Here is a 71,683-nt window from a genome sequence, read left to right as displayed (position 1 = left end):
GTTTGTTTTTAGTCTTTAAACAAAATAAATATAAGGCAGACTAGCATTTATTTAGGGTACATAACTTCACTGAGGGCATGAATCACATATAAAATGATTAGTTAAAAATAACTTGTTTCTAACTGATGCCCAAGGTACAATGTTTTGCTTAAGACTTGTAAGCTCAAGAAAGAAGCTGTGTGACACTATTAATGAAACTTGTCTGGGGACCAGTGGCCAAAACCTTAACGTGAAACTAATAAAGAAAAAAGTAAATTAATCAATCAACATATAATCAATTGCAATGTGACCAAACATTCTTTTTTCAAAGACTTAAAAAACTTACGTGCGCCTAAAAGCTGCTCTTATGTCCAAACCTTCTGCAGCACAAGCCTCTGAGATACAAGAGAATCATTTTATTGACTGAAATCATATTAGAAACAATTCTAATGAGTGCCAGAAACAAACTAACAACAGGCTCACTCACCATGTACAGTCAAGTCAAAATTGCAGCTGTCAAACTTGTCCCTGGATGCAACCTCACATCTGTAAGCTCCAGCAAAGTTTCCCTTTGCCTCGATGACTTGCATCTCAAACGTATAGACCTGCAACCACATGCATGAGGAGAGACGTGAGAAGGATTACGCGACAGGAGTAACATCTTTGATTCAAAACCTTGTTGTACGTATGCTTCATGTGTGTAACATTAGTGAGTTTCAGATTTGGGATCTTTGTAGAGTTTGCCACTGATTTTAAAAGTTTGTTTTGGCGTCTTGTTCTGAAATTCTTAAACAAAATGTGTTGGGTTAAAATGTCTTTCAGTCTCCCCATAACATAACATCTGAGGTAGCGTGCCTGAGATTCATCATGTCATAAGGATGAGGGACTGAGGCAAGAGCTTGCAAAACTAAGGGTGAGAAGGGCAATACTTGCAAAACACCTTTAATGCCTGAAAGAAAAACTCCACATATTGCAGTTTTTTGACTAATATTGTTGAAATACATATAATGGACAGTTGCTTGTTTGCTCTTTAAACAAAGTAAGAAAATAGGACACATATTATGTGTCTTAAGATCTCAAAATACGATTTCTATGTTTTTGTTTTGGTGTCTGCAGCATTAGTCTACAGTACCTTACTGCTGCGGTCATATGTCTCCTTGAGCTGCAGGTGTTTTCCAGACTTGCTGGCGAGGTCCATCCACTTCCCTTTGAACCATTTGATGGTGGGTTTCTTCAGCAACGACTCAGCATTCACTTTAGCCACAAACGTAATGTTTTCACCTGCACAAAAGATGAATTTACCATGTGGCTTAGAACATTATCCTTCAGATTCCTATATCCAAGGCAGCATGTCATGTTATCTCTATGCACATAAATACCCAAATATTCTCTCACTTGGATCTAGGATGTACATATTATTATTTGGCAAATAAAACAAATGAAAAAAATTATCAACAATTTGGGACAAATAGTAGTTTTGAATTAAAAGCACCATTAACATATATAGCACTTTAATTCTATTTCTGTAAAATGTCCTTCTTTTTACATTTCACAATACCTTGCCTAGCTCAGAGTTTGAACTGAAACAATGTAATAATAAAAGTGTAAATACTCATATTAAACCTTGTTAAGACAGTTTACTCAACAAAATGTGACACACATACTTTATATTCTTCCCATATATTCCTGTTCTTGAAGCCACTCACCTACAGTGACCTCTCCACTCTTGGGTTTTTCTGTGAAGAGTCCAGTCAGGGCCTGCCTGGTGTCCGGAGGCTGTCCCTCTAAATAAAGAACAACTACAAGGTCAAAGCAGAATACCACAACATGAAGTTGAGGGATCAAAATCAAACAATGTTAAATTCAAATATACAAATGTGTCGCATGGAATTACAGGATGCAAAACTTTTCATTTTAAATTGCATTATTTGCAATATTAATCAAGGTCAACAAATTGGGTGTATGACACTTTCATTTAACACCCAAAGGTTCTCAGGCTTACACATCCTCACGAGACACTATCAAAAAGAAAACCAAGCAAATATATTCTACTGTATGCATATGGCTCAAAACATAGAATATGAGCCATAAACTTGATGGCAGCTAAGCCCAATGCCTGTGGCCAATGCCAAAGTAAATACGTCCTGTAATGTACATTTATGTGTCATATCAAACAGACTGCCATGTGTTTGTCACGTTTGACATTTCCAGGAAAAGCTTAAGTCAATGATTAAGATATCATGATGAGCAGCATGGTGTACATCAGTGACTGAACAAAGGAAAGGGGTTAAGTAACTCACCCTCAGCTTGAGGAGCATCATGTGCTGGGGCAGCAGCCTGGTCCTCAGTGGGTGCTGCTGCAGGTGGAGCAGGAGCCTGTGCTGGGGCAGCGGCCTGGTCCTCAGTGGGTGCTGCTGCAGGTGGAGCAGAAGCCTGTGCTGGGGCAGCGGCCTGGTCCTCAGTGGGTGCTGCTGCAGGTGGAGCAGGAGCCTGTGCTGGTTCGACAACAGTCTCCCCAGGTGCATCAGCAGGGGCCTCGACTGGAGCTTCTGTGTTACCAAAGAGATGACAAGTCACAAGTTAGAGGTTCAATGAAAAATATTGGATCCGTACACTGTATGTCTATCAACAAGTAATCAGTTACAAAAAGGCCAATGACCAATCTGTCAAACTTAATTTGTAATCATAGAAAATGTGTGTAACCAGCAGAATTTAAATTCCTATTTTCTCTGTTGTGTACCAAGGCCAATAATCAGTTAAATGTATACAGTAGAATCTATTAAATACTTTTAAACTCTTTTATGACGTGTGAAAAAAATTCTCTGCTGAACATCTATCGCCCAAATATTTCTTGTGTCTTATCATCTTTGAATAGCTGAACGATTTTCCATGTGTTATCAGCTGCCTCTCATGCCTATCCTGAGCACCAGTCAAGTGGTGGTTACTCATGAGGAAATAATGTGCTGGTGTGAGGGTCAAGGTCTCCGTGCAGACAGAGTAAGGGTGGCTATGATGTGGGCCACGGACAGCTGTGGGACGTCTCTTGTAGCACACTGGGCCATTAGTCTGCTGCCTTTCTTCAAGATTTGTTTCCACCTTATCAAATCCAAACAAACGACCTCAGCGGGTCACAATGACAGACTAATGGCACAAACATTGATGTTTGACACACTTAGCACACAGTCATTGCAGCATGCAGAACAGTGCTCGGTAGATAAAGTGCTGGACAAAATGATTGTGATTAAGCCAGTGAATGGAAATATCCGGATACTTAGAGGAATAGCTTGACATTTTAAGTGCATGTTGTATCTCGTTTGTTTAGTATAAAACGTCAAGCCCCAAAAAGCTTTCTTGTTTTACACTTTGCGATATTACGTGCTAATTAGTGATCTTTAGAAGTGCTAGTATGTGGATTGTGTTACCTAGGACAGAGCCAGGCTAGCTGTTTTCTTTTACTTTCTGTTTTTATGCTAAGCTAGCTAGCTGTCTGCCACCTAGCTTCACCCTTACATTAAAGGGATAGTTTGGGTCTTTTCAAATGGGGTTGTATGAGGTACTTATCCATAGGCAGTGTATTACATTTGGTAGACTGCAGTCGGTACATCCACAGTTTGAAGAAGCACTCATCAGTAGCCTACAAACACAGGAGCAAAGCTATGGACTGCTGTGGACGGGGTCAGCTGCAAAACATATTTTAACCACTTAAAAGAAAGGCCAACCTAAAGAAATCCTTTCAAGTGTTCCGTTTGTACTCCTGTCTGCTTCTCCAAGCTCAGGGCATGCCGACTGTCATATTCTGTCGGTAAAACACTCACTATGGAAGTACCTCATATAACTCCACTTCTAAACACTCAAACTATCCTTTTAACAGCATAAGTATGTGAGTCATATCAATTTTTCTCATCTAACTCTCTGCAAGAAAGCTAATAAGAGTATTTCCCAAAATGTCAAATTATTCCTATGAGAGCAAATACTTCTTAAAGATAGAATATACAAAGATGTTTCAGAGGCTTGTCGCTGAGCAGCTGTCAGAGTGTGCAGAATGTGAGTTCATGTGCAGAAACATTAAGTGCATGCAGTGCATCAAGTATTTACTGCCTCAGTGGTTTTCTGCATTGAGTGCTATATTTTGCTTTGTGCTCTGTGACGACACAGCCTGTAGGTGAGCAAGCAGAGACCTCAAACACACAGCTGCAGCATCAAAGTCTCCTACCTGGCTTTGATACAACCTTCAGGTCAAACTTGACCTTTGACCCCCCCGCGATCACTCCATAGACATTGGCATCTTCCTTGGTAATAGCTTTTAAAGCGAGGGAGTGCTTGTTTCCGTCTGCTGTGATCAAATATTTGTCGCCACTGGCGATGTCCTTTGAGTTGCACTGCCATTTTACTTTAGCATCAGGCTTCTCGGTCTCTGCTTCAAAGACCACAGAGGACCCCTCCTCTGCCTCCTGAGACTTTGGTTTCTTGGCAAACGCTGAAACTGAAGAGGGAATGTGGGTTCAAAATGAATAAGCCTTTTTAAGTGTGACTTTGTTTGAACACATCTGCTTTAAGGGGGTAATCAAATCATTTGAGGAGAAAACATTGATACTATAATTGTTGAGTGGACATTGAAAATGATTTTGTGACATTGTGGGAAAAAAAACAACAATTCACAGCTAACAGTGGTTACTCTTTGCACCTTGAATAAATTGTCAATTCAATTAAAGACCCAAAATACTGTTTATGATGTTTTTGTTATTTGAAGCTATACTCTTGGAAGTTTCCATCGACAAATAAACGTCACGCCTGAAAAAAGAACAATACATATACTATAACTAATTGCAGCGAGAGTAGGAGAGAGAAGTGGTGGTGGGGGGGGGGCATTCATATTTTAGCTCAAGACGAAGAAGAAGGCTCGTGAGCTGAGTGGAGCTGCTCATGAGCTGAAAAAGTACAGTGTTGTACAGTCTGCAGCACACTGGGTGGGGCTAGCTGAAAACTAATAAATGTGCCCTTTCCCAGTCAACACATAGTGTCTTAAAGCAACAACATCTGGCTCCATAATAAGTCTTATTTGTGCAATCTTGGTATTCACTTACATAGTTTCTGTACTAAGAAGAGAATAGTGAATGTGGGGTAAATGTAAGAGTGAATGAAAGCGTAAATGTAAATATTAACGAGGGAAATTATAGTTCTAAAGAACAGACAATAAAAGGGCATAAAACCTACAAGGTTATTCAACATAAACACCAATAAATCAGGTTGCTGAAGAATGTAAAGGTGTTCGTTCGAATGCCAACTCAGTAGTGGTGTCTTTGTAGAGTGTCCTTGTGTTTGTAATGTGACCTCAGGAGCACATTCACATTGCTATTGTGTTATGCATTCTCATCTTCCATTAAAGTAAAATAAAACAATGTAAAAATAAAGTAAAAGTCTTTCATTTGAAATTTTACATTAGTAAGTACAAAGTGTTATCAGCTTTAAGTATCAAGAGTAAAGGTATTCATTATGCAGATTTTATTTTATTTATATATATATATATATTATATTACTATTACTGATACATAAGCAGCATTTTAATGGCAAGAGTGGAACTTACTTTAAGTAATGTTTATATTTTATGGTAGTTTAATTTATAGCAAGGCATTATACCATATAAACTGATTATATGTGTTGTATGTAAAATATGAAGTGAGAAAAAAGTCAAAAGTACAATATTTCCCCATAGAATGTAGTAGAAGTACAAATTAGCATAAAATAAAGTTAAGTACAATAACCTTAAAATTGTAGAGTACTTATGTATAGTGCATCAGTAAATGTACTTTGTTACATTCCAGCACAGAAGATGTTGGTCATCACAGGATGGTACACATACTATATCTATCCGGTGAATTGAAGTCCATTTACTTTCATTAGTTAACATTCAATCAAAATATTAGCTTGCTTTTGATTGTGGTGTTGAGTGGAACTAAACTGGACAAATGTCTGAGGAAATTGAACCCCACTGGGACACATCTGGAACGTCTACAACAAACTGAACATCAGCACACAATTAAAAAACTATTTATACTTATTAGAAACAGTAACAGGCATAGGATCCTAAATGTGTAAAACAAATCAATACATGGTGTCAAGGATCCGTCTATTAATAGTAGGTGTTACACTCATTGTGTAAAAAAACAGCTGTTGCCTTTCTAGCTGTGCAGGGAGGTCTTTTTATCTTTTGAAAAGTTTTAAAACATGCATAGCAACGTCACCCTCCAACACTTGTCATCTTTAAAAAGGACCTAAAAATAGTGTCCAACAGTAACGCCAGGTGTTTGAAATCATGGAATGTATGTAGGCTTAATTCAGATACATATCCAGAGTCCTAGACAGTTCATTGTACTGAACAAAAAAAAACATGTGTTGCAAGATGACCTTATGCGTTTATATATATAGGATACATATGTACTGGACTAATAAATGAGGCTGGCAGACTTCAGCTGCAACAGGGGCGCAGGTATCATAGTCGAGGGATTAACTGGACTCTATTTTTGTGACTCTGGGGGCACAGAATGATCGGTGTGCCCTCAGTCTGTCTGCAGCCACCGACCTCTTGTCACTCATGCTGCCCGCTTTACCTTTCACATACTCTTATCACATAGTAAAAGGACTCTCCTTTTATCTCAGTTAATATAAAATAGTAAATTAAAGTTCCGAAATATCTAGTGGTATACACTTTCAAAAACTTTGTTTAGAAAAAAGAATATTTAATAACATAAGAGTTAGAGTAAAGTTTATTGTAGCCATTAGCTGACCATAATATCTGAAATCTGTTGATTCAAGTCTCTTTGTTTGTCTAAATACAAGATACTGTTGTACAGAGCTCCAAATAAGCTCTTTATTCATTTATAATCAAGAGTTACTCTGTTTTTATGTTGATACCTTGCAAGGTTAACAATAATATGATCAATTCAGGGATGACTTTTGGGTTGGTTGGCACTTATACCTTCAACAGTAAACCAAAGTCTGACCTTTTAATGATTTACTGTAGTTTTCAAGACTTTCTTTTATGAAATCATGTTTTTATTTCAATTCACTTTCTCGGCATACATATTATGTATTCATGTATTATTTTTTACATGTTTTATCTGAATATAATCATTTATCAATGGATTGCTATGGGTCACTGTTTACATGAGTGGGTCCAAGTTTTGTTTGTGTAATGTACGTAGGAATGCACCTTTAATTAAAAATCATTTCAAACTTGAAAAAAAATATTTTTTTGTCCGCTTGGGTGCAGCAAAAGTTGTGAACACAACATTGACATATCGTCGCTTTTTAAGTTGATATGGTGAATTTGTCAGCAAACAGTTTACTTTTTCACAGCCAGCAATAAAAGAGCAAAATTATCATTAACTTGGAGTTGCAGTTGCGTCCAACTGATGAATTAAGTCCAACATTAACTCTCCTTTAGGTCCTTCTTTGGTCTCCTGAGGGAAATACCTGGCTCTTTAGCTGCTAAATGTTCCACTGTGTTCACCGTCGTTTGGTGCTGAGCAGGCACTGTACGGTTGGTTTTAAGATCTTTTTCACTGAAAATGGTGCTATGACAGTGGTGAAAGTGAACCAAAACTGTAAAGTTGCGTGTCGGACAGCTAAACAATGAGGTTGAATTTACAGCACTAAGGCGATCTGCAGATTCAGGTGATGATTATCTCTAGGTTCATCATTACAAGCAATCCCTTTCACATTGTCACATTGTCGTTTAAGACAATGTTATTTTAAAAATTTTAATTATGGATGCAATAATATACATATTTTTTACTAGTAGACAAAGCAAACCCTGTTTATTGCAATACTTCAAAACTCTGAGTTCAAAACACTGAAAAGCATCCTGTTTATTGCAGAGTGTTGATCATGAATGATAATAATGTCACATGCAGACGCAAGACGATCCTAACTGTTATTTTCCTGAACAAATCCACGGCACTAAAAGTCTTAGCACACACAAGCTGGCCATTTGGGTAGCAATGTGTCATCTGATATGTGATATGTCGTCACTCCACAAACAACAAACCCTTCCCACCCAAGAGAGGGGGGGAAAAACTGTGGAAACTCATTTGTCAACTTGGAATCTTGTTGGACATTTTTGGATCTGTGATGCATTTTGTGAATGCAGTGATGTGACGGAAATGTGACAGTGTCGATTTCACGTTACACAATGTTTCCACCTGAATCATGCGATGTGTGACTGAGTTCCTGACACATCCAAAAAGAGCTTAGAGTAGCTATCATACCACTGGCAAGCACTTTGAACTAAGCATAGATAATTGCACGCAGTATGTTGTGATTTTAGCTTCTAGCTACATTAGCATTTGTACTAAGCTACTTTATTAATCCGTGGTATTATGTGTTGGAAGTGTAGACAGTTACTTGACCGTATTTTTTCACATTCACTAGTATCTGCATGACATTTTACCAATCACCCTATTTCATTTTTGTCTCAATACACGTCATAGCTATAGTAGTCTGCATAGCATAATGCCTCGTTTGAATAGAGTAGTTTCATAGTTATAAAGTTACATATAAACAAATCTGTTATTTGATCTAGTATCTGCTACTGTTACTTCAGTGTCCCTGTGTGGAGTCAAAAAAGTTAATTTGATTGTGTTTTGTTATAAAAATGTATTAAACAAATGTAATTTCTCTATTTTATTGTATCGATTGTCTGTTGATAAACCTGTAAATTCAAATGATATACTACTTTTACACCAATGTAGAATATATACTTGTAAATGGCAAAATTGAGCTTTTTTTGACAAAATGGCACAAATTGTGACTTAAAGAGCACTGTGGTAATACAATTAAACAGCATAATATAAACTTAATTTTTCTTTTTTTAAATGTAATGATGGCATTATTCCGCAAACAGTCAAACAGTATATCACTGTTTATCATGAAAACAATGTGCAGTTCTCAAGTGATCTTGAGTTTGGTTGTGGTTTACAGTTGCTTAAGAGGGGCGTGGCCCAAAACAGCAGAATATTTTCTCACACATATTGTAATATCATATAGTTGGTTACTTAGAAGAAGTTTGTTTCAGGAGAATATTGCACAGAGGAAGTAAAACATACATCTAGACATTCAGTTGCAACATGTTGATAAATTCACAGTTTTCTATAACAGGTCATATGTATTGTAGACTTTTTTAGACATTTGGTCTGACAACAGGATTAAGCTAATATTAAACAATATACTGTAAGTTTTTTCCATGTTCCTTTGTTAAGGAAACAGTGTGACAAAACTTTCAAAAGTAGCTGAATGAGCATGTTTACCTGCTTTTTTGACTGGCTCTGGCATTCTGAATGATCTTCTCTCCTCCACAGTGTGACTCACTGTTCCCAAACAATCTGCCGTCTATCTCGATGCTGTGCCTTTAATAGTGGTGCTGCTGCCAAAAAGCCCCCCCATTCTGCTTTCATGAACCATCCCACCTCTCTTGCCATGTTTTTTTCTCCAAGGCCCAACACAATGTCCAAAGGAACAACAACCCCCCCCCGCCCCGTACTCCCCATCCCATCCCAGCAGCAACCCGGCCCCCAGCCCATCCCCCGCTCACGTCTGACCTCGGGCTATATTTCAACCATCCTTTCCTCCAACACCTCGGCTGAATGATAGGGCTTGAGAGGGAGGGGAAGGGACGTATGTCGGTGGTTAAATTTAGAGCCTTGAATCCACAAAAAGTCTCCCCACATCTGTGCTGCATTAAGTCACCCTGTAAATCTAACAATGAATATGCAAGGGTGGTTGAGAGTATGAGATCTATAGGTTTGTTGTATCTGTTGGCAGAGGTGAGTGTGTATTCCTTTTAAGGAATCTTTCCACAGTTGCAGAGTCCAGGTTCCTTTTGGTTTGTTTATTTGTGTTCATTTTTGTCTTTGTTGAGCAACTACCCTTTCCCCTCAGCAACAAGTGTGACTTATTGTTTTGTCAATTTGAAGAGTATAAAGCTGCCAAGAACACAAAATACAAGAAAAGTGGCACAACTATAGAAATAATTATTGCTGATAACTAAATATTATGATTCCCTGTACTGTACTGTTCTATATTCGTTTTTGTTATACTATACATTATACTATGCTTTATTTCCCTCTACTGTACTGGACTATCTTATATTATGTTTTACTGTATCTATAGCTTTACTATGCTACACCATACTATACTATTAAATATTCTACTTAACTATATTGTTTTACTATACAATGCTATATCTTACTAACAGTTACCATACTATACTATACTACTGCCATACTATACTATACTACTACTGTATACCTACAGTATATAAATCTACTATTAACATGTAAATCTACTATAACCACTTATATTACCATAAATGAGACATGGGGAAGAAGAGGACTTCTCACAAGCCTTTTAGTGTTGCAGCTTCAATTTAGTTTTGTCTTTGAGATCTTAATCTGAAAAACTGAACCCTGCAGATGGCAGCTGGACCAGTCATGAAATTGTGAGATGTGGTTTAAGTTGACCACAGAAATAATCAGTACTGTAGAGCCACATCTGTTGCTTAAGTTGGTTCATCATGGAGTCCTTGTTGTGACCCTTACTTCTGTTAATGTGTTTTTCTTTTCTCACTTAGTTTCCGAACAAGATTATCCAGCACTGGTTAAGTTATATAGCATTGCATTGTATTGTTTTCTATTATATTATAGCTCTTTTCATCTTCTCACCTATTACTTCTGGGCATCAATTACAACTTGACCATTGAGGGGAGCTGTTGGCCCTTGGGACACCAGGTGCTGTAGTATTTTTACATTTACACACTGCACATTACATTTGAGCAAATTACTCCATTGTATTACAGTGTTTTTTGTATCGTGCTGTATATTATTTCATTTTCTTTGAAACAGTTTTTTTTATTATTTATTGAACTAAATTGAATCTGCAAAAGTGGTTTTGAAATGTGGTGAATAAATATGAACTTCCTATTTCTCTGTTCAAAGCGAATGTGAGGTAGTGACATTGATAAGCATTTCATAAGCATCGCTGCAGTGTTCCGACAGTTTGCTAAAAACTATTTTGTTTAGAAAAATTATGAATAAAACTACGATAACTAAACAAAAACAGAGACAAGATATTATTGCATGGCATTCAAGAAAAACTACACCAGTCAATTCAGGGGAAAACAACTGGATGCACAGCTGCTTTGGAATACTTGGATGCAATGTATTAACCACATAGTCACCAGGGATCTCTACAGCTGTAGTGAAATGTGAGAGCTCATCTTCTTCTTTGTGTTTTACCTCTGATGTGAAATGGTATCTCTTAAAAACACCACACACATATGTTTATGAAGAATTTATTTTTTACAAGCAATTCCTCATTAGAACATACAACAACAGGGTTTCATGTACAACACTTTTGTCATGTAAGTATACCATAGTAATTGTCCTAATGGTCTTATAATCGTCCTTATGGGACAGGCTAATCTTAAGGCTAGTCTTTCCCATTTATTACTTATTTGTGTCTTCTTGTTTTAAATATGAATTCTCAATTATATATACATGGAGTAGTACACATAGTATTACCCACAAGAGAACTTAAGCTTGTTCAACACACAAAGAGTCAAACTCATTAGAAAGAAGCCTCAGGGCCTACGGGATATTTCAACTCTCACTTGTCAAACAAAAGATTTGTCCCTTAATATTGAAACTGTATAAACAGAAGTTTCCAAAAAAAATATGCACTGATATGTGTGTGCACCCAAATGCATACTGGCCGTCAAAGTGACCCAGGGTCTAGGATCCACAAAGTGAAACTGCAACGCCCTCCTCTCTCTTTCCACTTTTTGCCTTTTGACTGTACACTACCAATCTATTGGTCACACTGTACAGCAGTAATGGTGCTATTCACAAAATGCAATTTCTAGAACAGCAAGTTTGATTAAGCATCTAAGCATCTAACACTTTTCATGTGTAAATCTTGACATTTCGGGATCCCTCCTGCCTACATGTATTTTCTCTCCAGATGACTCTTCCCCAGCACCTCATCACTGAACTGGTACGTCAGCTTCTTTTTTATTTTTTTCACCTCTCCAGTTTTGCCATAGTTGCGTAAGGCACGAGCCATTTTCTGATAGGTCATTTTTTTGCGGTTTCCCTTCTGGATTCCCCAGCGGTGTGCGAGAGCCTCCTTGTGTTTGGAAGAAAACTGGAATGTCCCTTTGTCTCTGTCCACCCACCAGATACTGTCTTTCATATCGCCGTTACTTAAAAGGTCCAACAGGAACTGGTACAATCGGATCTTCTTTTTATTGCCTGTTGGAAAAATCATTGTTGCACTGTTACTAACTGATATTTACTGTAGAAGAAATACGATATCAAATTAAATTTAAATAAAACCTTGTGATTCTTAAAAACAGCATAAAGCTTGTTGTTTTTTTTAGCTGTGGCACAGTGACACCATAGATGGTTTCAACCTGTCAACCATATCTGTTATATGAATTGTCTAAGATAACTCAGACATTATGATAATTAGCAATAACATTAAAAAAAAGGCAGAGGGGCAGACACAGAACATGTTTTTCTAGGTCCTGTTTCTTAATCTTCAATACAAAGTAACTTTGCAAGACAACAATGACTACAAAATTTTTTTTTAAATACTGGGAGATGTAATCCTTCTTGAGTCACAGTTTCAGTGTTTTTCACATTGTCATGGTGCTGTTTGGAAGACCTAGTTGATGATATATTAACTGTTTTTTTTAAATATAATAAGATAAGACATTTGGTGATGTGTACATTTTTCACATCATTTAACAAATGTCTGTACCAATACAATCAATCATCAAAGTTGATGTTTGAGTGCTGAACTTCAAAGAGAAACCTAAGAACAAAATGAATGACATTGTATGTTTCCCATAACATCAAATCGTATCATTATCTTTTTAATATTGGTGCTTACAAAATTCTTACATTTAAGAAATTACCATCAAACTGTCCTCCTGAAATACAATGGTGTAACCACTTTGTAAACAGGCTAAAGACAAAGTCTGATTCTAGTTATCAAAAAAGTTATTTTACAGTCAAACTGTAATTGACAGTTACATAAGTAACCACAGTTCTCTGAGTATGGAAACTTTCCACGCTACTTGTTCAATATATCTGTGGTGTGCAGTCAAGGTGGGTACTCTTTAGGACACCTTATGGTTGCCATTAGTAAGTTGCAAAACATGGTAATTATAAGACCATACATGCTGTCTCTCTGGTTAACCTTGTTTGAAACAGGGACTCAGTGAGGGACTCTGTGAGGCCACGATGAGGTAAAAAATAGCATTGCATTAACAAAAATACAAAGGACTGCCTTGATGTGGGCAAGGTACAATAAGTATCACTGAAGCTGATGGCATACTATCACTGTTGCCGAAGTGCTCACAAAGCTACTTGGATAAAAACAAACCTAATTTTCCCAAAAGCATTCAGCCACAGGCAGTGCAGATACTGCCAGACACGACTAGCTCTCAGCTGGTCCTAAACTGGCCAAAAGAGGAAGTGGAGAGCAAGCATGTAATTTGAGCAGGACACGTCCCCTGCAATTGGTGACAAATGGAAACTGTTCCCTCACAATATTTGGAAAGAGAAGTCATCAAGTGCCTCCAAAAATTAAAAGAAAGATAATTTTCTCCTCTCAATATTCAGTGTTAAACCAACTGGACTGCACACTGGATGCTCACTGAACTCCTCCTGCTTCATGTTTGTGTTCATGTTAACCAGAAATACTGAACACAACAGCTGTGCTCACGGACATGCACAGTTGATTACTCTCAGGTCTACTACACAAGTAAAACATGTTAAATATAAACCAGTGTTTTACTGCTCTTGTTGTATTCAAACATGAGCTAGTACAGACACAGCCTCGTTTCCCAGACCAGCAACCTATGAGCCATTAGTGCTTTATGTTAATGTGCTGATGACTGTTCACATTTCTGCAGATAGGCTTACACCAAAACATCACTCTATAAAATCTCTGACAAGGGGGTGCCTCATCAGAAGGCCAAAATGGGAATTATTGGGGATAGTCTACCATTCTTTTAGTACACCTGCTGGATTATTTCCACAATACGTTATAAAGCCTTGGAGACCAAAAACATTCTAGTTTATAACAGACAAACAACCAGTCTGTCTTTTTGTGAGCCCACTTCCTTTAAAGATGCATAACCAGCAGTGTAAAAGCAGTTGTGCAACTAGTAGCTCATCCTAAAAGTGTGTCTTAAATTGTCAGCAGAATACAAAGCTGACATGACTCAATGCCAGACCGGCACCATCCCAATGCGAGGAACACAACACTGGCCTGCTGCAACACTGATTTAGATTCTTGAGACTGAAGAATCTGAAGCGGGAGTCTCAAAGCCATTTTAGTTCATGGGCTAAACCAATGCATATACATTTATTATCTAAATAACAACACCTCCATTGTTTACCCTCTCTTTTAGTGCAAAGAGGTACAAGCACATTCTGTAAGTTCACAGTTCAAAAACAATCCATTTACAAAACAGATGATGAACAGCCTAAGACGTTTCACTGATCTCGTGGTTACCACTTAAAACAGACTAGTGTTTCCTCAAACCTGACTACAATTCATTGATCTTCTCTGTTCTCAGTTGTCCTGAAATACCAACTGGGCCAAACTCTGTCACTCCACTTTTCTCCTTTTTGACATTTTCCACCGGTGGCTCCTGCATGAACAGTAGTCTACGCTTGACAGTGTTGTGGCGCGTAGCCTGACATAAGCCCGCGGGATCTATAATATCGTATCCACAATTTTCACACTTCGCAAAGTCACCCAGACAGCTGGATTGGACCCTTTGGCGTGCCGGTTCTGGTCCTCGGGCCATATGTTTGACACCCCTTATCTAAAGCAAGTCAAGTGACTTAGCACTTCTAGATATATCATGACCTGGATGATTGAGAATCCTCACATGGCCAGCACAGCTGGTTTCATCTTAGAGTATCCGTGTTAACTGCTCAGTAGAGAGCTGGAGTGCTCCCCAACTGCACACATGAAATAGCCTGTACATCTTTATCCTTACCCAGCTCTCCTGGTGTGACATAAGAGACTCGATCTCTCAGACACTCCTCATCAGACACCTCCAGTGGTGGACTTCGTGCTCCGTGCTCCTCATCATCAGAGCTGCGCTGGGACACATGTGGTGGATACAATGCCCGAGGGAAGAACGCCACCTAAAATCCAGGAGTCAAAGTTAATTAGACTTAAATCAACACAACTCTAATGGCTAACTTATTGATCATATTCAAATCCGCTTCATGTTGCCTTCAGGTTTTAGAAGAAATACAGTTTTTCAAACTGTATGACAATGTTACATATGTCTCCGTATTTCTTTGGTTGCACAATTATGTTTTTTATGTTTTTCTACCGGAAAACGGTGGATTGTGCCCTCCAGGTTGGGAGTGAGTCACAGCCCCAAGCGAGGAAGTTCAAGTATCTCGAGGTCTTGTTCACGGGTGTGGGTAAAAACAGCGGCAGATGGACAGGCGGTTCGGAGCAGCGTCAGCCAACCCAATCTCACTCCCAACTCGAGAAATACCGACGCTTAGTCAGTCAAGTTAACGTAAACACACACCTTTCCTAAACCTAACTAGGTGGTTTTGTTACCTAAGCCTCCTGTGAAGACAGATGTTTATTTTGAAAAGACACTGCACATAATGAATGGAAACTGACATGGCCACGTGACAGTAACTGATGAGTTGGGAGGGAGAATGTCTTCTTTTGAATGCAGAAATTTTACTTACAATGAAATATTGTTTAGTGTGGTTTTGATACTTTTAATTAAGTAAATTAACTGAATACTACATCCACCAGTAATGATATTTACACCTCATCCCCGACCGCAAAAGATTTTCAAAGAAATTAATTTTATTTCGATTCCCCTAGAACCCCTTTCAAACAACCATGTCTGACACTTTAAGTGTGTTGGGATGTTTTATGGCATATTTCAAACTACAGTTTGACCATTCAGAGAGATTACATTGTTACAGATATATTATAAAGCACCTAACATCAGACATATTCTGTTCATGTAGGTTTGCACTAAAATCTTCTCACTGTGAGTGAAAGAGGTGACATCTCTCTGCATGAGCTGCAATCGGTGGACGCTGCTTTAGCTGACCACCATCATGTGACCTAAAAGCACACATGCTTTGTGGCTTCTTTGTAATGGATACGAACAGCAAAAACACAAATTGCGTAGCTGAAATAAACATGTCTTGTGTTTTAGTAGATAGGTCCTTGTGTGTGTATGTTATGTGCCTTATGCTTAAGAAACACTGAAAACTGGAATATAAAGTCTCCCAGTGCTTTCACTATCCTATTTGATTGTGAATACCTTTCACATGTAATAAATTAATTATGTTTTATTCATTATTACAATCCTATCCATCCAATCAAATTCAGGTTTACCTGTGAACAGTGCTAGATGCACGGAAGAAAATAAAATTACATTTCCATAGACTCTATGTCTATGGAAATCAATCTTTGTCATTAGATACCTAAAACCACAAAGTTAAAAGCAACTAGACTTGAAGACTTACTCACTGTGCTTGAGTCTGCATAAACCACATGAAATGAGGAGAACAATACAGAATTCAGCATGAAGCCCTTTCCTGTTTGTTGCCACAGCCGTTAACTTGAAATTTGCACTTTTTTTTATGTTTTGTCTTTTTTTCTGAATGGATTCAATAATCAAACAAGCTAATTAAAGCTTTCATGTTCAAGTATGAACATAGAGGAGTGCCAAACATTAAGTGAACCAGTATTTAGTATGCAAACTATTGAAACTACTACAACTATACTACTGTATACTCTTAAAATGAATGAATCAAGCCATATAATAAAGCCGTGCTAGATGCACAGAAGAAAATAAAATGACATGAAATTAAATGCAATTTTGGTTGAAATATTATTTCAAAATGAATAATCAGTAGTTATTGTCATCATATATTCCTGGAAAGAACAATAGGTGTGCTAACACAAAGATGCCCAAGTATTGCTAAAGATTCAAGTATATCTAAAAATCTGCTGGGGGGTTTTTTTCATATGGAATATACTTTGTGTTGGATTTTCACTACTTCACATGTTGTATCTGCTTGTTCCAGCACGTTACTGATCTACATCACACAGTGGGAAATATTTAAATCTGTTTCCACCTTTGGCCTCACAGTGACCTCAGATGGAAAAATTGTAGGTGCGTTCAGCCAGATGTATTTGGCATGTAGCGTGTAATTTTGACTAGAATTTAAAAGAGTAAATGATAGAACAAGTAAAATACACCTGTGAATTTGGTATGTACTTAACTTTACATTTTATTTTAGATTCACTCTTTTAAAGTCTATATTTCATTTATTTTCTTTTAGATAGATACAAAGTAAGTGTTTGAATTGTGCCATATAAATATTTTATTCTTGTCGGCACAACAAGAGCTCGTAATGATGGACCCAACAAATGGTACGTGGAAGTGAAGAGGTTTACAATTTAAAAATGTTGACTTGGTAAGCGATACTGCACCTTAATGCTGCTATCTCTGTTCTGGTTCACTGGTTCACGACTGGAGGGGTGGAGTGTGTAGTTGTGACACTGAGTGAGCTTAACTAAGCGTTCAGACTCTATTAGAATAAATTATTCTTTTCATACTGAATTAAAAAACCCCAAATTTATTTATTTTTTTAACTCAAAGATTCACTTCCTGATTTTTGTCACAGGACCTTAAAAGGCCTCCAGCTCCCTGGATTTTCTCTCTAATTTGAAACTAAACTGTGAATTATGTAGAGTTTGAAGATGGCTGCAGTGAGCTAGAAGGATATTTGGAGATTTAGAGGCGTGTATGAAGGTCATAAAGCCTCTGTGTGACATTTTTTAAACAATCAACAGTTTGATTCTCTGTTCCTTGGAATTATATTTTAGTGGCAATAGTGTTACGGAAAGTCTTATTATTACTCTAATCACTTTGAACAATGAGTGATTACAACCTCTGCACTGAACACAACAAAACAGTAATTTTTAGTTTTCTTCATTTTAATAAGATTTAATTTTATATTTATTGTGTGCAACATGCGGCCATGTGTGCAGATGTACTTTTCATTCCTTTAATGTATGGGTTCGTTGGGTGACAGAAGGACTTACTGGTTGCTGTAACACGTGAGGATGTGCCCCAAGATTTGGATCCAGCAGGTTTTCTGCGTCGTACCGTATGGCGTCGTGTCGTAGCAGGCTGGGCGCGTGCAGAGTCTGCACACTCTGAAGCTCTGTGAAGTTAGCCTCTTGGAGGTTCTCAAACTCTACAGGGTGTACGTGAGGGTGAGTGTGGTACTCCCAGTGATCTGAAGAGAGAGAGGGAAACAGCATAATGGCCACTGCGTTTTGTTGACTGTATAACTCCAAAACAAGACAGAAATTAACCTCAGTGGCTGGAACACACAGCTTCATGTAAAAGTCATAAACATGTGAAGCGGAAATACATGTTTGAGATGACTCATGAAAGAAGCCAGACATCTAAGACCACTAAGTCCAAAGCAACTAGACTTGATGACGAGCTACTTACTCACTGTGCTTGAGTTTGCATAAACCAAATTAAATGAGAAAAATAATAGAGAATTCAGCGTGAAGCCCTTTCCTGTTTGTTGCCACAGCCGTTAACTTGAAATTTGCACTTTTTTCATGTTTTGTGTTTTTTTTTCTAGAATGGATTCAATAATAAAACAAGATAATTAAAGCTTTCATGTTCAAGTATGAACATAGAGGAGAGCCAAACATTAAGTGAACCAGTATATAGTATGCAAACTATTGCAACTACTACCATTATACTACTGTACACTCTTAAAAGTAATGAATCAAGCCATTACTTGATTAGCCATATAATAAAGCCATATCACAGATCCACTGTAACACTGTCAGATTACTCTTTTGTATGTATAGTGTTCTTATTTGTATTTTCTAAGTATTTTGGATATAAATATGAGATATTTTTATCACAATGACAACTGGCACATTCTCAGTGGAGGCTTTTTTTGTTATAAAGGTCAGGACACGTTTTTCCCACCCCAATTTAGATTGTTTTGGTGCAATATGCAAAACTGTTGATTACAAGAGAAAGTAAAGCCCCTGTCTTGTATCAATAAAACCCCATGGGGCGAAAGTTTGTTCTATGTCTGTAAGTTGTAGCGGCCGAAAGAAATGGCATCTGTTTCCTGTGTTCTATACACCCTAATGTGGTGCGCTCCAGCTGCACACTGCAGGCGTTTTACCTATAATACACCAGAAAAAGACAGTGTTACCACATAAAGTTATGGTGATTAATTTGAAGATTATTATATTAAGTATTTTCCTTTAATTGAAAATTGAAACAAGTTTCATGTGATTTGATCTTTCCCCCGACCATCATCTTCATTTATTTGCATTTTGAAATGTTTTTAATTTAAACATCACTCACAGTAATTTAATAGAACAAGTGACAGTTTCAATTGAAACTGTGGTTGTATGAGACAAAACACACGTTGGAGTAAAACTCACCTGCCTGGATATCTGCATCTAGGACATATGGATTATAATATTCTGCAATTTGATGTCTGTAGATCTCAGAATCGTACATTTCTTCTGAGTGCTGAGAGAGCAAATAAAAAGATTTTCAGTCACAAGAACTCATGAAAGTAAAATCTTTAACTGGATGTTGATGCAAATAACACACATTAAATAATAAAACACACCATTTGTCTTATAAAAAATGCTCACATTGTATCTAAATATGTTTTAATTTGTAAGTCAGATGAAGCATTAGTAATAGCTGTGTTATCATTATCACTTGTTTCATGCTACTACTGTTCTGAAACTCTCAAGACGTTTTGAGTTTCATTTTCATGTCGCCCGTAGTATAAAAGACTTACAGCTTGTGTGCTGTATTCAAATTGAAGTAGACTCACATTAAGTCATTTAATTTGAAATAATACATGTTGTCCATCCTCTTAACTATCAAATGTATTTCTGTTTAATGCTGCATTAAAAAAAAAAAACTACTCAAGGAACTCCTCTAAGCTTTAAAGTTTCCTCAGAGTTTAGACAATGATACAAAATAAATAAATGATACTTACAGGGGGGATGAGGTAGCTCTCCATTCTGTGTGGATGCAACATGGAGACCTCTTCTCCAACGGACCGAGTCTTCAGATGCTTTGCAGGATAAAAAGCTCTCACAACCTTTCAAAACTTTTGCGGCACCATTGCACAATGTTTCAAAATTTCCTCTCACTCAACGAAAACCAAAAAATGTCTCTCCCTCTCTCGTATTGTACAGCGTACAGTTATAACCTGAGCTACTCTCGGAGGCCTTCAGCTGGAGTCAAATAAAATGAAATAAACAAGGCCCGCTGTTTGACTCTAAATTGAAAAAGGAACTTTTGACTTCTGCAAAATGTGTGTGGGTGGGAGCAATAGTGTGTGTCTGTTGAAGGTTCCTGGCCATTGATGATTTGTCAGGGGAGACCATGAAACTTCACATTTATCAGGGTCTACAAACTGTCCCCTCCCTTAGCAGCCAATCATCATCAAGTGTTTTCCTCACTGTCAGTTTCTCCTGACAGTGAGTCTCTTAACGTTTTAAGTTTGCATGACTTTGTTTGTTTTAATTCTAACTAAGGCATGCTTTGGTCTCAACAGCAGTAGTCATATTGTAAAAAATAGCGGTTGTTTCCCTTCAGGTCATTTATAAGCAGCATATAAGCTTTTAATAAACAGTTTATTGCACACTATAATATAGCTCTAAGCAGATATAAGCACATCTTTAAGTGCTTATTGATTATTGGGGTTTCAAGTAAAGTGTTACCAAATTCAAGACTATACAAACGTATTATGTTCACTAATATATAATTTACTATGACTATTTGATGTACTGTACCTTAAAGTAGAATCAATCAATAAAAGCTTTATTGAACGTGTATGTTTAAGCATACAATGACATTGTATCTGATTTGCAGTAGCTTTCAGCTTACTTACAAACAGTTCTAATAAAAAACACCATCAAGCATTAAGATGATTCTAGAAAATCATATAAAAAAACAACATTTATTTAAAAGATATGCTGGAATTTACAGCTCACATGCACAACAACGACAGGCTTTACAGTGACAATGGATATTATTTTTAGTTTTGAGTGTCACACTAACAGTCACACGTCCGGGTTTTGACTGCAGACCTGAAACTGACGGACGGAAAGCTTACACTGTAGAGAAATGACTGAAACATGCTGTTTGGTGATGTAAACAGGAGTATGTTGAGGAAGAATATCGACACACAAACACACACACACACACACACACACAGCTGGAAGATAAGATGAAGGTACAGTATCTGTGTTGTAACCACAATGGAGCTAAGTGGAGATAATCATTATCACAGAGGAGATACTGTAACAACTCCTGCCTCTGCAATTAAGAAACTGCATACGTCTGTTTGCTGGGTTCAGTAATGCATTGCTATGCATTGTGTCATGTTTAAGCTGAGTAACCCCAGGTGAATTGGATGAAGAAATTAAATAATAGATATCGCCACTGAACTTCCCCAGTTGATTACTTACATTAACTCAATTCTTTTTTGTATTACAAGTTTTCTGAAAATGTATGTTTAAGTATGCAAATGGAGCATTATTTTATCAAATATGCGCTAATCTAAATACATTTCCAGAACAGAAATCTGGACATTGGATTAAGTCAGGTTAAATATTACTTTTTCATTTGTTGATATATTGGAGTCAAAGGTCTTTACAGAAGGCATTTTGGATATATTTTTGTATCACTCCAATAATCTGAAAATACTGTCAACAGCCACGAATAAAAAATAAAAAGAGTGATATATATATATATATATATATATATATATATATATATATATATATATATATATATATATATATAGTAAAATATTAAAATGTAACAAGTTTTCTTAAACTGTAGGTTTAAACATGCAAATGAGGCATTATCTAATGGTTACTTTTGACGACTTTAAGAGAAATCTATAGATGCAAGTGTTGTAAACACCTAATTGAATATTTTGAATGTTTTCTTGTCTGTAAAAAGAAATGTTGAGGAATAAAAATAGCACAAAATCTCTAAATTGACCAGTGATTGAAAAACAATGTTTTTGGTGGTGTCTTTGGTCTAAATGTTCATGAGGCTTTAAGGCAAAATATAAATGAAATATGTTGGTTTTGACAACTGTAACAAAAAAACTGCATGTTTCCCAGATGCAGAGATAACAGTTAAAGAGAACAGTTACAGTGCAGCACAAATCTGTGTGTATATTGTTAGCGCTGCCTGTTTAAGAGGAAGACTGCAGCATTGTGATAAGGCAATGCGCTGAAAATATTACTTTCTGTGAGATTAAAATACTGAGGTTATGTTTATCTTCTCACCGAGGTCAGTGTGTTTATTCCCATGAGCACAAAGAGCTCAACTACACATTAAAAACATGGTCAAATCGTGTTTCAAAAACTGCTTTTGTACTTTAAGCAACATAGTCAGGTACACTAATCACACAGGAAGGACTTATCAGAAGCTGCAAAATATAGCGATTATTGTATCGACATAATAGTCACAATAGTTGACCTGCTTGCAGATCTATCGACAACATTAATCTTCTTATGCACATTCAATGCTACATACCGTTTGACAAAACTGTAAAATAGTTGCTTTCGATATATTTCTGTCTTCTTGTCGGTTGTATTTTCTTTGTTGACTGATGGAAGACCATAATGGCCAGAGTCTCTGTTTGAGGAGCTGTTAAAACCACAGACTGTGGGCAACCTCGACAGGCCCCATTTTAATCACAGCTGGCTGAGCAAAACTGATGACATATAGCCTACAGTAGCATTTTCCGAGAGTATTAATACACAGAGTGAGCTGCAGCACGCCACGCACTATTTCCATCACAACTATTTTCAGTAAAGCCAAAGGATCATTCTTTTTCTGGTGACTTTTTGTTCATGTTGTGCAAGAAAATGACTGAAAAATGATCTCGTTTAGAACACATTCTATGTTCAATCAAAAAGTAAAATCCACCTGAATTGCGTTAAATACTAAGTCATGTTTCTAATAATAAGGTATGTGTTAACATTGATTCAAATGTAAAACTGAAGTTTTAGTTGATCTATTGTCGTATTGTATCGCATGTAGTGGAGCTACAAATGGTGGAGAAATATAAAGTTGCATAGAACCAAAACACTCAAGTTAAGTACAGCTACATCAAAACTGTGCTGAAGTACAATTCTGATCATTTTATATGAAACCCGTAAATTTAAGAGCAAAGCAAAGCCATAAGTCAAAGAGTTATGTCAACTGTTTTTTGTTCAGATTTATGCACGTTACTTTAAGTGCGGATGGATCTGGAAAAGGACAAAAAAACTAAAATGTATACACTGTCGATCACCTGTACTCATTTTAGTGACGATGTTATGAACATGTAACATTTATACAGGTAAACAGCACCGGCACCAGTGTGTGCTGGATTTTTGGGTTCCTTCACAGTCAGGGTTTTTGATCCGACACACCTGTCTTCAAGACAAGAACGTTGTGAAAACTGAACAAAATAAATGGCATTAGGCAATAAATAGAAATAAATGAAGTTATTTTAAACAAGACTGGATCTGATTTTCACTTTTCACTAATTGTGTTGTCCGGGTTTGGTTGTTAGGCAGTAGGACTGAGGAGCTGCTTCTGTATGTTTGTGCCGACATCAAAGACTTTTACACACTCTAAACGTATGACATCCTTGTGTGCAGTGCTTTATTTGAGAAATGCAATAAATATTTCAAAACAGCTTAAAAGAATGATTCAGTTGAGAAAATGCATTTCTTTACCCAGTGTGGGTCAGTAGGGTATTGATTAATAAAGAGATGATCAGAGTAAAATATTGATTTAATCACTGCTGCATCTGCTAGCGTGCAATTCAACTGTATTTAATTCAAGTGATGATCAGTTCAGATGTAATTTAGTATTAAATTGATCTCCTAGCTAGATATTGACTAAACATTAACATTTAAATCTGAAATAACTATTTTTAAAATGGTATTTCTGGTTTTGTCCTCTTCTTTGTTTCCGTGAAGTCTGGTTTTACACACAGATCTGAATTAGTTGCAGTGTGTTTGTCTTCCTTGTGGCCTGAGAGATGAGGTACATGCAGAATTCAGGACATGCAGTGACATATTATTAAATGAGGAACTGGGAACTTGCCTTTCAGATTCAGTTCCTTGAAGGTTGCCTTTAAATGAATCCATTTACGTGTTATATGGTCAGGATTATCCAGACCTCCATACGGTCGGTTGCCTTGTTGTCATCCTCTGTAGGAAAGAGCTTTTAAATGTTGTACTGGATGGTTACAAGAAGAGGATAAAGAGACATTGTTAAAGAATGTTAGTGTCAGTTTAATACATACAGTTGTGGTCAAAAGTTTACATACACTTGTAAAGAACATAATGTCATGGCTCTCTTGAGTTTCCAGTTATTTCTACAACTCTGATTTTTCTCTGATAGAGTGATTGGAACAGATACTTCTTTGTCACAAAAAACATTCATGAAGTTTGGTTCTTTCATGACTTTATTATGGGTTAACAGAAAAAGTGACAAAATCTGCTGGGTCAAAAATATACATACAGCAACATGAATTAGCAATTTTGGTGACTTAGAAAGTTGTGTCAATGAAATGAGCTTCATAGCATGGCCTCTTAACTTCTTGTGAGTGATTATGAGTGACTACAGCTGGTGACTTCTCTGAGGCCATTTAAATAGGGCTCATTGGATACAAACGCCCACAAACACTACAATGGGAAAGTCAAAGGAGCTCAGCATGGATCTGAAAAAGCGAATCATTGACTTGAACAAGTCAGGAAAGTCACTTGGAGCCATTTCAAAGCAGCTGCAGGTCCCAAGAGCAACAGTGCAAACAATTGTTTGTAAGTATAAAGTGCATGGCACTGTTTTGTCACTGCCACGATCAGGAAGAAAACGCAAGCTATCACCTGCTGCTGAGAGAAAATTGGTCAGGAGGGTGAAGAGTCAACCGAGAACCACCAAAAAGCAGATCTGCCAAGAATTAGAAGCTGCTGGAACACAGGTGTCAGTGTCCACAGTCAAGCGTGTTTTGCATCTCCATGGACTGAGAGGCTGCCGTGCAAGAAGGAAGCCCTCGCTCCAAAAGCGGCACCTTAAGGCTCGACTGAAGTTTGCTGCTGATCACATGGACAAAGATAAGACCTTCTGGAGGAAAGTTCTGTGGTCAGACGAAACAAAAATCGAGCTGTTTGGCCACAATGCCCAGCAATATGTTTGGAGGAGAAAAGGTGAGGCCTTTAACCCCAAGAACACCATGCCTACCGTCAAGCACGGTGGTGGTAGTATTATGCTGTGGGGCTGTTTTGCTGCCAATGGAACTGGTGCTTTACAGAGAGTAAATGGGATAATGAAGAAGGAGGATTACCTTTCAAATTCTTCAAGATAACCTAAAATCATCAGCCTGAAGGTTGGGTCTTGGGCACAGTTGGGTGTTCCAACAGGACAATGACCCCAAACACACATCAAAAGTGGTAATGGAATGGCTAAATCAGGCTAGAATTAGGGTTTTAGAATGGCCTTCCCAAAGTCCTGACTTAAATCCCATTGAGAACATGTGGACAATGCTGAAGAAACAAGTCCATGTCAGAAAGCCATCAAATTTAACTGAACTGCACCAATTCTGTCAAGAGGAGTGGTCAAAGATTCAACGAGAAGCTTGCCAGAAGCTTGTGGATGGCTACCAAAAGCGCCTAATTGAAGTGAAAATGGCCAAGGGACATGTAACCAAATATTAGCACTGCTGTATGTATATTTTTGACCCAGCAGATTTGATCACTTTTTCTGTTAACCCATAATAAAGTCATGAAAGAACCAAACTTCATGAATGTTTTTTGTGACAAAGAAGTATCTGTTCCAATCACTCTATCAGAGAAAAATCAGAGTTGTAGAAATAACGGGGAAACTCAAGAGAGCCATGACATTATGTTCTTTACAAGTGTATGTAAACTTTTGACCACAACTGTAGCTGCGTATATACCTGACATAATTGACAACTGAATTTGTGTGACATATTTGACGTTAATGTGTAAGACATTAGAAACTACAGGAAACAGAAGAAGGCAGATAATACTGTTGGCTTTATTACATCCAAATCATTTCCACAAAAATCAATTACAAGTACTGTCACAAACGGTCTTGTATAGTTAAAAGTATTTGATTCATGTTAAGGCCAGGGTGTGTTTAGTCAAGCCTTTTACTGGTCTCTTTCACTTTCTGCAAGTAGATCACGGGCAGTGCATTATTTTCCAAAATGTTTCCATTGGTCATGTGCATAGGATTTTACAGTGACTGTACAACTGTAGTGACATCAACTGTATTGCCAACATACACTCAGTGACCGGTTTATTAAGTACTCTTATAACATTTAATGCATTCCAATACAACAGCAGCCATAGATTCTACCTTTACAAGATGCTACTGTTCAGTTGTGATTGCTACTGTCAGAGAGGCATTCATGTAACTATATGTTTATCACAGAGGTTGTAGTTTGATGTTGTACTGGACTTCTTTATAGTAAGAGGTGTCTCTAATGTTTTGGCCATACCATTTACAAACATACAAGACCAAGACCACTAAATGTAACTACATAGTAATACACATAGTTGAATTAACACCTTTCTGGCAGAAAAAACGGAACATTATAATCTTCACATATGCAGATCCGTTAGATTGCATGAAATATTATAGGTGTACAGGTGTTCAGACTCCACCATGTTAACAGGGATCCAGCTTCCCATGTGTACTCATAATACAGTGGTGGACACAGTAACATGAGTACGCTTGCTAAATATTGTGAAATCCAAAACAATAGACCTGCAAAACATGTGACTCTTCAAATGCTGTTTTAGCTAAATTTGTTTAGTTTCAACTCTTTTATGCTGACAGAAAAGCCTCATGATAAATGTAAGCACTAAGCAGTGGTGGAATGTAACTTACAAAGCATTGTGATTAAATAGATTAAACCAAGAAATATATGAAATACTTCAAAATTAGCTCTACCTTGACTACTACTACAATACCACAATGCTACTTACACATGCATCAGTCAGGGCCATGTTTCTTCATTGAGTACTACTTTTACCATCATTTTACTACATTTTGCTAATAATATTTACATACTTTTACTTAAAGCAAACTTTTGCTGATCAGTGGCAACTATTGCAACATGTGTCAGGTATTGCATAATGTAAAGTCAGCAATCTAGCTAAGTAATGTTGGTCTTTCCAAGAGCTAGATGGGGAGATCGATACCACTTTCATTTCTCTACAATAACTATGAAGCTACAGCTAGCACATAATTAGCTTAGCTTAGCACAAAGAATAGAAACAGCTAGCCTGGTTCTGTTTAAAGTTAACAAAATCTGTCAACAAGCACCTATAAAGCTAACTTACTGACATGTCATATCTAAATCGTTCATCATTTGTAAAATAATCAAACTGTAAAAACAGCATGCTGTGGTATAAGAGGGATTTATGTGTGAGATGATTTCTTGGCCTGGCGCACATAATGTAAAACGTGTTAGTGAACTTTAAAGGTGTTGGTAGACACATTTTGAACAGAGCCAGGCTAGCTGTTTCTCCTATTTCCAATCTTTGTGCTAAGCTAAGCTAACCAATGCAAAATAGCAAGCCAATACAAAAAACACTAACTATGGCCGGAAAAACTATAAAAGTGCTAAGGCAATGGATTGCCTTACGCTGAGCAGGTGTCCATGTTATTGTGTCCATCAGCAGCTACTGAATGGACCAGTCTCATAAACAGCACGTCTGATGAGATATACAGTATAAAACAAAGTTGGCAGCGTTATTATATTTGTTTTGAAGTGTGACACATTGTGAAGTTCCATACATGTGTCCTGCAGTAGCGCTGACCGAGTGCTGCTTTCTGGTTTGGTACCACCACAGGGTGTAACTAAGCACTTCACAGTTTTCTGTCGGAAAGCATTCACAAGATACATATCTTTGATGGCTAAAGCCCTCACAGGCACGCAAACCGCTACATTGGCACCTTTTACTACACAGTCACGTACTGTGGCCCCTCGAGTCTGTGGGCCTGCAGTGTGGGGGTGTCAATGTTCTCATCAGTATTTTTGTATGCACTTACTTGAGAGGCTACTAATATTCAGAAGGAAGCACTACTCATACTGCTACTTAACAATACAAAAACAGGGATTATAAAATGAAAAACATTGGTTATTTACTGTGGTCTTCTTTATTAACTGTTATCAAGACAGACCAAAGCCAGAGTCATTTCTCACCAGTCCAGGATACATGTATTGTGCTGTTATACATATTTTTCTGCTGACATTCAGGGTTTTTCTCAGACATGTGGAGTCTCCCTCGATTCAGTATCATAAGATTCACAGTGCAGGGTCACGAGATTGTGCCAGCACAGTCTCACAGAGGGGAATGACGCGCATGACCACTGACTGTGGAAAACAGGATACAGGCTACGTCGCAACAGGATGTGTTGCACTCCTCCTCTGCAGAACATCAGTTTGACCAGAATGACTGCAGGTTGATGTCCACACTCTGTAACTCCTGTGGCAGTATGGAAATTTCGTAATCGTCTTCGCTCACCATTTCTCCTGAGCTAGTTGAGTAATTCAGTTAAAAAAGAAAGGTTTTCTTTTTTATCCGAAAAAAACATGTAGACTGTACTATTGTTCATATTAGCTGCATAGATACAGATAATACACTTACTTTGTTAATTGTGTATAGCAACCAATAATCAACCAAAAGATAACTGAAACATGTCTTGTTGTCTGTGCATTTTAAGACAATTTTAACACAAAATGTTTCAGCCTTGCACAGGAAAAAGAATGTAAAGATTTAAATTGCTTTACGTCAGGTCAAACCTTAAAGATATAAGATTTGAGGACCAAATTTATATCAGCAGAATCTCTATCTATCTGTCTATCTATCTATCTGTTTATATCTATGGTTGAGTTAAGCAGACTATTAGTAATAAACAAAAGCAATTTAAGACTTGCATGAATTCTTACAAAAGTTAAAACAAAAGCAAACAAAGAAATGCATTTCTAAAAGTAAATACAAGTAAATACTGTAAATAAATTGTTAACCAGATTTATCAGCACAAAAACTCAACACTGTATACCTACAATACACAAAGTAACACTAAAACACCATCTCGTGTCAGTGTGCTTGTATAAGGAAAGTCAGGAAACGCCCACAATCTCACTCAACAACCGTCTTACCGTCGCCGTCTGTATTACATCCAGTGATGAGCAGTAATGGTGTCCACAGGGGAGTTGTTGAACTACTGGAAGCAAATTGCCAAAGGTGGTTGAAAAATGCAGGCTTTCTATATATCTCTGAATTAGCAGGGGAACTAAAAACTTCCTTAATTCTACCAATTTAGGTTGGTACCATGAGCTTCTTCTTCTTCTCCTTCTTCTTCTTCCTTATTAAAACAAGAAGGTGACAAACATTTCCTACAAACCAAGTTTTTAAGGCAGTGAATCTAGTGTCCTCATCATCCTGACGCTGATGAGTTCAGTGCATTCGGTCACATCTTGACATCTTCAGTCTAAAGACGGTGGCTGCCATAAGACCCAAGTGTATATCATTATTTTTAATTTGCCCTATATTAATTACCAAACTCTCAATGACAAAATGAAACTGATGTCATTGTGTCAACACTGCATGTCCACTAACACTTTCTGTGACGCCCATATCTATATCTATAATTCACTATTTGCAATGTATAATTCTAGTTATAACAACTCAATAATATTCATGCTTTAAAACAATAGCCATCACACATTATAACATATTTTATGATGACGTACAAGGTAGCAAGTAGCATAATACTTCACATTACAATATGTTACAATACATTGTAATATTTTCATAATGTATTATAACCACTGTTATACTGCATTATGAATTGGGTGCTTTCAGGGAAGTAATGACATTTGTGAGGATTATGCAGATAAAATATATTACAAGCTTGTTATACAGTAAATCACTATACTGTAGTGATTCTTTGAGTAAATTGGAAACAATATCATTAAATCTAAAACATCAGTGAGTGACCAGAAATCATGACGTATCAATAAACTTTACCTTATTAGTCATTATACAATGTTTTATAATGTTATGAAGAATTATGAATATTTGAGTCCTTATAGCTATAATGATACAGTGAAATAAGCATAATACAATGCATTATAAGTATGTGTGTAATGTATTTTAGACATGGGCATCATAGAAAGTGTGACAACATCTTTATATTTTCATTAGAGTTTAATGTATCAACAGAAGGTACTTGCTATAATGTATAAACTATATTTTAAAAAAGCAGAGTGATAGAACATGGTATATTTCATTATGTATTTACAGAATTGTGAAACGAGGCATGCATTTGGGTGTGACTAACATATTCTATTTTGATAATACTGTGACAAGGAGTGTCACAGCAGATGTAGCACCCCTGTGATATACAAAGCTACGAATAAATAACAAGCATTCAGATCCGCTCATTCATTTTCATTGGATCTCACTGAATGAACGAGACGAGCTCATTGTAAAAACGGAGCATGCCGCTACAGTACCATGGTACCATTTTGTGTCCAGACCAACTTATACAACATAAAACCACCTTTCATCTGCAGGAGCTGCAGGGAGACAACATGTATGTTTTTAAAGATGCTGAAATGTTTGCTCAAACATAACACATTGCAAAGAGTTTTTAGAAGTATGCACTATAACTCATGATCATGTAAACAAATAAGCAAACGTTTTAAGTTAACACAACAAAATGTGTATGCTGTATGTTGTTTGCTTTGTTCACTAAAATGACTGAAAAAGAAACTGTTAAGAACTAAAGTGAGCTTGGTAAACATTATCGTATGTGATTGTGTGATAAGGCTTGCTATATATGCATATGAAAATGGCCAGCTAACAATGAAAACAGCTGAATTCTAGTGCAGCGATGAATGCAAATTTGATCTAATTAAAAAAACAGAAAGACGTGTCAGATGATTTATTGCATATTGGCACCTCTGCAGGCCTCATTACAGTGTGAGCCTTAAATTACCAGAATAAATTGTCACTTTGACACGCAATGCAATTTTGCGGTGCACGATCTGAGCTGTCAACAGGCACAACATCATCACTGAGCCTGACAAGCAATCCAACAAGCATCTACATGGTTGTATTAGGCAAAAGTTGGATCCACGAGTGGGCTTTTATTCAATTTTCAAAAACAAGAGATATTTACATTGAATATTTCAGTTCTGTAGATGGACTGTCTACAGAATGGGACCATGCTTCCTGGCTGATAGTCACCAGAGGTTTCAGTGGCCATACTGTGTTTCACAATGACATGGAACGGTCGCTTGACATGCCTGCAAGGGGACATCCAGCCCTCTCACTTCTTATTCCTGATTCCTCATTTTCTCTGGACTCCACAAGATTCAACTATCAGACAAGGCTGTGGGTATTATTAGACAAGGGTGAATCACAAGGCACATGGACACACACGCACACATACACACACACACACACACACACGGTTCACATGCGAACGCTACTTTTTTCAATTTCTTTACACAACGCAGCACAACAGTAGGCCTAATCTGTTGTCTCAATCTATTCTAATAACATTTGTGTTTTATAATATCTTTACTCACAAACAACACGCACATAAACACGCACATTTACCCATATACACCCATATAAGGCTTTGGGCCCCTATCCCACCAAACAACCAAGTTCCTCTTTCTTTTTGTATTGCTCAAGTCAGACGAGGATGACTCAGTGCAGATATTAATCATGTTTTTTTTTTCGTTATCTTCACATCTGATTCTGCTAAGTTTGCTTGTCAGAAACGCAGTCAACAAGTCTATTTTTAAAAATCGGAGAACTTAAAGATTGGGTAGACTTCTTAAATGTTAAAAACAACATGCCTCGAGAACATGTTTCCGTTTTCCTCCGACAATGTTGTTGAACAGAGTTAAGTGTTAATTATCATACATTTGTACATTTAAAACAGTTCATGTTATCTTTATGTCCGTTTTTTACTGTTGATCTAGAATATGTCAAGTAGTCTTACTTTAACTCAGGAGAGACTGCTGACCTGTGTTTAGCTACAAGTGCAAAACAAATTTAAAAAGCAGATGTATTGTAATTGCTGTGGTAATATAATGAGATTTGTTTTCTTGGCTCTTGTCAGGGCAAATGTCACACGATAATTTATGCAGTGAACTCCTGTCAAATGCACCACCTGCTGGTCAAGCTGTTAATTAAGGAAATGTATTGTGCTGTTGGACCTTGGGTGCTCTACTACAGGTGAGGTGGGGATACGGTCCTGAACACCTCGGGACCCAAACATCGGAGCAAAGTGCTTGTTGTGGACCTTAACAGACTGTATATTCAGAAACAGTTACTTTTACAGTTTGACTTTTACAGTTACAATTACTTTGAATGATTAACCATTTTCAAACTGTTTTTGTTTAAAATACAGTTTAAGAGAAGAAGATGAAAAAACAACTACCAATACATAATTCATAAAACTGCTGCACTTGAAGTAAATCCGACCTCAGTAAAAGTACAGAAGTAATGTAAAATTCACTAATTTTGCAAAAATGACACCAATATATTATAATCTACGATAATGTTAGGTTGTTAATACTGATGAAGTATTTTATTGTTGCAGCTGCTCCAGGTGGAGCTAGTTTTGACTACTTTATAGACAGTTTGGTAGATTTGGCTTATGGCTCCCAACCTGGGGGTCAGGCCTCTTCCCAAGAGGAGCAAGATGAATCTGATAGGTTGTGAGATTATCAATGGGGCAGGATGGAAGACAAAACAACATTCTAATACACAAATATATATTCTTTTTTTTTTTTTAATTTTCTCTGATCTTTTCTTTTTTTTGACATATTGAATAAGTTGGATCAGTTATTTAAAGTTACTTCAAGGACCTTTCATTTTGTGTTGATTTTGGCGGTCCCTGTGGACAAAAGTGGTAGTGTTTTCGAGCATCAGATTCCCTTTGGAAAACCTTTCATTATATTGCAGCAGGGTCTGACAGTCTGCCCCGCTCAGTTCTGGTTCTCCCTTCCCTCCACAGCCCCAGCAATGAAGCCTACACCTCCAGCAGCGTGGTGTCGGTGTTGGCTCCCAGAGGAGCAGTGAGGCGAAGCTCTGCCAGAGGAGCCGCTGGAGCCGCTGGAGCCTGAGCTGAAGGAGTGTCCTGGGAACCTGCATGATTTTGTGTAATTTCATAGAGAAGCCGACCCGATGGCACCAATGACAGGCATTAGGAATACTATATAGAAAAAACAACCTTCTAGCTGATGGTCTTGTTTACTTACGTAGGCCATAGAGGCTTCAGTGTTTGGTGCTGTTTCACAAATGTCTCTTCGGTAGAACTCCTAATAACGTATAGACATCTGAAACATGACCAGAAGCACCAAGTAAACAGGGTATTTTTTTATGGGGTCACAACTCATAAAAGATTACAAACCAGCTGTTCAGTCTTTGTCAATGCATTGTTTTGTAAGCGTATCATATGTTTCTTTATGTAACATCTTAATCTGCGAAGTAACTAACAACTCCAGTTGTCAAATATATGTAATGGAGTAAAAAACACAATATTTGCCTCTGAAATGTGGTAGAGTAAAAGTATGGACTGTAAATATTGAAGTACAGTACAAGCATACCCTCAAATTGTTCTTTACTACAGTACTTGTGTAAATGTACTTTTCACTAGTGATTAAATATCTTAGTGTCTATACATGAAACATGTTATATATGATATATAATTTGTTTTACATTCAACCAGTATTTCTGGGCAAAAGAAGATTCTACATTGAGACAGTGATGTATATCATAGAAAATACCTAGAATCTGACGAGAAGAGGTCTGTAATGAAGTCCAACATGGCTTCATTGTAAGGGGTCATTGAAATACTTTTGCAACCTAGATTTGTCACTGACTGCATCTACTTTGGCTGATGATTTTTTTGATAGGTTGGTTCCTCAGTCCTTTGAGTGCTCAAATTGGGAACCCTATGTTTCGATAAGACTTCAATAGTAGACTTACTTTTGTAACTTTTACAACATTGAACACCTTAGTTACAACTGTGAACTTAACCTGGAGTAACTCCAAATAGGCCTTTTTCACAACAGACAATTCTGTTTGCCATTGTGCAAAACATGGTGTTACTAATAACACAAACGGGGGCTCTGTTTTAATCAAGTGTCCCAGTGAGCTGTGATTGTGTCACAATATTTACACCTGTGTTTTTTCTACCTCGACATGTGAAAATATCTTCCTTGGAAAAGCCCAGGGCTATTAATATTAGAACTTAATTTATCTGAAAAGGACATTTTTGTGACCAAGCCCCTCAGTGTACATAGTACACAAGACAGACTGGGTAGTAGAACAAAGGGAGTACGAAATCACATATGATGGCGCAAGCTTACTGTCAATGTTGTCCTCAAGGCCCCATCTGAGTAGACTGTTGTTGTCCACTAGGCTACCTGTTTGGGAATTATAAGAACAAAACTGTAGTGAAAGGGGTTTTAAGTGATAGGCTACTAATTCAACTTACAAGCAAGTATGAATGAACTGTACTAAAGGAATGCATCACACGCACATTTGGAACAGCTTCTAGGACTGTGATATATGGACATTTTCTGGTTTAGTAAATTCCTTTATTCAAATAAAATTATTTTGGAACTCAGAAAGCCAGTCCCTGATTCCCCTGAAACTTTCTTTCAAATTCCCTACAATTAACCCAGTTGTCTTATCCTGCTATTTCCAATTAAACTAGACCGGCCTTATGCTAAAAATCACTATATCCTTTATGACTGTGTGCGTTAATTGTGCCTGAATGTAAACATCGACTACTTTATTGTCAGCTAGTGTGTAAGAATGCATTGGGTTCCTTTTCTCCTGTTTCTTCCCACCATTTCAATGAAATATAACAGAACTCTCCTCCTGGGGGCTTCTCCTGGAGTTCTTGGGGCAAAATGTTACGTTAACGTTACTTCCTGAAATCTTTGGTGGGGCGGGATCCATGTCCCGTCTCTCCTCTCCTGTTTATACTGCCCCCCCCCCCCCCCCCCCATCTCCAGGATCCTGACACGTGGCTGTTTTGGGGAGCCGTGGTGACCGACAGTTACTCCTGCTGCTAGCGGATCCCTGCCCTCCGCAGCTGGGACTCTGGTGAAACTCAGCGGCGCAAGCCTGCCTCCATCAAGCCGGCCTGGATGGCAGGGACACACTGGTGCAAAGCCTGCAGAAACTACAAGGTATTAAAACATTAAATGTCACATTCATGTCGTTATTTGATGTTTTCCGAACCCTGAAGTTATCACTAACTTACTCAAACTGGTGCTAGTGTTGGCAGTTCTAACCGTTTTCGTTTATTTTGCCGTGATTGCGTGTGTGAGCTAAAGTCTGTAGCAGGCTGTGGGACGTTACGAGGCTCTGAATGTTTACCAGCTAACGTTAGCTTGCTAACTTTTACTCACAGAGTTAGCTACCGTTAGTTCAGTGCGTCTTTTGTCAAAAGCACGGCGTTTCAGTGGGACGTTAGTCAGTTTAGCACCGTGGCGCTTTAGTTGTCTGTGTATTTTGTATTTAACGTTAGTTGACGTCAGCGTGTAACGTTACTGTTTGTGAGTTAACTGATCCTTCATCTGTCCTGCATACTGACAGGAAAAGGATGAGCAGCAGATGCTTTCATCGTTCTGTCGCAACACGTACTGCAGGAGATGATTAACAGTAGCAGTGAGGTTAACGCTACTTTAACTTTTCACTGTAGCCTGACTGTAGCTTTTTAAAGGAGCGTTGCCAGATATCCGCAGACAGCTGCCAACAGGAAGCTCGCACTGGACTCTGGTACTTCTGGATTGTTCTTTCCCTGGCGCAACTTCACTTTTAACGCAACTTAAGCTAGCGTCAGCAGCTGGTCATAGCAACAACAATTTACATCTGGTTGTAGTTTTAATTTTTTTTTATTTGGGTCAGCCAAAAATGCAAGCACGCCTATTCCATCCTCTCAATTGTGAGGATGTGCTGCTTTGTCTAACCTGTTAAGAAACTGAATGTCAAAAATTGATGTGAAATAATTGTGAGATTTGACTTCATGCTTATTTAAAATATTCCTACATGTTAGAGACGGTGCAGGACAGGCCTGTTTGTCTGAAAGTGTGCATCTCTTGCAGCATTACTGGTTGCAAGTGCTTTTTGGACCGTGGGACGGATGAAAGGTGGAAGCTGTAGGAAGCCCAGCTGGGCTGTAGCTGCTCTGTTTATCCCAGTTACCCTGCTGATGCTGACCTCCAGGGGGGCATCAGGCAGCCACAAGATGACACAAACGTCTATGGCACATGCAACAGCCTCTGCTGCTGGACCGGGCCCCAGCCTGACCGATTACCTCCCAGCAAACATCTTATACAGCGAACAGTTTCATGTTTGGCTCTTGTCCCTGGCGGGCTCTGTTGCTGTTGGCCTCAGTGGGGTTTTCCCCCTTCTTGTCATTCCCATTGAAGCTGGAGCAGCCCTCAAAACAGAAGGTAAGAGATGGCAACATGTAAACTTCCATGTGAATTACTCACAATACGATACTTTCACAATATTGTCCTTAGAGCAACATTGGTAATACACATAGACAATCCTGTTAATGTATGGCAAGACATTTATCAATGATACATCATGACATCTCTGTAACTTAAGAGAAAAGATGCCCTTTTAAGTGGTTGTATCATTTTTTGAAAAGCAGGAATCAGTCAGTACATGTCAACATGAACACAAATGGTTCCATGTGAAGGTCAAACAGCTATAAAATGACAAAAATACTTCAGTGTTGAAAGCAGAAGAGTTCACAGTTCAAATTTCTGCAGTAAAACAAATATTTCAGCCTCATTAACCTATTAAGTATATACGTAAAATGCCAGCCCTTTAGTGGCTCCGTAATAAATCTCAGCTCTCCACACCCTCTAAAGGGGGGGAAATAGTCCCAGTGAGTTCAACCAGTGGTTCTGCTGGGTCTTAGCCAGCCAGCTGCATCTCCTTTGGCATTTGAACTTCCTAGAGAAATACTTAAGGCATGAGCTCCATTGCATATTTTTCTGCATAAACATGCCTTAAAGTACGGATGAGGCTGAAGGCTGAAGGATTTAAATTTACAGGAAACTTTTACTTCGTTTTTTTTGTTCAGAAGCAAGAGCTGCGTGTTGTACTGAATGGGAACAATGTCAGAAAGGTCACCCAGTTCCACACCAGATAAAGATTGAATATAAATATACAGTGGAAAACAAATAATTTAAAAAAAAGCAGGTTGCTGTGTAATTAAAGTCATTTAGATATGTTGTCTGTCAGGTAATCGTAAGTGAACCCGCAAAGTGCGTCTCAATCCCCCTGTTTTCATGTGAGTTTTCAATTTGCGCATGAGAGAAACTGAGCGGAAACACTTCAATAACCAGACCAGGCAGGTCAGCCTGAGGCCTGCAGCCTCTTGATCAGCCCCACCCACAGGAACGTGGCATTCCAGATGTATTTTAGGCCGTGGGGTTTTCAAGTGCAGTCCTGACCGGAGGTTAGTCGTCACTGAGGAAACTCCTAAAGCAGGAAAAAAAGTTCTGTGGAGCACATGCTCTCTGTGTATGTTAGTAGCCTGAGCCAGAGACACATTTTTGTGGATTTGTGTTCATCATGTTTAACTTGTTAAAAAACAATAAATGAATCAGTTGAAACGGTGCCATTTTATATTAAAAAAATCAAAGAGGAAGTAACCTTGGTGCTAAAAAAAAAAGAAAGAAACTATGTCACAAACTGTCTTAAAGTCAGTGACAAAAAAGTGAATCACACACGAGATAAAATAGAAATATGTTAAGGTAGATCAGTAATAAATACAGAATAAGGACGAGTTCAGTGTGTGATGGGACGGGTGCAAACAAAGCACAGAACCGTAACCAAACCAGATGGTGGAGTGGAGGCCTGGGAGGAAGCGAAGATAAATAGGCGAAGGCCAAATTTACTCGGGTGTAGGCAGCTTCCTCATGTCCTTTCCCACTCTGCCCGTTGGCTCCTCAGCCAGGAAGCCAAACAAACCACACAAGCAGCACAAGCAACAGGCAGACGGAGGGGCGTCACAATCACACAAAATCAATCTGCAGTTGTTAATTAAACACAGTATTCAGTAATTGCTACCCTTTTTCTCTCCTCTCCTCCCCCGTGTTTTCTCAGCTGGTGGCCACAGGCTGAAGCAGCTCCTGAGCTTTGCTATCGGTGGTCTTCTTGGTGATGTATTCCTTCACCTCCTTCCTGAGGCATGGGAGCTCTCTCGCTCTTCAGGTGGGTCTCCTTTCCACCAATACCATCGCCATCTTTCATTTTAATTATTTTTAATTTGATGTAGAATGCTTAAGACCTTTTCACAAACAACACAAACTGGTGTAATGTCAGTAAACCTTATTTGAGAGCAGTAATTCCTCATATATCCTTTCATTTTAAAATATATTAATCATGCATTACATTTCTTTCAAATGCAAATATGTCATTACATTTATTATGTATATTTAATATAACTCTTGGTTTAAGTTGTTGACTGTAGCACTCACCCATGTTGTAGCTCGGTTTTCACTCACTACATCTGCTCATTCAGTCTTGTTTGAATCTCTCTGCTTCCATCCTAGCTGGTAAACACAACCACTACATGACCCAGGGCTTGTGGGTAATCGTTGGCCTGTTGGCCTTCCTCGTCCTGGAGAAGATGTTCCCAGACCAAAACAGCCACGAGGATCCCTCGTCAAATTCAGACATGAATTCTAACTCTGCTGTAAGTGTTGTAGCTGAAATGTCTTTAGAAGAAATGTTAATACCAGCCTTCACATATTTTCGTTTGGTCTCTTAGTGCTTGGTCTGCATATTTCTAACAGTGTTTTGGTGACTGTAGCATCAGATGACCTACTGTCCAACCAGCCTATCAAAGATCTCCTTGGACAGGGATGAATTTAAAAGGAATAGTTTGACATTTTCTTGCGAGAGTTTGATGAGAAAATCAATACTACTGTCACATCTTGTTGTTGCCGTGAGGATGCCAGGCAGCTGGAGACTCCAGGATGTCACTGCGCCCGGACATAATAATCCAGCACATAAAACCACAAGCAGTTTTTTATTTTTTTCAGATTAAACAAACGAGAGATTATCATTGTAATTACTGAGATTTAGATTTTGTTAAGCATGGACAGAGCCAGGCTAGCTGTTTCCCCCCGTTTCAAGTCTTTGTGCTAAGCTAACCAGGCAGACATAGAGAGTGGAATCGATCTCTTTTATCTAAATCTTGGCAAGAAAGCAAATATGCACGTTTCCCAAAATGTCAAGCTATTCCTTTAACATCTTCTTAGTATGAATAATTATGAAATGGATCTTTATCAATGAGCACACTAATCTTTTATATTATATATACATATGTTTATATTTATTATTTAATTAGTGTGTTAATTTGTGTTAAAATTAGATGCTTGTCTTGATGAGCATCTAAGTTGTAGTTTATTGTTTGGAAATTAATTGAAAATAGTGACTCTGCAAGATTGATGATTAACTTTTTAACGCATGACTCCTTTGTTGACGATGAATGGCTGGTTGCAGTCTGTTTGTAAAGGCGGTCTCATCCTCTCTTTGTATTTCCAGTGATGGGTCGGGGGGGGGGGGGGGGGGGGGATTGGGATTGGAATCCACGGCTCAGCTCCTCCACTAGAGTCTATTTATAGTGCCGGGGTGAAGCAGCTGCTTTAGTCATTTCAGTGTCCACCGGAGAGCACTCAGCTTGTGGACAGAGGCAACAATAGAGTGTGGCAGTGTGATAGAGACAGAGGTGATACCTATTTTTCCTTTTACAACACTGGGTTTAGGCAAATCTTACCAAAATGTGCAAGGACGGTCACAAGCTGCACTTCTTTTTACTCCACTTGGGTCATTGTTTTTGATGGATGCATCATATGTGTGGAGAGTGGCAATGTTTATTGTAAGAGATTCTATCACTTTCGCATTTTTTTAGTTCATTTTAAATTAGGTGTGTTGCAGTGGTAATTTAGCTCCAATCTCAGCCCTCCCAAAAAAAAATCACCAGGCTTCATTACTTCCTCATGCTTCAATCATAGACATGGAGAAAACATTTCCTTGCCGCGACTAGAAGACAGCAGGCTATTTCCCTCTCACTTAATTTGGCTATCAGTCTAAATGGCAACATAAGTGGTTTCTGAATGAGGGAACAAGGAAGTTGGCTGTTCTCGGAAAACGGAGGCAATAGCCTGAAATGTCTCTTCTCTTATATTCAAATTTAGAAACATGTTGAGCAGTGTTGGAATTAAAAGGTCATCTGTAATGTCTGCAAAAATGAAGCAAAAGTACAAATGAGTTCTTATTCCTGCATATGTAGGAAGTTAGAGAAATAATTCAACATAACAGCTGTTCTGCTGGCAGGAGGTGAAAGCCATTGACACACAGTGGGAGCAGCAATAAAATGCATGTAAATTGCACTGTTGAATCCAGGCGACCATTAACTTACTGTTTTTGGTAAGACTGGTGTGGTTTCCTTGACGAAGACGAGCCCTTCCAATGGCATTGTACTGATGGTGGACAGTGATGGGTAATAGAAACAGAAAAACTTATTAAAAAAACTATTAAAATGTCTTTAAAAATAGAGGTTGGGGTTATGGTTCACGTGGGGACATGTTTATTTTTCCTTGATTTTCTTCTCTTTTTCTCCACAGTCTCAGTCTATTTCAGCTTTCAGTGGAAAGGCATCGGCATCACTCAGAAATGGGCACCATGCTGAGTCATGGAAATCCTCCAAGCAGCAGAGTCTGCAGGAAAGATCAGAGAAAATCAAGGTAATTCTGACAACCAAGACTTTTCCCAGTTAACAAGACAGACACTTTTTTTTTTTCTTTTTCTTTTTTTTTTAAAAGAGACACCACTGGGGGTAAAAGCTTGACATGGGTTGGTTATGCAAGAGATGTATTCTTTGCTTCTTCAAGCCTCCAAACTGATTCATGTAGTTTAGTTCATAACCAGCAACTTAGTTTGCTCAATTAAACCAAAATCAGAAAGATAAACTGGCTATTGTAAATGTTACAGTTCATCCCTCTTTTAAGACAGGTTTGAATACAGCATGACGGTGCCTTCTTTACTGAGGGTCTTGACCTTTAAACTGTGACCCCTGTATGTTCTCCGCCATGTCTATCACAGTGTCAGCAAATCCTCTGCACTGCCTTATACATGGCATATTTGCACGTTTTTTTTATCTATACTATTTTATCTTGAATTTTATTTACATTTTTTCCAGTCCATATTTTTCCCATAAGTAATTTAAGCACGCCACATTGCATCGCACCACATACATTACTTGTGTATGTGCAAATTAACCTTTGAATCCTTTACACTGAATTTCACTTGGTAAACATTCGCCCCACTTTATTTAAAATAAACAAAAAACAGCTTCCAGCGGAAAAGAGGGTGGGTTATTAGTGACATCACACATTTAATTCTGATGAGCAATCCCTCACCTTTTAGTGTGACTTTGGATGTGTTTATCTCCAATCTTAAAGCTCAGAGACGGCGGCGAACTTCCACTCAAGTAGCACATCTCAGTGATGTTTTTTTACCAATACATAATAAATCACCTCAATGGCCAATCAGGAAAGTGGGACTGATTTAAAAAAAGAAAAGAAACATATTATAAAGAAATGTTCTGGAAAGTCTTTCCACCCATCCATTTCTTTTACTTCTCCTCGTCAGGGTTGCGAAGGTTTGCTGCCTCTCCCAGCACACATTGGTTGAGAGGCAGCGTACATCCTCCACAATTCAACAGTTTATTACAACAACAATAAAATTGCCCCAGAAATCTGTGGCACATCACCAGCAGCTGCTTTTTGTTTCCTGAGAGGACCGGATAATTTACTGCCTCACTTTAAAGGGGTCAGACTACAAAGCAGGGAGTAATTTTAGCTGACACCAAAAACAACCAGGATTCTGTTACGAAAGAGAATGTTGTGACTGATATATGATCAGATTCCTCTTGACCGTACTTGTTGTAGTTTCAACTAATCAAAGGTAACATGAGTAACAGTGGCATCGTGTTTGTGTGTCACAGACGAGTGGATACCTAAACCTACTGGCCAACTGCATCGACAACTTCACCCATGGACTGGCTGTAGCAGGAAGTTTCCTGGTTAGCAAAAAAGTAAGAACTCACAACCTAAAAATCAGTCCTCTTAGAATGCTTGTATTTCTCATTCAAATGTGTTTCACACAGAAAAAAGACATTTGTTGTCATCAGTAAATGAGAGCACCCACATTGATGTGCTTTATGTCGCTCATATGCTTTGTCTTTAGTAAAGATACAGTCTAGAATTTGAGTTTTGGAGGCTTGTAATAATGAGGACACACAATATAACACCTTCCTTGTGAGTACAGTGTTTGGCAGCATATGCAGGCTTGATGGCAGAGCAGCAGACCTGTTGTATCAGCAGCCCCACAGTCTTAAAAGTGGACATTCATTACAACATTGATTAAAACAAACTTTTTTTCAGTTTGCTGCTTATTCTTGCTGCATCCTCTGACAGGCTTGTTCAAAAAGGTGCACTTTAAAGTGCAGTAATATGTATTTGCGTTGCTTCAGTAGGTTCGTGTATATTTGTAGCTGTGGGAAGGAGAGCGTCCAGCTGGAGAGACATAAGGCTAGCAGCATGAACTATGGATCAGTGTGCCAGAGAGGAAGTTCTCAAACATACACATACAAGACATCTCACCGGTGTTTTCTGTTTACTCCCTTGCACATTTATCACAGTATTTGCCATGATGAAATACTGTATGAAAATGATCTGTATCAATGCAGCGTTAGTTAAATACGAAGATTCATTGTAAAATACTACAAATACTTGTACACATTTCTTACTTACTATAAATAAGTCTTTGACTATTATCTCCTGAACATCTTTAACCTTTTAAAATTCAATTTGAAAAAAAAGATGATACAGAAAAAAAGTCAATAAGCTATGTTATAATGCCAAATGGATTTTATTTCGGCTATTTTTTCTACTCGTCTAACTGCAACTGGTTTGAGCTTTGAGTCCACTAGTAGATATCTATATATCTATATATATATATATATGTAGATATCCAATAGCCTCTCATCTACTTGTTATGTGTGTATAAGTACCTTCTGTACACACTTGATAGGTCTCTTCATGAAGGATTATAAACACTTTTAAAGACTTTAAGCTGTCACAGCTTCACAGCTCTTTAGGCTGCTCAGTTTGTACTTTGTCTTTTACATTTTCCCTCTTTGCACTATGCACTGCAAGCTTAACATATAGAGCTTATCACTTCACTCAGGTGCTGTCGAGGATGAATTTGTCATACATTTTTCCCTCTGTTACTACAGAGCACATTTCTTTACCCAGTAAGACAAAGCAGTGTAAATGAAACTTCTCTTGCAGGTCGGGTTCCTCACCACCTTTGCTATCCTGCTCCATGAAATCCCCCACGAGGTGAGATACAGAGTCCTGAGTAAAATTGTATATATGATTTCTAAATATGAAGATTTGAGGTTCACTTGACGGTGTCATGTTTACATAGCAGAAAGTACATAGAAAGAATCAGACTGCTAGAGTGCTTTGTAAACACGCTAAATGTTTATTCATTCCTCTGCTGTGGGAAATGTTTCCGTCTGCAGGTGGGAGACTTTGCCATTCTGCTGAGGGCCGGGTTTGACCGGTGGAGTGCCGCCCGCATGCAGCTGTCCACGGCGCTGGTCGGTGTCTTGGGAGCTTGCTTCGCTCTGTGCGCCCAGTCACCAAAAGGCACAGGTACGATTCTCAGTATACTCTACATACAATCAAACCATTTTACAATTGCCAGAATGATACACAAGTCTTTCCTACCGTTTCTAGAAAATGCCACTGCCTGGATATTGCCTTTCACCTCCGGAGGCTTCCTCTACATAGCCTTGGTGAATGTGGTGCCTGACCTGCTAGAGGAGTCCAGTTTAAGGTATGCACCTTTTGTGCGTGTTGACAGAACGAACACAATGGGGAGCCACTTATTAAAACGTGGCTCCGTAGTGCTACTAGTGGCCAACAACTCCACAGGGTACCGTTTTAAACCTGTTCTGTATTGTTGGAGTTGAGACAATGGTGACGAGTAAGAATAATGTCTACAAACTGAACTTTTTAACTGTATGTCCTTGATTCTGTCTGAATCTGTGCCCTTTGTTGTTGTTTTTTTTACCAGACAGTCTCTACTGCAGATCCTGCTCATTTTCTGTGGCGTGGCTGTCATGGCTGTGCTCTCCGCCATTGTTAATTGAACATGGAGAAAACCCCTCTCTCGCCTTAACCAAACACTAAAACTCTACATTCTCTACCAAACCCCTTTTTAATCCGGTACCTCTCATTCCTGGAAACTTTTCATCATGTTACACTAAAACAGATTCCTGACGGAAGAACGTCTCTTTATGGATGGAAGACCTTCTTGATCTGCTGACAAGACACTTGTGCAGACACTTTAAAAATGTGCCAAACTAAAACATCCCTGGAATTAAGAGGGTTTGTATTGATCTCTGTTACCAAATTGTCTTATATCGTTGATCAGACAATCATGTTGTTTTTGCACATACATTTACACAGGTACACCTGATGTACCAGCTCAACAGAGCAGGTATTATTTAACTGTACAAGGGCGTCCTTCTTAAAAATGTATTCAACACTAAATTGTTTAAACATTGTATATATTGATATTTTTCTGATGTAGCTGCTGTATATTTATTGAAAATTAGACAAGCAACCTATAGTTCAATTAGACGTGCACCACCGCCATGCAATCGTTTTGTCTTGTTAAGATATAAGTGCCAAGAAGTCACGATGGTCTGTTACACCAGTGTCAGGTCTACACCAAAGTACTGTTTCTTTCTGCTTTGTATCTTCTTCACACAGTCCAGTCCGCACCTTTTGATCTCTGCTTGAAAAAATAATTGTAATAAAGTTGAAATTAATTGATGAAAAAGATTTGTACCGTTTGTTATTTATCAGCTTTAATTTATACTGTTGCCAAGAATTCAGTGAGACTAGGGACCGGTAACTATTAGAAACGTCACCATGCAGGATTTTTCATAGCGTTAAGTTTCCACCCCTGGAAAAAAAACCTGTAAATTTCATACATTCATGTAAAAAAACTACTGCTGTTTATGAACTTTACAACAAAAAGACCACACATACTAGCAGACAATTAGTATGAACAACTGTAACACGGGTGTGATAATGATCCCAGTGGGATGAGGATATCCTGATATAGATTGGTGGAGCTGTGTGAAGGTGCTGAGGCAGCCCAGTGCGTTGTGACCTCGCTGCACTAAAACCTGTCCACCATGAGCATATTTTTACTGCAGAGATTCTATGCCTAAAATGTCATATGGGAGTCGGGGGAGGGGGGGCTATTGATTGTGTGTTCACACTTGTCCAATTTCAACACAGTCTGTTTGGCAAGCTTCTGTTGCCATAACGACTCCGCCGCGGGTTGCCTTCCTTAGTCATCAGCCTGTGAGCGGCCTATTGTCTGTGGGAGCCTTCCTCAGTCACAGCACAGAAGGACAACTAACAACCACTATGTACACTCTAGTGCAAACACATGAGTGACAAATATTTCATTGATTCTCAGCTGTGTTCCATTAACTTCATTGTTACGGTCTGAATCAGACTATCTGAGCTTGTTGATGACAAATATAACCATCTGCTCAGTTGTTTTGAGGTTCTGCTCACAAAATCATTTTCCGTCAGCCTTTTGATTTAATGCCTGTGCTGAGGTCAACATGTCATTCACCAAAACTGAAAGTCTCCAACACAACCCAGACTTCATGAGCTATACACACGTGAAAACAATTATATCCGTGTTCTACACTGTAATGTTGTCCTATGCTATCAAATGGTCTATCATTTACAGTGGCTCAGTTAAGTGCAAGATCTGATTTGAGTATGTGTAAGAGTTATGCTCAGTGTAGACCTTTAATTAAATAGTTATTAAGTACAGTATTATAGGCAATAAAAGAAGAAAAATAATTACTGTTTAATTATGTATTTAATGATCCTTTCTAGGAAAACAATCTATATCCAGTAAGTTATCTCAGACCGCCTTACTGGATCTTGTTTTGGTTGATTATAGGCCTTTGAATGCTCGGCTTCACACTGCAATGAACTGCAACAGGATCTCAAACTGGATCACTAAATATCTTCAGCCAACTTTAAAGATTTAATTGACTCCAATACTGACTAGACCTGCAAAAGATCTGCGCGAGCGCAGCTCTTAAAGTTATCGAGGCCTTTACTCCTCACTGTTGTATTTATTGCTGGTTTGATGTCCTTCTTTTATGTTTGCCATCTCTTTTAGCGATAGTCTTGTTTGTTTGTCTCAATGTTTGTTTTGTGCCCATGTACACAAGATCCTCATGCAAAAAGAGTGCATTGCTCTCATTGGACCAACCAGTATTCATAAAAGGTAGCTTGAATTACCAATTTGTAGCGGTGAGAACCACAGAGGTCACTCTGCTTAAGTAAGTCTATATGCTGACCTGTCTCTTAGAAGGATAAAGTATCCCTTTGCATGATAATGTATTCATTTTTTTAAATGATATTTCATTTTTAAACATGAAACATATCTAAGGCAGGTCATCTGAACTGGCACTAATCTCATATCCATTAGGTTAATTGGCTGAGTCATACATATGCAATAAAATAAACACTAGAGTCACCAATTATATTGCAACTAATGATTTAAAGAAACAACTGCTGTTCTTATAGGCAGAAAAATAAAGGATTACACAGCACCTGTGTTTTACATGTTTACCCCCAAAAAATAAATAAATCCAACCATTCAAGCATCACAAATGACCACTCCCCCGTAGCAGAGCAGCACTTTTCCTGTCCACCCCATCCCGAGACAACCTGGAGGAGAGAGAGCGCAACTACATCACTGCCCCTGCCTCCTCCTCACAGCGTTGGTCGCCATCCATCCCCTCTCCTCTCCTCCTGTACCATAACAGATGGTGGGAACAACATTGCATCCACCGGGTACCACAACAATAGACCGCAGCATCCAGTCCAGACAACGCTGGCCTTGCACCATTATGCTCCTAGTGCAGGACTGCGTGAGGCTGTGAGTGCCGTCGTGATTCATTTCACGCGGTACCACCACCACCACCACGGCCACGGAGGAACCTTCCTGCGACTGTTTGGGCTCTCCATCGAGCGGGGAAGATGGCCGCTATGAAAATATTAACAGGCACAGGGCTCTTCTTGGCTTTCTGTGCGCTCGGGCTGCTCGCCATGGCGATCTGCACCGATTATTGGTACGAGACCGACGCGAGGAGACATCGGGAGAGGTGTAAAAACTATGCCAACAAGCGAAACGACCCCGGCTACATCTACATTTCAAACCACAACCTCCCGCTCCAGATGCCTCCTAAGAGCCTGGAGAGGAAAGGTAACGGCCCAGATGCTGGAGCTCTCATCCGGGGGAAGCGGCACTTCCTGGCCGCTGCGTCTCCCATGGAGTCTCATTGCAGTCGGCAGTTTAACTCCACCATCTCCGGGCTTTGGAGGAAGTGTCACCGGGAGGGATTCGACATGGAGACCGAGGACCTTATTTACAAAGGTAAACACGAGCAGTCTGGCTTTTCTTATGTGCACCAGGCCGTGATGCTGAGCGATGAGCTCACACCTAGCCCGACACAAACAGGATGGCACAGAGGCCCACACTCTCCTCACACAGTAGCGGGTCTCTGCGATTTAAATTTGTTATGAAACTAGATTAGGATGGTTTTTTTGGAGCTTATGTCTCTTTTCTTTATTCGCGAATTTCGCTGTCCATGGTGCTGAGAGAACCCCCTTTAGCTGAGTCTCTCTCTCCCAGATAATGGCTGCACCTCTATTTTCTGAACCCGTTTTGCATATAAGAGACACAGCATCCCATGAAGGTTGCTGTCATACAAATGTGATTTCTTACTGCAAAGGAAGCTGAATCATTGTTACATTTGGTTTGAATTTTAGATCACAGCGAAGACAACATAATGCCCAGTCTTCCTCATTGAGCAACAATGAGAAGCCATATTTCAGGCCTCACTCATTTATGCAACTCCTGATCCAGACCAAGATCTTAAAACTGAGCAGATACACAAAGACACACACTGTGTAGAAAACATGGGTGTCCATCAGAAGTTGTTGCAAAGTAGACATCAGTAAAAACAGCCCAGGGATGTGTTTCTCTCTTCCAAGCATTGTCTCTACTACATCATGTTTTATGTATCATCATAGTTGTCTGAGCCAGCACCATTATCTACCTAAAGATCATGAATAGGGGCATTTTTGTTAAGTTTAACCATTTAAATATTATGTAAAATTAAAAACACTTTTTATATAATCAATAACTCAGGGACTTTGGAATAACATAATCTACAGTATACAGTTAATGTGTATAAAATCTATTAATATCCACACATACAATGAACATAATGACAACCCAGGTATATTTGTGTTTAATTGACTGAACCTGTCAGTCCTGGGGTAGACGTGGTATGAACATGTTAATCCAATACCTCTGTAACACGAAGCTTGTTGTCTAACCGTTGACATTGTCTCAGAAAGGTCTTTATTTAGTTGTGTTTTAAATTAATTGTACATGTGTTCATGCAATTATGGCCAGAAATACTACAAGTAACCTAATGTAAGTGAAAACATGATATTAATCAGTTTACTAAATATTATCTAATTCTTAAGACCATAAATGTTCCTTTTTGATAATCATGTTTAGGCCCAATATAGGTGTTGATATATTGAGCAATTTGAAGTCATATTAATACTGTTTTCACAGATGATTTATAATGGCATAGACTAATAAATGATACATTTACATATCATATGAGCCGGTCCATATGTCAAAGCGATGACATTTAAAACAAACATGAATGCCTCTAATGGAACCACAGTCATCCATTTGAAAGCATGACGACCAAGTTTTAACACACAAAAAGGATGCGATGTCAGCAGCGATGTTTGTGGGACTATCATACTTTAAATTATGTCAGTGCACTTATGAGCGAACAATGAATGCACAAACGTCAAGTGATGCAATTTGCAAAACTAGGTTCAGAAATTGTGTTCTCATGAACTTTAATATTGCACAGGTATGGAGGTTTGTCTAGTCATGATTACAGTCTTGATGATCACAGAGTTATGGCAGCAGTGATGACAGGAAAATGGACTCTGCTGATGTCGACGCATACTGTAAATGCACTGATGAAGTGTTAAATTAACACCACATGCTCCAGATCTATACAACACACTGAGTGAGTGTTGATCTTTGTGTGGCATTTTATTAGGCCTTTCACACCCACACAGGTGTTTTCACTTATTTTAGCAGATTGGACCGCAGAGTAAAGGTGATGTGATGGGAATTGAATTAAGTCACCAAGCTCGATGTACCAGTAAGAATCCTGCATCAATAGGAACAACAAAGCTAACAGGAGAGTCAGGGAGATGTCAATCAAGCGCAGTCTGTAGATTCCCACACTACCCTGAGAAGATGTCTAACTAGGCAAAATAGCTAAAATCACCTGCGTGGATCTACCACAGGTGTACACAGCATTATAACATGTGCCCGGTAGCCACCATTGGGTCTGTTATTGTCATTTATTTTGAATTGTGAAAGATGAGTCTTAACTGAGGTAGATTTTGTAACTTCTTAACATGAGATATGCAGTATTGAAACCACATTCAAAGCAGTTGGGTATGTTTTATAGATGATGATGTCATGTCATCAGTAAATGTGTTATGCATACAGTAGTTTCCATTTCAAAACGTCCGTTTCAAGCTTAAGACGTACAACAAAGTATCAGAAATGCCTTAAGTAGGCAGCAGGCTGCACTTTACTATCACATGTTGACTTTTCTATATGAAGCACATCAATTTGTCTAAAAAACATTGAAATATTTGGCCTAAAATGCTGCCCTGATAATATAAACTGCTTTCCTAAATAGTAGCCTTGGGTTTCCTGAACAAAGAACATTCAGATCAAAGTCTGGAAGATCATAACTCCAACTATCAAAAGGAAAGTCTAAAAATCAAAGATGAATAAAGTGTGATCAAAGTTATGGGAATTTTAGATTGTATTATCAAGCCATAGACCCTTTTAACAGCAGGTATGTTGACTTACCAAAGCAGGAAAAGCACAGGTGGAATTAATAAAACTGATGACTGCTGCATTGCATTCATGTGGGTTTCAGGGCTCTGGTATTGTGCATGCTCAGTCACGGATGTGCTTTGCTGGGACACTTAATGAAATGGAGCCATCGTTAATATGATTATTTACACCTCTGCTTTTCCTGCTTTGACAAGCCAAAACGTCTGCTGTGAAAAGGGTCTATTGAGCTCCCAATACAAAAAGAAAGATGTCTGCCATGGTTCTAACTTGAAAGATATGCAAAGTACTTTAGAAATATCACAGTCCCTCTCTAAAATGTGAAACTAAAGTGACGATTTGCTGGGAAATTGAAATATAAAGCTGTTGTGTCGCTTGACATATGGAGTAGGAGCTGGACTACAAAAGTCTTTAAATTTTGAATGTATCAGACTCTGAATGTCTATTTTGAATGCAGTTTACTGCACTGACTATCAAGTCATTATGAAGAGATTCACTTTGAATGAGAACAATTAAGCTTCTTTATGGGGCCTTCGGTAGAATAATCCATATTGCACATTGTTTCCTAATCCTCCCTTAATAACAATGTAGGAGTGGTTGGGAACATGAGGTTAATAAGGCCAGCTCAGTAAATTAAAACTCAGTGAGGGTGTAAAATAAATATGAAGCTTTTCCACCATGTGTTAATAATATTTCATAATCCCACATGTTGGGCAAAGGTTCAGAATGAGATTTTTACTTAATTTTCTTTTTTGTCACTTCGCTCTAATTGTATGTAAGTTGTGCTCGAGTTGTTATTGTCTCCATCATTTTCTTTTTCTGCCAGGAATAATTCAAAGATGTACCGCAGTCAAGTATCACTACTCTTCGTCCATCCTACCACGAAATTTACCCATCAACATCACAAAGACCATACGACAGGATGAGTGGCATGCACTCCGTAAGTATCAACCTGTTAGTCTGTCTTTATGGAGTTGGTTGGACTAGTCACTCATTAATAATAATAATACATTTTTACCTGTTCTTTGCAGTGTTTGTGTGTGTTTCTGCTTCATGGTTCTACTGTATTCAATTAACAGACTAATTTAGTAATACATTAAAAAGAAAAAACAGTAAAGGTTGAGAAAATCCACGACTGATCCTCTTGATATAGGTAATTTAAACATGTTATCCTCTAGACAGGCTTCACCTTCAGGGGTTTGGTTGACTCGTTCTCTAAGGAAATTTGTTCCTCAAGGCACGATGTTGGGCTCTTATTTTCATTGGACGTCCAACTCCTTGATCACATTATTCGCAATTATAGCCTACCACAAGCATTTTGAGATATTTTGGAATTTTTAAGATTGAATTAAAACAGTTTTTGTCTCAAAGACATTTCAAAGACATTTATGAAATAAAGTCTTTTTTTTAACAGCCAAACTAATAAAATTAATGAGTTAAATGTTCTCCTATTGCTGTCATCCTCGCTCCTGAATACACCACTGACCTCATAAGCCCTTCTCTCCCACGTCTAGACTCATGACCAGAGGTTATCAGGTCACTATTAGGAAGCCATTAGCTTTCGAGTGGCTTATCTGAGGACATTAGGTCTGACAGATCAATATATTCTTGAACATATCCCCTTAAAACATGTGGATAGGCTTTTATTTCTACTTTAAATCCTTGTTCAGAGAGAGAGAGAGAGAGAGAGAGAGTGAAGGAGTTGTTTGACCTTGGATTGCATCAGTATTGTTTTCAGTTTTGAAACACTTTCGTCAGTTTTGTTTTCAGTATTGTTGTGAATCTGCTTTGATATGTTCCGTTATAAACGTGCTACACCAAAGCATTATTTAAGGTATCTTTCTTATATAAAATAATAGTAGTGCCTATTAACAACACATTTCAATGTGGTTTATTGATAGAGTGATACAGACTTCACCATCCGCTCTGTAGTTGGAGAGCAACAGATTCACCACAACGCAAAATTAGTAATTACCAGTTTACAAAATAACAGCTTTTAGTTTCACTGTTGAGTTTTAGTGGTGACGTTTTCACCTCTTCCTGCAGATCTAAGAAGAATGACGGCTGGCTTTGTGGGCATGGCCGTGTCCATCATTCTCTTTGGCTGGATCATTGGAGTGCTGGGATGCTGCCAGCAGCATGACCTCATGCAATATGTAGCTGGGCTACTCTTTCTCATGGGAGGTACTGTGAGAGCACATATGCCCACGTTCACACACAAACATGCAGCCAAAATCCAATTTCATTCAATTTCTGTATTTATTTGGTGACAGCTGATAGCATCTTTGGGTTATCATGAGAGAGTAGATCAATATCCGGCAGTAACATGATTCCTGTCCTGCAGTAAGATGCACGGTACATGTAGGAATTCAATCATCAAGCTGGAACCATTTTAAATCACTGCTTGTCTCCTCTGCTCACACAGGAACATGCTGCATCATCTCCTTGTGCACATGTGTGGCAGGAATCAACTTTGAGTTGTCCCGCTACCCCCGCTACATGTACGGCCTCCCCGAGGACATTAGCCATGGCTATGGCTGGTCCATGTTCTGTGCCTGGGGGGGCCTCGGTCTCACGCTGTTGGCTGGCTTCCTCTGCACATTGGCCCCCTCCCTGAGCACGCCCACTCGCACAACGACCCACAAGCCGAGGCAGGAGAATGGAACCGTGTGACAGAGGCGTTGTGAAGCGAATGACCCACCGAACGCACAAACCGCACCCTTCCAACCTTGATGTTTAACTCTGAAACAGTTTTTTGTCTGATCACCATCTCACACCACCCTCGACATCGCCATCTCCCCACAGTGTTCAGTGTGCCTGAGTTGTGACAGAAGGAGCAAAGTGATGACAAACTTCACACACCCAATCTCGAAAAAATCCCAGAGGGACCTCCAGGAACACCAAGACTAACACCTACAGTAACGTATGTCTGGGGCATCGCTCTCTTAGCACAAATAAGACATTTTTTTGGTTCAGATGTTTGACATGTTGACTTTATAGCGATCTAAAGGTGACTGTTTTCTCTGAAGAGAATTTGTCTTAAAATGGTGCTCTCTTAAATGCATAAAGCTACACACACACTCCCACGCAACACATACACACACACACACACCAGAACATGCTTTTCCACACATACTCCGGATGAATCACGGGAAAAATCCGTCAAAAGAAAAAAGAAAAAAAAAAACACACAAACATCAGGCCAGAGCATCTTGTCAGCATTCCTCTTTCAGTCGAGTGATGTGAGCTGTGTTATTGTTCGTAATGAAAAACAAAAAAAATGAAAAAAACTGCCGTTGACTGCCCATTGCTTATCTTTAGTGTAGCACACTAACTGATATCAAACATGAGCCCCAAGGGTAACGTCAAAATGGATCCAGCGGCGTGGTCCGTCTGATAAAATACACTTAAGTAAATCTGCATTGAAAAGAAAATCGTTTGATGCTTCTTTAAAGATTCTATATGTACAAATGCATCTCTATGTAGATCCAGATCATTGTTTGTGTAAATTAGATTTTGAGTAAGAATGTTTGCTTTCTGTTTGTTTAGAGGTGATGATGGCTGACAGTAAGGAGGGGATTAGGAGTTACAGGGTGGTGCTAGGAGCATGAATCCATTATTGGATTCAGCAACGTAAAGGTATTTTGTGGATGCGACTCGGTTGTTTGCTGACAAGAGCAAAACATGAAACCAAACTGTGGAGGGAGTATTTGATTGCTCCATTGTTTACCCTCAATATTGGTCAGGCTTTTTGTGTAATACAAGGGGAAAAAAATGCAACTTCAGTGATAAAAACAAAAGCACAAGCTGCGTTCCAAATCATCATCTGCACTAAGTACAGTAACATAGTAACATCACATATTGGTGGAGGGCCAAAGTGTCAACATGTCTGAACTCAAATTTGACTCGGTAACAACTGAGACAATGAGACAAGCAGAATATGGAGAATCATATATGTGATTAACATTATTGTTCCCACAATGCAATGTGCACGGGAAATGGAGGAGCTGTTTTTTTTTTAAAACACATGGATGTAATAAATGCATAAAACATGTTTGATTTTAACTTTAAGATTGATGGAGGCATTCCAAATTCCCAGTTTTCATGATGTGTTGAATACATTTCGTGAGTGTACTAACTTACATTATGGTACAATTCATACTATGTAGTATGCATACTCTTCTGAATTAATGGTTGGATTAAAAATACCTCCAAATCTGGTGGCGAAAAACAGCACAAATAGTAATTTAGAAAGGACTCCAGTGATGCACTGTAGCCTGTTAAAAACTGTATTCCAAATTCACACTTTATACTAATTTTGTGTTTTAATTGAGGTGCACACATTGAAAATGACAAAATGAGGTATCCATACTAAAATGTCTTTAAGTGTTGTGTTGATGGACAACATTTTAAAAAATCTAAGTGAAAATAAAGTCATTTTTATTTAAAATTGGAAATGCCATTTCAAATTAACAGTTGAGTTGTAGTGTATGTGATGCACACTTTGAATTGTGTGTCTATAGTATAAATCAATAAAATGTGCCAGTTTTTATGTACTAACTTACAAAATTGTACACTTAATAGTATGTAGTTTGGGATGGAGCCGTGTGAAAGGTTTTGCAAAAAGGAGTGTAGCAGGTAGGACTACAGTTTATTCAGTGGAAAAGGTATAAACGATTCTCTCCGTGACACTTGTGGGTGATAATAACTCACAGCAGCCAGTTTTCTCTTACTGTATTTTTTTCCCCCATAGTCATTAGAAATCATTTATTTTGAAATGTTCAATCTCACTTCATAAAACAAGAATATTACAGCCATGTGTGATGACGTTTTTTATAAATTGCTGGAGATGAGTCATGAGATATTCTATCAGCTATGTCAATTAACTTTCTTAGAAAAAAAAGGTGTTATAATGTGTGTTGAAGACACTGTGTGTGATGTTCAGTCCTTTCACCATCACCATTTACCTCCTCATGAGGCTACCACTTTTCAGAAGTCGAGGAAATGAACTGAGGCATGATTGAAAACTGTATCTTCAGTGTCTTGTTGAATCTTTGCACTTTGCTGGGTCTCATAAAAGTCTGTGAACCTGAAGCCTGAGCAGGTGGAGTTATACATTATATGTTTGCAAGGTCACATACGGGAGCAAAGGATGGTCAGAGCATGTAATAAGCACCCTGTTGTGTCTTTTACAAACAGTTTGGGTTTATACCATGTTGTGTAGGGTCAGTCAGTCTAGGCTCTTATTGTGAAAATATTTATGCCAGAAACAAGAAGGACATACCATAAATATGAAAATATTTATATCTATGGTCATTACACTAACAACTGAGTCAGTAAATTCCCTGACGTCCTCACAGAATGCAATGCTGTTTGGTGTTTTGGTTTTATAAAGTTTTAAGTTCACACCCAAGCTAATGTGCAGTAATATAAGTAATTACTGTAAGCAGTAAACTGTAATGTATAAGTACATGGTGCAAGTATAATGTGTTGTTAGGACTGAAGCACAATTGCACACAAAGTTTGTTTGTGTATTATAGTTGGAAATCTGACTTTTCCAGTACTGATGTGCCACCACTGCACATGAGCAGGACTTTGTCAGAAAGTATTACAAGCAAAAATTTTAAAGCACATATTTACGCCCCATATCTCAAATAGAACCTTTTAAAAGTAACACCAACAAAATAACAATGTCCGTATTTTAAAACAAAGATTTTGTCTTTGATTGGATTGCGTTTTAACACGGAAGAACAGTAGCACACAGTAGCAAGATTGACAAAACATTAAGAATTATGTGCTTTAGAGAACGAATGGGGTCAACACAGTGTAACAATGTATTTGAAATTGTTGTAAAATCTCTCTCAAGTGGCAACTTCCTGTGTTTCATGAGGAACTTAGAGATATACTCTGTGCAATGAGAGATGCTCTGTGAAAACGCCACCGTTTAGAGTGGCACTTGTTTCAGTAGCACAGCTATTATTTTCTACAAGTCATTTATACTGGTTCAATCCACTGCAGATGTTATGTGGGGACTAAAGAGACATTACAGTCTTGCATGATCTCATTACAGTTAGTTTCTTTCAATATATTAAAACTTGTGTCCATTTTTAATTGATTTATTTTACTGAAATAAAACATGTAATTACTAAAGTGTTGTGCCTTTCTGTGTGTGTATTTTGCAGTTTTGCTCTCCATATTTACACACTGTGAATCTTTCCCATTAATGTTCCTTTTTTAGAGCACATTTATCTTGACGAGATGTGACTCCAAATCTTGCTGTTGAGGCAGCAATGTGTTTTCTGTGGGCATGAAGTAGTTTATGGAACTGAAAGCATATTTCCAGTCCAACTAAGAAATAAATGTCCTGGAGAGGCAACAGGATCATAACAGCAGACAGAGCCCTCCTCCCAGATAAGCATGGAGGCAAAGCTTGGCCTTTTGTCGCTGAGGACATGGTGCCATCTAGAGGGAGGACTAGATGTTTTGTGTCTTTGCCTCTTAAAGGCTGAGGGGATACAATATTTCCCACAGGCAATGTAATACTAAATGAGAAATAAGAAATACACAAGTGTTTCTTGGATCTATCTTGTGTTACATAATATTAAATAAATGACAAATTAAGATACATACTGTTAAGACAAAATATAAGCTGTGATTTAGGATGTGCGATATGTTCTGCCTTTGAAAAGAAGTTTAATGTTTTCTAACAGAAACCAACTCAGGTCTAATTTTCATACATTAAAATCAATACGAGTAGTATTCAAACTTTTGCTGGAACAAAATACAAAAGCTCAAACATACAAATTGAAACTACCGTACTACGATACATAACACATAACTGTATGTTAACGAACTAAACTACATCAGTACAAATGCATAATGTAACATTATTGCATACAGTTCTACACAAAACTGTCCTTTGGAGAATATGATTGCATGAAAGTTATCATATACAGTACATAACAACTAGTGTTGAAACTAACAATTATTCTTATACTTGATAAATATTCAGATTATTTTCTCTAATACACAATTAGTCTGTAAAATGTCAGAAAATAGTGAAAAAATACTGTTATAATGTCTCATAGCCCAAAGTGATGTGTTCAGATTGCTTGTTTTATTCAACATCATAACAAAACCCAAAGATATTTATTGTTTTATTTTATCATATGTGCCCCCCAAAAAGAGCATTAATGAATTCATTATTAATCGTCAGCTAACTGACCAATTAACGCATGTATGCGGTAGAGTCATTTAGCTACGCTGCCAAGTTGTTACAGTAATTTGGATAACTCATACAGATAACAATCAGTGAAGAACCAGTCATCTACAACTTTTGAATAGAAAAAGTGGGATTTCCTTTTCAACTTGAGGTGACAACTATAAGTTAAATCCTAGACCTTGTACCGTTTGGTCGGATTAACTGAAATGTTCAGAGCCAGAAGCACAAGCGAGCAGTCTGAGAGTCTACTTCTTGCTACGGTAATGGGCACCGACCACCATGTAGCTGTCAGGTGAGATGCTCAAACTGAGTGGCTTCGCTTTGTCCCTGCAGACCCTGACCTCAGATCTGCTGATTGGACCTCCTCCTCTGCAGGGGTCATGTTTCTGCAAGTAACTGATGAAGGTCTCCCAGCCGCCGCCTACACGTACCATTACATGACGCTCGTTCAGCATCTGCAAAGGTGACACGAGAGAGCACATTCAAGGAGGGAATGCTGGGAAAAAATGAGATTATATTTTCTCCCAGGATGTGTTTATGAATAGAATTCTCAAATATATGAAAAACAGTCCCTTAGCCCCCCCCCCCCCCCCCCCTTCTCTCCACAGCAGACACACACCAATTTAATATTTACAAGCTTGTGTAGCTCAGGCTCTGAGAGGCAAATGATCTCTCGCTTCGGATAGCTTTGTCAAAATCTCATTAAATCAAACGAAACAACACCAGCTGAGCACACACGCGGGTATAATCCACATATGAACATGCGTGCACACACATGCAGCCACACCCACACAGAACTGCAACACAAACCACCTAATAAGCACATTTATTTTTTATATAAAAACGACTACTGGTCAGATTCATCTGTATCAACACATCCTTCAAAGACAGCCGTCCTTACAGCTGGAAAACCAACCGCTGCCATGGCAACTACAGCCACAATATAAAGACTAGAATGAAAAAAAAAATGAAAGGAGAAATTGAGATGAGTTCAGCGCAGACCCTCAACTCCCAGTAGACGTTAACATTCCCAGGAGGCCTTGCAAAGCCATCCGTTGCCCTGTCAGCACCGACCCACCCCCCTCTTGCCTTATCGCCAATAAACCCTTCATTATGGAGCCATTAAGGGTGGGATAATACAAGCAGATCTACTCTTATGTGGGGAGGTGTGTGTCACGTGCATGGGATGAAAAAATCAATGGTACAAGCACAGACACACGCGACACAGGCAGCTATAGAGGAAGCCCCAGACGTGGTCTGTCTCAGCTGTCATCCTACAGATTAAAATGTTGAGGTTGACAGGGGTCAAGTCTGACATCACGAATAAACCACTTTCCTGTCAAACGTGGAGCTAATGTAATTCTGGCTTGGCTTCATTCTCAAAAAATCACTAAACAGCCAAAATTTATTTTCAAGAAATAAAATATTAATGAATCCAGCATTAATTGGCAGTTTCAAATAAATGTTGTGTATAAGTATTTACTGTATATACTGTTATATCTGTAATGTTTAAAATAAGTAAAATTAAATAAATTACTTACTAATTAAAACAGCTAAGCAAATGGGTTATGTTGTTGTTTTTGTATTACTCATATAATTGTTTCTATTAATCCTTTGTTTCAGTTGCATGTTGGTGTCTGAATGTGCTGTGACATGTGTCTCTGTTACCTGATTAAATATTAGCTGTCTTTTGATATAGGATTTATGTAATTCTATATAAATTAAATTGTATATTATACATCAGAACTATTTTAAAGCAGGGCAATTTGATGCCAACCAAACTACCAAAATGATCATGTAATAAAAAACAGAGTCAGCCCCTTTCTGTGCTGTAATATTCAACACAAGCCCTCTTTGTCAGGCAGACTTCTTCATTTCTGTCTCTACAACTCCCCCCTCCCCCCTCCAGGTCTCCGTACACAGTGTGCTACGTCTGCAGCCCATAAACTAGCGTCTGGATTCCCCTGTGTCCTCCCTGGCAGCTCCATTGATTCCCTCTCTCCTCTTCTGCTGAAACATGCATGAGTTTCATCTCAGGGAGGAGGCGTCATTTAAACTTCCACCAGTAGGAGGCAGGTTTTAGCCACATCCACCGCTTTTGATGCTGTTTTTAGGTACAGTGAGTCCTTTTTAAAAAACTGCACAATATATAAAGAGACAAACTAAGCAGCATTATAGTATATGAACTGATGCAGGCACATGTGTGTCTTATCTCTTATGCACTTTTATATTTCTCTTTGTATTTTTGGCACTTTGGTGATCCCTTGACTTTTCCTTTAGCGCCACCATGAGCTACACATTTGTGGTTTTGAGTGAAATGTCATGAAATTTTGTACAGACATTCACGTTCCCCTCATGATAAGAATGATTTATAATTTAGGTGAACGTTATATATCGAATGACAAAATATCTGCAAATATAATGAGATGAAGGTCAGGGTCACCTACAGAACTGGAGCTTCTATGGAGTCAATGCCTTGCTCAAGGACACTTGAGAAAGGAGGATGATGAAGGGTTTACCTACCAAAATGCTAAGCTGGAGGCTAAAAAAACAATTTCATCATTCTCATTTCTGTCCTGATTCTGCTTCCAGACGTAAAAACAAGATGTTTAAATTCAACTGTTTAGGTTTATCTCTTATGCAGATAGCTTGGTAAACAAATAATTTGTGCAGCATGATATTGTGAGGTGTTTGAATGTCTTTTCCTTCCATTGACGCAGTCAGACAGTGTGGCTGCTACAAAGCCGAATGAGAGCCTAATTGGGCGCAGAGAAGAAAGAAAAGCCTTCCTCTTTTTTAACACCAAAGAATGGTGGAGCACTTCAGGGCCAGCGTGATTGAATAGACTCCAGAGGGAATAGAGACGGGGGGGGGAAAGAGGTGGGGTAGAAAGTTTACACGTGAGGAGGGGCGGTCATGTTCAGCCGCTCATTAACAAGCTGTCTGATTAAACCCCTCACTAATGACTTTGTCTCAGTAATCAATAGTATCTGCTCTTTAAAAAGATCCGTACACACTGAATGGCACGCTCTCCTAGGAGCTGCATCGGGGTTATCGTGGTATATGGTAATTGAGGTTTATGGCGTGTTTCCATGCACACACACGTAGGCAGCTCAAGGTAATGGATGGAGTCAGGGTCGATGGGCTGCAGCGCTCTATTCACACAGCTGAGGTGTGTTTGAGAAAAAATGAAGGGAGCAGTGCAAGTAGTGTCCACGAACTAGTAATTAAAGCTTGAAACTGACAGATGGACACAGAGTTATGGTGAGCCATTGTATCTGCAGGGCTGGGAAGGTAGGGTGAGCACAAAAGGTCACCAGTCGAGACAGGTTAGAAAAACAAATCCTTGAGATATTGAAATAGGAAATACAAAAAACGCATTTTGCTGGAATTGACCATTGACCATTGACCAACTAATAACACGCTTTGGTTGTCACATCTTTATCGCCTTTCTTTGATGTTGTTTCTTTTGACGTGCGCCCGTGTTATTGACAGGTCGGCTCTGGAGAAACAGGTGTTCCGTGACTTGAAGGGAGGCATTATTTTCTAAATAGACAGTAAAAATGTCTGTCAGCCAGTCAGAAATGTAGCTGTAACTCTGTTGAAAGCAAACTAGCACTGACAGTATTGATTACCAGTTCAGGGAGTGTTAGGTCAATATAGTTAACACACCAATAAATACATTTAAACTGAACCAATTAGCCTCCAGAGCTGTGATACACCTCCTTGTAACTGTGTTTGATGCAGAAGACTTTTACTTTCTGAAAGACTATTTTTAAATGTACAGCATGTGCTTTTTAATGGACTTATGGATGCCTTACTTAGACAGTATGCTCTATAAAGTGTGCATCACATATACACTGAAGCTGCCATATGTTCTCTTTGTATGGCTGGATGGTTGTGTACAGACAGTGAACTAAAACCTTTCTCTTATATTCAAAACCCCCCACACCTCGGTGGACTTGGACTCCCGAGTGGGCTGCCATTTGCACTGCACACCGCGGTCATATCTCCGCCAAATCATCCTGAAAGAGACGTGTTTGTTTTTCCTTCAGGTTTGAACTCTTTGCCGAAGGTCTATGTACTGAATAAAATCATTGTCAGCCCAGTCTTATCCTGACCATTGGTTGCCAAGCAACCCTGCCTCCCCGAAGGCCATTCCTCGAGCCTTTGTACTGACGCACACGGGTGGTGCACGACTCAGGGAGGCTGAACAGCACCGATGTCTCCATCCCGAGTGAATGCAAATCAGTCGCTCTGACACACTGCACTTGTTGCTGACTCAGCTGTTGATTAATAACTCGAGGGCATTAGCACCTCACATCTCATTATGTGATGTATCATCTATGACGCATCAGATTTCATATTAATGTGTAATCTAATTTTACATAACTGGAGCTTTACCTTATTCATATTACTAACATAATACAATATAAAACAACATATTGGTAGTATTATTGTCAATCTGGTGGAGGAAGTGGGCCTGAACAAGCTTTGTCTTCTATTAAATGTATATTTTATATGCTATTATTTTGTTTTGACTGTTGTGTTTTGATGTGAAACATGATTGCAGAATTGATTATGTTCACTGGTGATATTTTCTTAGGTGGAGTCCTGTGTGTGGTTAGGTTCAGGAAACAGAAGGATTTTTTGTTATGGTGAGGAAAGGATTATAGTTTCGGATGAATAATAATAAAGTTACCTCTTCCTGTCTTGTGCTTCAAATCTGGACTTTTTAAATATTCACCCCATACTACCACCATATTTCCCTAACTTCAGCCTGCTAAACATAACTAATTTAATCACGCTTTAGTTGCTATGAATGAAACAAATAAATTAAATTCTTGGCAAAATTTGCAGATACACCCAGTATCAATATGTTGTAACTCTGCAGATTGGTTCTCATTATGTTGCTAAAAAATAAATCTGGCATCTTTGTGATGACCCTGATTACTCCATTTGTGTGGCTGCTTTCCCTGCAGGTATTGGAGGTGGGCGTGGCAGAGGGTCAGCAGCAGAGTGAAAACACCTGAGCTCATCAGCAACACTGGCAACACATGGGCCCCGTGTGCCAGTGCACTCTGTTAAAAACCCTCTCGAGTCTCAGTTGGTCCTTCTCTCCTTCCTGAGACACCCATTTGGTTTTTGGTTGATATTATGGTTAGTTCCTACAATATACAACATTGCATACAGACTTTCCACTCATGCACTCACCTGCACTGCCTTTAAGTTAATACATAATTTGTTAATTTGCTTGGTTGTGTGCGTCTTACTCGTTTGTCATGGCCATGATTGAGACAGTCTCTCAAAATAAAAAAAAAACAGCGTTAGTGTGAACAGACTTACCCGTATGTACAGAAGTTTCTCCCCAACACGGTAGCAGCCTTTAGGTTGCTTCTCAACAAGGAACCTGGTATGACAGCTGCAGGGGGGATTTTCAATAATGTTTCTCACCTGGAACAGGTTAGGCAGAAAGAGAGCAACTAATTTTCACCTGTAACATCTGCAAGCTCAAACAAGATTACTTTTACTGGAAATAAAAATACATACAATGTCATCCAAAATGTTGCTGGTGCCTGTGCTCCTCCGGCTTGTGGATCTGCCGGAGGAACGAGCTGCTGCAAGTGGGGAGCTGATGGGAGGTGTAGCAGTGGGAGTGTGGTTGCTTATTGTGGTAGAGGAGACTTTGGGAGTGGATACCAGGGTTTGGCCTGGCGAGGGTGCTGAGGGTGATGTGTTAGTGGTACAGGATGAAGAGAACAAAGGTGTTTGTGTTGAGGCTGTGGTGGTGCAAGGGCTAGAGGCAGAGAGGGAGGACTGGGGAGGGGATAAACAAGTAGGTACTGGGCTTGTTGTGGCTGATGGAAGATCAGAGGCGAGGGAGGCAGTGAGGGGTTCAGACAGACAGGTTGTGCTTGGAGTGAGGGGCGCAGGTGGGGAGGGAGGAGGAGAGGGGGCTGTGGGTAGGGATGATTGTGATGGTGAATACAATGATATGGGAGGAAAAAAGGAGAGGGGCAGAGGGGATGATGGAGATAAGCACCCCGCCTCCTCCCTCTCGATCTCTCTCTCCAACTTCACCAGCCCCGGAGGCTCTACTCCGTACCTAAGAGAGAGGTTTAATAAATATATTAGCAATCACATAGATAAATCAACACTAAATCACAAGGACTCTTGAACAACAGGGGATACTTCTGCAGTCACAAGGGGGCACATGGAGAGACTGAAAGCGGAGTAGCTCAACTCATTTGAAAAAAACCCAGACCTATTTGATTTTTAAATATATTTAAATAGTCATCTGTAACTGAGCACCACGAGTTGCAAGAGTAAGTGAAAACGTAGAAAGTGACAATTAAAAGTATGGTTCAATATTTCAAATAGGTAATTTAAATAATTTAATAAGTAATAGAAAAACCAAAAGTTTGCTAAAAGTAACTGATAAGTAATGGATGGCCAGTTGAAAAAGAGAAACTACGAGTCGGATAAACGGTTGAAACGTCTAGCAATGTTTCAGCATAAAAAAAACCAAACATTTTAGGGATTTTATCTTCCTCAGCAGATGAAGGACACTTCCTTTGACATCACGACAATTGTGTGGGGAAAATTTAAACCTAGATAGTTGATGTTTTCATACGATTCAGTTGTGATTTACTTTTCGGGAGCTGTACCACATGTTGGACAGTTACCTGGCTGCAATCCTTCCTAGCTCCATCAGGCACAGGCACACCTCTCGAGGTTGTTTGTGGAGGACTTCACAGCGCAGGTACAAAGTAGAAAGCAAGGTAGAAGGTGGAGGGGTAGAAACATAAAATAGTCACTCATCTGAAAGGAAAGATGTTTCCGGTGATAAACGCTTGTCTGTGTCAAAAGATAACAGGAGCTGCAGTCTGAACAGAGAGGACACATTTCAGGTGGCGCTCTGTCTCTATTGTGCATCTCAATCTTTGAAGCCAAGCAGGAATTTCTGTGGATGTGCAGCTGAGGGCATGAGGGCATGAAAGCTTCATAAACAAGTCAGCCTCTCCTGCCTCCAATCTGCTGTATATAAATCAAAAAGGGGCTCTGTGTACTCCAGACAAAGGCCAGGCTAGTTGATTTGTTAAAATGATTTGGTTGAGCATGCATTAAAGTATGTACAACATGTGGGGCACACTTTCTGAAAGTCCACAATTCATGACTGAACAGAAAACAACAAAAAGCAAAATACTAACATAATGATGTCACTATGTCACGGTCACTTTATTGATATTATATTTTCATTCACCTGTATTTGACATCCACCATTACCATCATCATGGCTGCAGCAAGAAAAGGAGACGAGAGAAAAGGAAAAAAAAGTAATCATCTGTGTCCTCGTGTCACTGAGGCAGAAAAGTGAAGCCTGTCAAAGTACAGTAAGTTTACTCTCCCCGTCACTCAATTAGTCAAGTGAAGTAGGTTAGTCTGCCTGCAGGGGGAGGTGACTTATTGTCGGTGGAGATTAACTTCCACATTATCATTCTCACGCATCTGCCGCACTGCGTAGACATGCCCAAGTATAAGACGTGCATAAAGTACGTTTGATAATAAAGAACCACGTTAGCATGTGAACTACATTATCTCCTCGGTAGCATCATACAGAGAGAGAAATAACACAGGAGGTCTGAGCATAGAAAATGTATAATCATCACATTGACTCGCTCACATTCAACTTGTAATCTTAATTTCCCGTATTCCTTTTTGCTTCTGACTGGTATATTTAATGAGTTTGTGAGCAGTGTGAGTTTGAGTTTTTGTCAGTTTAAAAAGTAAAGTTATTGTAAATCACTAATAACAATCAATGAATCAGAAAGTAAACAACTAAAAAGAAATAATGTAATTGCTGGTTCAAGCAAATGCAAATTAATGTATTATTGCAGTACAATATAAATGCACCATGTAATATCTTTTGACAAATAAGACAAATTATGCTGAGTCTATCACATTTATTCAGACAGAGTGTCGGAGGTGGAAAAAAGAGAAGACAGGATTTGTCACTAAACACAAAAGCACTGGAAAGAGTAGGAAAGGACACAGTGCTCTCACTGAACAAATAGATTGACTAAAAGGCATAAATGCCAAGGAACATCCTTTGTGACTTATTATATTATTCCTACCCAAGTGAGGTGAAACTCAAAGTCTAAAGATTTTAGTCTAATTAGTATCATACAGAGTGCTGCATGACATGATTCACTTTAGAGCTCTAAGGCTCAATCTCCGGTCTTAACTCACCCAAATCCTCTGACTCAAAAAGGTAAGCCTCATCAACGCCAATCTTTCGACACCAGTAGAGGAAGTTGGCGGTGTTGTCTCGGGCGAAGAATGATCCAGAAGATGCATCAGCTCGCCAGTGGATCACTCTTCTTATTAAAGGCTGAACACACACAAAGGAAGAGAGTATCAATGGAAAGTTGATTAATATGTTTTTTGTGGGCAATGGTGTGTGTGTGTGTGTGTGTTGAGTTGTGTTGTTGCAGCACCTTGCTGTTGTTGGTGTGCATCATCTTGTCCTGCAGCAGCTGTGCGAGCTGACAGAGTACAACGCCGTTGTCCAAGCTTTCCATCAGACTGTCTGCTGTGAGGTCCACACCTAAGGATACACACACAAACATACAAACATGGAGTTATGTGCAGTAACCGTAACATAGTTACAACTCAAAGCGCATCATTTTGCTTTTTGCCAATTTTCACAGAAAAATACATTAGTCAGGTAGTCAACAATATTTAACCCAGAATATATATTAAAATGCATAAAAATAATTAAAAATATGTATGTAGCACTTTTGATACACCAAATTCAGCTCAAACTGTGCCTCAAGGGGAAAGAACAGACAATTTAAACAACACATTATTATTATTGCAGTTATCACATATCTGTTACAATATTATCCTGTTGCATAGAAAACCTTGATATCAAGAGGACGCCAACATTGTAAATGTTTAAATCTTTCTCTGATTTAAGGATTCATACTATAGCCACAGGAATGTTTTGTCTCCGAAAAGCAAAGCACTATACTGATGAACCTATGCAACTCTTTGGTCCGCGAGCAATTTTGACTTTGTTGTTGCATAGCATCAGTCAGAAACTCATCCTGTTGGAGTCGTGTCACCTTCCAGACACATTTCCAACAGGTTGTGGCATGTGCGGACCCTTTATGTTTTCCCCAACAATGCAGTAAAGTGGTAAGAAACATCCCTTACCCTGGAGTCACAGCCGCAGTTCCCCTCAAGGAGAGGTATTTCAAGGTTTTGGGATAATAAGTATAGGTTAATGTGCCTCTGTGTTTAATGTGACTGCAGCTTTTTCACCTATTCCTGAAAATAAAAGTCTGTCAAGAGTTCTTCATCTGTAGATATCTGCTGGGAGAAATTCAATTCTTGAATTGTGAATCTTTCCACTGCAGCTACTGTCCAGATAGTGTAGTTAAAATGAGTTTGGTATGAAGATCAAGGGAGGAAAAAATGTCTCACCCATGAGGGTGTTGAGCCAGAAGGCCAGGTCTTCTTTCATGGGCAGCAGGCTGGCGTCGTGGCGATAAGGCAGCCACTGGCTGAACTCCTGAGGACTGGTGAGTCCGGGCCCAGAGTGTCGGAACTTTTGGCCTAGAAGACAGTTCATCCCCAACCCAGTCAGGTGCCTCGGGCTCAGAGGACTGTCAAGATCGGTGTTCATTGCTTCCACTTCACTGTCCATGCTTCAGCTCCGATCAGTCTTTGACGGACCCTGGTGGATCAAAGAACAGATGTGTTTTCAAGCTCTTGTCAGCTTTCGATTTTGACATTTTGCCAAACTGAGTATGGTCTTAATTACAGTTTAATTTATTTACAGTACGTTTTGGACACAATTCAGAGGGTTTGGTTTCAGATTTAGCTCCCAACTCAAGAAGTGAGTCTTGTTGGTGTCTTGTTGGTGGCAGCCACCAACAAGACACCAACAAGACTGATCATTTAACTGAGTTTCTTGAGTCTCTCTGGTGAACTTAAGACTAGGGTTAAACTATTGCCATGACTGAACATTCTGCCAGTTTGGCTATACCTTACAACTTCAAGGCACATAATATTAGAAATAACAACATGCAACAGTATCAGCTAATACAAGTGGGAGCAAGTGAATTAAATCATAATTGCATTGCAATTAATGTCTGTTTGTGACATTTTCTGAATATTCGGATACTGTAACCATGTAACCTGAACCAATGAGTCATATTTTCAAGTCCAACTCAAAAGTTAATAGGTGCTGTAATCATTTTCCTGACTGTAGAGAGATCCCTTCCTCAAAGGTAAGGTATGGTGGAAAAAATGCAGAGTCCTCTTTTCATGCAAAAATATAAGGCTTAAGCAGTCGGAGCTCAGACCATATTGGATATTTTCCAAAGTTATTTATTGTAAATTCCCCCTTTCTGTTTCAGACATGTTTCCTTGCTGAGTTGAGACTGAAGATAAGCAAACACAAAGGGAGTTTTGACTGCTATTCTCTAAGAAAGCAAAAAATAATAAAAACGTAATGGTTTTTGAACGTAATAATGGTTGGTTATTTGCAGTGAAAACCACAGAGCTGTCTAACACACAAGTACATGAGCACAACATGTTGAAACACATTTTTTACACTGTGCTCCATGCACATACCTTGCACTCACTCACAGCCACACAATACACACAGTCATTAATCAAAGGGATTAAACGGACTGACTGCAGGTTTAATAAGATGTACAGCTACAGCCCTGAGCCAGTCTCCTGGTGCCGCTATATGGCTCATTTATCCTGTTCCCAGAGCAGCCTCCATCATAAAGCTCAGCCCCATGCAGAGACATGCTCTGACTGCCAGTAATACTCGCTGCTAATCAGCTGGAATAAAGACAACAACACATGCAGAGGGTCACTGGGGCTGCTGAGTAATATACAGTAGAGACAGAGGCTCGGTTTGTGCCAGAAGACTAACTTTAAATGTAAAGTTATTGTAAAGTAACAGCACTAAGCGGGCATTCAGACTTAAAACAGCCCCGAGTTTAAACAACGCAAGGAGCTGCGTTGGTGGAGGTGTTGTTTAAGGCACTGGTGAGTCATGAAATAGGATCTAGGAAGTCCAGCTTGAGTAACAGATCTGTGGATTTTAAGGCCTCTCAGATGCCAAAACACAGAAGATGCACAGAGGTTTATAATGCTGTGGGACTTTATGGAAAGTTGCCATGGCAGCAACTATTTTATCTTTCATTGTGATGATTACTTAAGCACAGATGGGCTTTGAGCTAAATGTTAACATGAGTAACAATGCTAACATGCTGATGTTTGTTCTTGTCCACATTAGTTGTGTCTGTAAGCATGCTCACATTAACTAATTAGCACTAACCCAATGTGCAGCTGAGGCTGATGAGAGTGTAATCAGTTTTACGGGTCATAAAGCAAAGTACTGGACAAATTGAAATTTTGACGGCATTAATTGTAAAGTGAATAAATCACCAGAGGGACTACAATTCACCCTGAAGGGAACAGGAATTTCTGTATCAAAATTTCATGGAAAACCGTCAAACATTTGAGACATTTCACTCAAAACCACAAATGTCAACCTCATGGTGGCGCAAGAGGAAAAGTCAGGAAAAGTCCCCAAAGTCATTAGTCATTCATTGCATGGGGACAACGAATGTCTGTACAACGTGTCATGGCAATCCATCCAAAAGTTGTTGAGATATTCCATTCTGTACCAAAGAGGTAAACCGACAGAGACACTAGCATGTCTAATAAAAATCTTATCTCTAACAAAGACCTTATCTCGAGTAGAATATAAGCACACCTGGAGGGCAGATGTTTGGGTAACAGACTGGCAGCATCACAGCTGGCTTCTATAGCTCATTTATCTGAATACCACCTGTGTTTTGCACTGTGTCTGTAGCTCACTATTGCAGATCGTCATTACAAGTTCAAGTTTGTCAGAATGTTAGTAGGGCAAAGACATACAGTACATGCAGTAATGTATGTCAGTGAATTCTGGTCTCAGCTTGAGTGAGATGTGAAGATGTTGTAGACAGAGAGTTCTGACTGGACGTAGTGAAAAGAGTCTCTTGTAAACACATCATCAGCAGACGTGGGACAGAGACAAAGTGTAATGTAGAGGGGGCTGCCTTCCAAGTTTGAGGCTGGTTTACAGGTTGACCAGCAGGGCATGAGAGCGTCTGTCTTTAACACAACATCCAGGTGCAAAATTCACACCTCTGCTACAGAATGGCTCTGTAGGGAAGGGAAGGCAAAGGTCAGCTACTGGCCTAGCTCTCAGACACTAGCAGCCTTTATCCTCCTGCAGGAGCTGAGGGTCCATGTCTTTAAACACACCACACATACACACTGGTGCAAACACACACAAGTTTTTTTTCTATTCCACCTCATTTACTTTTCACAACCTTTAAGTAAGATTTGCTCCAGTGGTATTTCACAGCCTTTAATTGTGTCTTTGTAATAAAACCAAACATCTTCACAGTCAAACCAGAAGTTAGGGGGAAACCACTAAAATTACAAACCAGGCTACATGAAAAATGTGTTTAAAATGATGGATCTGAGCTGAAGCACTGGCTTAAATATGTACTGTTCGTACGTAAGATGACACGATGATTGATGATTCCGTTGCATGTGGCCTTCAGCAAACACTGCAGTCTCCAGAGAAGGAAACGAAAGCTCATCTTGTTGTCTGGCAAACAACTAACTAGTTAACAAAATTATGTTTTCTTACATGACAGACGCTCATGTTTACTCTGGTAAAGCAGCAAATCTGTCACTGAAATAATAATTTCTTCAGTCAGTCGCTTTTTCAACAAACATATTTCAGGAAAAATGCTGTTACTGTATCACCTGCAGGCTTGTGCCTTCTGCTGTTGTCTTCAAAGCCTGTTCAGTAGCTACTCTCTGTGGCAATTGTTTGAAAAAAAAAAAAAAACTATTCATAAAACATCATTAATAACTTCAAGTGGATGTCCAACGGCACTGCTGGTAGCTGTAGCTTTCTCCATCGGCTTTGACTCAATGATCTGGAGTCTCAGGTGTCAGTTTGTAGGACTGTAACAGCGTAAAAGAGGTCATGTAAAACTAGTGGATGAATAAAAGGTATTGAATGGATACAACCGCAAAGTTGAGGTGTAGGTTTCAGCTAGAGTGGTGCTCTCACCCCGTGGCTTTCCTTCAGCTGCTTCCAGACTAAATAAACCGCATATCAACACAGGATGGAAAGGTCTGTCGCCTGCTGCACCCTGAGCAGTGGAGGCTTATTGTACTCCAGCTCCAGTAAAACACAGTAAAATACAATTCTGGCACCAAAAAATAGTATTTCTGATTGATTGTTTTAGTGTGTGGAAAATTAAATAAACAATGATCTCCTCTGAACAGTCGGTTCATTGAGGGAGTTCTGACTACCGAGACCATGTTCAGACATCATGAGCATGTTGGAGGATTCATTTCTGTGTCGATAGACTGAGCGTTTGAGCGATAACTCATTTTTAAAACTCACATTCAAACACATGTTCTCTTCTGAATACATGGCAATTTATTTTCTTTAACAGATAATTCTAGAAAAAGTGAACTGCAAAAAACTAAAAAAGAAAGAAAAGAAAACATTCAGTAAACTTTAAAATGTATAGTTGTGACATTAAATTACGCAAAAACAACAACAACTAACAACAACAACTAACTTTATGTGTTTTTTATCATTTTAAATATTTATATTTATATATTTAAATCTGAAACTGCTGTGTTATCCACAGATACATACATTTGACATTAGGCTTGAACAAAAAGGTTAAATTAGAGCAGCTGACCTACTTTCAAACACTATCAACATAACGAGAAAATGCTTTAAACGTTGAAATAAATAAGAATTAGTGAGAGAGATACAGTTTCATAACCGTGTTTACCATCATCATAGGTATAATCTAATGTGCAACAATCATAACATTACTTTCTCAACCATTATACAAATTAAAACAGTATGCAAAAATATACTTACTACTCGCTAACAGTAACAGTAGGATTCTTCAGAAGGTTTCTTTTTTCATAAAAGTTTCCTTGTATCTCGTCCGCCGCAGTTTTCCTCTCACACACGTGCAG

The 71,683-nt window shown here is 38.8% G+C and overlaps 5 protein-coding genes and 1 long non-coding RNA gene across 6 annotated transcripts in view; 2 read left to right on the top strand and 4 right to left on the bottom strand.

The window, feature by feature from the left end:
• The window catches only part of mybpc3 (myosin binding protein C3), a 32,168-nt gene extending 22,721 nt beyond the window's left edge, over positions 1-9,447 (bottom strand). The window contains exons 1-7 of the mRNA XM_068730660.1: positions 9,285-9,447; positions 4,193-4,462; positions 2,280-2,528; positions 1,686-1,763; positions 1,112-1,260; positions 467-584; positions 326-374 (exon numbers count right to left, since the gene is read on the bottom strand). Of these exons, the coding sequence (XP_068586761.1) occupies positions 326-374; positions 467-584; positions 1,112-1,260; positions 1,686-1,763; positions 2,280-2,528; positions 4,193-4,462; positions 9,285-9,309 (938 nt within the window). The 5' untranslated portion in view covers positions 9,310-9,447. The remainder of the gene's footprint in view (positions 1-325; positions 375-466; positions 585-1,111; positions 1,261-1,685; positions 1,764-2,279; positions 2,529-4,192; positions 4,463-9,284) is intronic.
• A 1,865-nt stretch (positions 9,448-11,312) lies between these two features.
• Positions 11,313-20,482, bottom strand: spi1b (Spi-1 proto-oncogene b). The gene is made up of 5 exons (XM_068730783.1): positions 20,121-20,482; positions 19,546-19,636; positions 18,160-18,356; positions 15,053-15,203; positions 11,313-12,284 (listed from the first exon to the last, which is right to left on the bottom strand). The coding sequence occupies exons 1-5, from the start codon at positions 20,160-20,162 to the stop codon at positions 11,974-11,976; spliced, it is 792 nt and encodes a 263-aa protein (XP_068586884.1). The 5' UTR covers positions 20,163-20,482; the 3' UTR covers positions 11,313-11,973.
• Positions 20,483-23,787: 3,305 nt separating this feature from the next.
• LOC137887870 (uncharacterized) lies at positions 23,788-29,421 on the bottom strand. Its single transcript, XR_011105073.1, has 3 exons — positions 29,346-29,421; positions 24,251-24,357; positions 23,788-24,178 (listed from the first exon to the last, which is right to left on the bottom strand). It is a non-coding gene; the product is annotated as an uncharacterized lncRNA (long non-coding RNA).
• A 5,808-nt stretch (positions 29,422-35,229) lies between these two features.
• Positions 35,230-45,171, top strand: slc39a13 (solute carrier family 39 member 13). Its single transcript, XM_068730943.1, has 10 exons — positions 35,230-35,414; positions 36,333-36,683; positions 38,356-38,463; positions 38,805-38,947; positions 40,884-41,003; positions 42,266-42,355; positions 43,614-43,664; positions 43,850-43,982; positions 44,067-44,166; positions 44,407-45,171. The coding sequence occupies exons 2-10, from the start codon at positions 36,371-36,373 to the stop codon at positions 44,480-44,482; spliced, it is 1,134 nt and encodes a 377-aa protein (XP_068587044.1). The 5' UTR covers positions 35,230-35,414; positions 36,333-36,370; the 3' UTR covers positions 44,483-45,171.
• Positions 45,172-47,098: 1,927 nt separating this feature from the next.
• On the top strand, positions 47,099-53,588 carry tmem276b (transmembrane protein 276b). Its single transcript, XM_068730762.1, has 4 exons — positions 47,099-47,817; positions 51,185-51,298; positions 52,405-52,542; positions 52,784-53,588. Exons 1-4 carry the CDS (start codon positions 47,421-47,423, stop codon positions 53,029-53,031), a joined length of 897 nt encoding a protein of 298 aa, XP_068586863.1. The 5' UTR covers positions 47,099-47,420; the 3' UTR covers positions 53,032-53,588.
• A 4,237-nt stretch (positions 53,589-57,825) lies between these two features.
• gas2b (growth arrest-specific 2b) lies at positions 57,826-67,292 on the bottom strand. The gene is made up of 7 exons (XM_068730810.1): positions 67,070-67,292; positions 66,079-66,188; positions 65,831-65,972; positions 64,267-64,330; positions 63,131-63,686; positions 62,927-63,034; positions 57,826-58,035 (listed from the first exon to the last, which is right to left on the bottom strand). The coding sequence occupies exons 1-7, from the start codon at positions 67,290-67,292 to the stop codon at positions 57,826-57,828; spliced, it is 1,413 nt and encodes a 470-aa protein (XP_068586911.1).
• Positions 67,293-71,683: the final 4,391 nt, after the last annotated feature.

This window comes from Cebidichthys violaceus, unplaced genomic scaffold (assembly GCF_023349555.1).
Source record: "Cebidichthys violaceus isolate CVI_PGR_0920_01 unplaced genomic scaffold, fCebVio1.0.p SCAF_5, whole genome shotgun sequence".
Lineage (NCBI taxonomy): Eukaryota > Metazoa > Chordata > Actinopteri > Perciformes > Stichaeidae > Cebidichthys > Cebidichthys violaceus.
The sequence above is the reverse complement of the archived record's forward strand: the minus strand, read 5'-3'. Positions and strand labels throughout refer to the sequence as shown.

Bases quoted from the DNA above. Each gene is read 5' to 3' on its own strand.
- spi1b (XM_068730783.1), bottom strand. From the start codon at position 20,162: ATGTTGCATCCACACAGAATGGAGAGCTACCTCATCCCCCCT. The intron at 18,357-19,545 runs GTGAGTTTTACT...CTCTCTCTTCAG, and splicing joins AGATGCAGATATCCAGGCAG to ATCACTGGGAGTACCACACT. The intron at 12,285-15,052 runs GTAAGGATAAAG...TTTTTCCAACAG, and splicing joins TGTCACACCAGGAGAGCTGG to GCAATAAAAAGAAGATCCGA.
- slc39a13 (XM_068730943.1), top strand. From the start codon at position 36,371: ATGAAAGGTGGAAGCTGTAGGAAGCCCAGCTGGGCTGTAGCTGCTCTG. The intron at 38,464-38,804 runs GTGGGTCTCCTT...CTTCCATCCTAG, and splicing joins GGAGCTCTCTCGCTCTTCAG to CTGGTAAACACAACCACTAC. The intron at 42,356-43,613 runs GTAAGAACTCAC...CTTCTCTTGCAG, and splicing joins GTTTCCTGGTTAGCAAAAAA to GTCGGGTTCCTCACCACCTT.
- tmem276b (XM_068730762.1), top strand. From the start codon at position 47,421: ATGGCCGCTATGAAAATATTAACAGGCACAGGGCTCTTCTTGGCTTTC. The intron at 47,818-51,184 runs GTAAACACGAGC...TTTTTCTGCCAG, and splicing joins CGAGGACCTTATTTACAAAG to GAATAATTCAAAGATGTACC. The intron at 52,543-52,783 runs GTACTGTGAGAG...CTGCTCACACAG, and splicing joins GCTACTCTTTCTCATGGGAG to GAACATGCTGCATCATCTCC.
- gas2b (XM_068730810.1), bottom strand. From the start codon at position 67,292: ATGGACAGTGAAGTGGAAGCAATGAACACCGATCTTGACAGTCCTCTG. The intron at 65,973-66,078 runs GTGCTGCAACAA...GTGTGTGTTCAG, and splicing joins TGCACACCAACAACAGCAAG to CCTTTAATAAGAAGAGTGAT. The intron at 63,687-64,266 runs GTAACTGTCCAA...CCTCTCTCTTAG, and splicing joins CTAGGAAGGATTGCAGCCAG to GTACGGAGTAGAGCCTCCGG.